The sequence below is a fragment of the Daucus carota genome, chromosome 4 (assembly GCF_001625215.2).
Source record: "Daucus carota subsp. sativus chromosome 4, DH1 v3.0, whole genome shotgun sequence".
Lineage (NCBI taxonomy): Eukaryota > Viridiplantae > Streptophyta > Magnoliopsida > Apiales > Apiaceae > Daucus > Daucus carota.
In genome coordinates this window covers 31218493-31271486 of record NC_030384.2, presented here as the reverse complement: position 1 = coordinate 31271486, position 52994 = coordinate 31218493, and the positions used below count along the sequence as shown (strand labels likewise).

Here is a 52994-nt window from a genome sequence, read left to right as displayed (position 1 = left end):
TGGTGAACACTCTTGTTTTCGGCATTTCAGAGCGCTGGCCTTCATTTTCATTTCAGTAAGAAAAAGAATCTGTTGAATCAAAACAGAGCTAAAACAGAGGGAATAGCAGAGTGAGCAAGCTTTGAGGAGTGAGTGTTGAGTAAAGTTAAGTCCCAAGAAAGAAAAGGGATGAGTATTTGTAAGGGCCTGAGTCTTTCTCAGCAAGTTAACAAACTTGGTCATCAAGTTTTACACAGTCATGTAGGGTCATCAAAGTTGCTTCAGCAAACTTTACATTTTGGTCCCTCAAGTTTAATTTCCTACAATTAAGCCCCTACAACATTCTCTTTCAGAGTCATTCCATTTAATTAATGTTCCTGTTAATCCATCTCAACAGGCTACCATTAGTAAACAATTTGTGACTTCTCCTGTTTCAGTATTAAAATACTGAATTTCAGCATAATTTTGTTCTCCATTTAGTGCATTTGAATGGTTGTCTATATTGGAAGGTAAAAACCTATTTAACATGTATAATTGTATATCAATATATGCATAACGAAATACAGCTACTTGCCACTGGAATTCTAAAATCAAATAGTTTAATAAAATTTATATAAAATGTACAAAAGCCAAAAACTACACCACAACGAACAATGTCAGATACAGATATATGCAGATCGTTTATCACCCGTGCATGTCAACTAACATTGTTTCTTACATCATTTGTAAAGTGATATCTGACCGTAAAAGTGTAAACTAATTCAAACACTTGTAACTTCTCTATCCTTCAGTGAGAAAATTTTGCGGCTAATTTGTCGACATGAATGATGATATCATCTATCCTTGGTCGAACTGTGCCTTGAGGCTGCAGCATCCACGTAACAAACTTATGAAGCGCCTCTGGATATGGAGGATTAGGCCCAGCTGGCCACTTTACCTGAGCATTTATAATTGCTAACTGAAGGCTTCCTCCAGATTCATCAAGTGCATACTCAAATGGGGAAACCCCATACCTGCAAAATGCTCATAATATATTAAAATTTATTAATACATGCACACCCATATATGTATCAAGGTTACTGAATATGTAAGCTAAATGGGTTCCCAAATCCATTATGCAAGTCCAATAGTGTGCTATAACTTGTTCTATATCTATATTATAGAACAAAAATTAAAATTCATCACTCTAATGGTGTTCTATATCTTGTGCTAAGTACTAAAAAAGAACAATGCTATAATTTGTTCCATATTTAGAACAAAAGATAGATTAAAATTTATTAATACATGCACACCCATATATGTATCAAGGTTACTGAATATGTAAGCTAAATGGGTTCCCAAATCCATTATGCAAGTCCAATAGTGTGCTATAACTTGTTCTATATCTATATTATAGAACAAAAATTAAAATTCTTCACTCTAATGGTGTTCTATATCTTGTGCTAAGTACTAAAAAAGAACAATGCTATAATTTGTTCCATATTTAGAACAAAAGATAGATGGAGTTATAATTGCTCCGGTAGAAAGAGAGAGACAGAGAGAGAAATGGATAAAAAAGTACTTGAAAATGTGGGGTCTTTGAAAGTTGGTTAAATTCATATTCAAAAGCAGGAAGCATGTGGAAGTTGGTTAAATTTGAAACAAGATTTGAAACCAACCATTGGATACATGATGCTATTTTTGCACCAAAAACACTTTTTGATGCTAAATTATACTCCCTCCGTCCCAGTCATTTGTATACAAATGGTTGGGACACGGAGATCAAGAAATTGTGTAAGAAATGAGTAAAGTTAGATGAAAAGTGGGTATAGTGGTGGGACCCATTAATATTTAATAATAGATTTGAGATAGTGGAGGAAAGTAGTGGGTGTAATAGTGTTTATATTATTATAGAATGGAGATAGTGGAAGTATGTAGTTGGTGTAATGATGTTTTATATTATAAAAGTTTACTACTTTTGGAATGTATACAATTGATGGGACGTCCCAAAAAGGAAACTATATACAATTCATTGGGACGGAGGGAGTAATAGCTTCATCTATTTTAGCACAGCCATTGAACATGCTCTTATACTTCAGACGCATACCTTTCTAGTAAGATATCCAACTGATGTATGAGACCAACCCACTATAAGTCTATAACATACCTAACCAAACTAAGACCCAGTACTAGTTATAAAAAAATCATTTCCTAATATGCTATATCCATTCCCATGCCAACTAGAAACCGCATCTGTTGATGTAATTGCAGTCTACATGTACATTTAGCAAATCAACAAATGGGAGGTTGTATAATATTCCATGCACGTTGCACAATAAAAAACAAGCAGGACAACTGCTGCTCATAGTAGGATGGGCAACACACAACATACAGATATGATATTAGCCAACAAACTATAAAGCAGGTGAATTGAATATGTATCTTCAGTGTATCTTATTTATATCTTAGTAAATCCTGTATATTTATTTATATCGTGAAGTTTGCACTTGATCGAGTTCTGGGGTTTAAATTGTCTGTAGACTTGCCATGAAATTTGCCCGAGAAGCTTTTAGGAAAGACAAGGGAGGGGTTTAAGTTGTTTGTAGACTTGCAATGAAATTGTCCAAGAAGCTTTTAGAAAAGACAAGGGAAGAGGTACAAATCCCGCGTACTCATATAAACACCGAAACTTGTATACAGAATTAGCTAGAGCAATAATTATATTTCAAGAACATATAAAATTCACGTCAAAGGAGTACACAGGAAAGCTTGTATATGACACAGGAAAGCTTGTATATGATACAGGAAAGCTTGTATATGATACTTATACATCATATGCGGTGCATGCATTATGAAGCATTTCAATGATTCAATTCATATATAATCATGGACTTACTATAAGATATTAATATTGCCGAATTCTGGGTTTAAACCTTGATGCTTGTGTAAAAACACTTAACAAGACACCAAAAAGTCCAACACTGAGTACATGTATAAACTCGAAAGATAGACCATATGGGAAATTAGTTGTGCAAATATAGATAGCAATTAACATTGTTGTGCAATGATCTGATGAGATGATAAACCCAGCAAATGTATGATACCCCACTAATTATTTACGGGGAAAGTAGAAGGGGACTTACATTATAGCATACAAAGTGCAACCCAATGACCAGATATCAGTTCTTTCATCAATATCAGCATAGCTAGGGCAATCCCATAACTCAGGAGCTCGGTAAGGTGCAGAGCAGTGCTCAGATGCCCATTCCTATGTATAAAAATAAAAGAGACCAATTAGGAGCACTTTTAACAAAACAGGGAGGCTACGATATTCTCATTTATCTAATTGGAAAAATTATGCATCCTAAGATAAACCATGCACAACGCTAACAAGTCTGAATCATCCCAAATAAAGTTAACCAAATCAGGACAGCTTTTAACTAAAAAGTGAGGTTTAATAAAAACTGACTGGACCAAATATGCTTTGAAAGACCATGCACAAGGCATCCAAATGAGAATTAGTTATCCCAATCCTTTCAATTGGTACAAGTACATGGGATGGAAACATGTATAGCTGATGCTACCAAAACATATACTAGGTTTGAGGAAAAAGGATTCACATACTAATCCTGCATTGCTGCACATAACTTTTTCTTTTCATTAAAATACAAGACATACATTCTTATTGTTAAGGAACACATTGTACCTACAGTAACACACTTAATAAATTGCAAGTCTTTTTATGTGCTTTGATCTGTGCTGGGACTGTCAAAAGCAGCACCATATTTCATGAATTTTAGATCAAGGCTAAAAGCCACTCAAGCTTGAACAAAACTAACTAGAGAGCATTGTGCATGTTATTTGCTTACAAAATTTAACCCAGCAGAGTGCATGATAAGTCCAGAAGCTATATAACAAACAAAATATATCATGACAGTGCATACCTGTAACTGTAATGCCTCTGAACGAGAGCGAATTTGCTTTCTTGCAGGACGAGCACTTCCAAAATCCATCAATATCGCAAGAGGTGGTTGACCTTTCCTGTGTGTTAAAAGAACATTACCAGGCTTCACATCATTGTGTGCATATGGAGGATCAAGATTGTGCATATGCTTGAGTCCTGCACAAAGCTGCGAACCAATTTTTTCACAATGAGATGATTGTAGCAGATCAATGCAAATGCAGCACACTCAAATGACATGAATGGAATTTAAAAAAATTATTGGCAGTTTGGCACTAAAAAGTAAAACTGGGGATATATGTAAGGAACTTCAGTAAATTATCAGCTGCAAGCCAAGATGTTCCTTATTTTACTTCTGAAGTTGGGATAACATATCTCGAAACTTTAAATCCCATCCAAGTGAATAAAAAAAACCTCATAAGAATTTTCAATCAAGTATCAGATAGGTAAGAGTTTCATAAAATACATGGCAAAGATGAAAAAATGATGAATTAAGGGCACTACTTATCTACCTGTCGAAAAATTTCGAGAACATCCGAAGTAGAAAAAAACTCTTTCTTAGATTTCATCACTTTAGCGTTGTCCAGTAGTGTTCCATCCAAGTGCACTGGAAACAACAAGTATGCTTCATGCGTCCAAGCTTGTTCTGGTGTGGCCTAAACATAAAACATAGGAAAAATGTTATCATTTCCAAAACATGATTTGTAATTTTAAGGTTGGACTCATTTCCACTTCTTAAATAAGTATACAGGTCATGTACTAGTTTCGATGACACAAGAGGCAACTTTCATCATGGCCAAAGTGGCATGATGCATACGGCGAGATAGGTTGTTCAGCAGTGTAATAATTTATGTAAATAATTTGTCAACTTACATTGCACAAAATTTTTAACTAACAATATCATGAGATGTCTGGGAAAAACCGACAATGTGCTAACAATATCATTATTTTCAAAAAAATTATTGCAAGTTACATCACTGTAGTTGAAACCCTAAATGATACTCCATATGACCCAACTATTTCTTTACACTTTCCTTTTGAGATGTCCCTTACAAATCTTTACATTCCGAAATTTACCAAAAATAGTAAAATTTTATAATAAAGAAATTAACTACATCCACTACTTTCCTCCACTATAGTCACTTTATACATTATAAATCGGTCCCACCAATTTACTTCTTTCTCTTTACCACTATTTTATAGTATATTTTTTAATCTCCGTGCCCAACCCATTTGTAAACAAATGTGAGAGACGGAGGGAGTACATATATACCTAGAGTGGATTTACCACATAGCTTTTCACATCACCTACAACGTAATACCATCTCGCAAAACAGATTTATAACCATTGAAAACAATAGCAAATAGTATTTCAATCATGTTTGTTTACAGACCAGAATCTTAGCACCATTTTCAATTTGCTCTCATTTGAGCGTGTCCGAATGGTATAAAGTAATCAGTAAATGAACACACAAACCACTAATTACCTTCACTGAGATGATAGCATGATCGAGGAGAGGAAGCAGATTTGAGTGGCTAAATAGAGATGAAACACGGATCTCCTCCCTCACCAATTCTAACTGTTCGCTGTTTTGGATTAGAACTTTTTTCATTGCATATGTTCCATCATCTGCACATAAAGCAATAACCAAATCAGAAATAAGGTTTCAATGTTTATCTTCCACTTTCTCAAGTAACAAGAAAACAGCCAATAACATAAATTATCTAGATACTTCTTGTCAGATCTCATCCATGATCGACATGCACAAAAGAGAATAGTCACACTTTTAGCGCATAGAGACTACACAAAAGAAAGCCACAAACAGCACAATATACTATATAATCCTCAAATACAAATCACAGAATCTAGACCACAGCAACACAGGACTCATATGAGTCTAAAACAATGGATGAAACCATCAACCACACACCGACACAAAAATCAATTATCGGGCATGTAATTAAAATAAAATTTCAGAGAACAAGTTACACTCCGAAACTTTGATTGCTAGAAATAATAATTATAGGGAAACACCAGGCCTCAGTCCCTACATAGATGTAAAGTGTTAATCACTCGAATATATATCCCCCAATAATATCACATATACATATACTAATACAGTCTTTTAATTCGAATATTCTTGTAGATATTTAAGTTCAGAAACTTAGACAAAAATTCAAAGCCATGCAATGAAAATGAACTTGTTCCTCACAAATATCATAACCCCACGGGTGCCACAAATGGATCACGTCACAAGTCACAACGTAGATGTTATATTTGTAATTTTTCGATTTGTCCACTGTAGTGTTGTACCTGTGCTTGTACTAATTCAAGAAATTTAAAGGGAAGGGGACAATCTAAACTAAAACAGATTGCAAGCAGTACTGTCCAATGTCCATTAATCTCAGTTATTGCATCTGAATTCAAATTTACCTGGTAAATTTGTTGGTACAAGAGACACAGGCAAAAACATTGTAAAAATGACACCTTGACCCATCTTTCACACTGCCACCCAATACCTTGATGCCAAATCAGTAATTGAAGCCCAACCCAATATGATACCAGAACAAAAAGTAAACATGTCATGTGAACAAGATAAACACAAGTTTAAGCATTCAAATTACCAAAACCGGCAAAAAAACCCTACTTTTCAAGCTAATACAAACACAAAAGATCTGCCTTTTACCACTAAAATGAGCTCCACCGACAAAACCACTGAACTAATCCCACAATTTAACTAAAACAAACACATCAATTCCAAAAATTAAGACTTGACAAAACAACATTATTTAATCTATAAAAAAAATCTCAACCAAAAGAAAACAACCCATTATCAAGAATCATAACCCAACATTAAAAAAAAATCAAAACTTTCAAAAGAAACGATCAGAGTCAAGAATTAACCAGAAACATGAGAAGGGTTCTTGAATTTCTTTGCAACACCATCAGCAGAAGAAGCATCAGTGCTAACAATCTCCTTAACAAGATATACAAAAGCAAATCCACCTTCTCCAAGCTGCCTTACGATTCTGAATCTATTTTCATTGATCCAAACATCACCACCTCCATTAACAGCATCATATAATGAGTTAAGTCCAGAAAAAGAGCACCCCATCACAAATTTTGATCAGATCTAACTTGTTTTTTCCTATTGAGAGTAGCTTGTAAAATGTGATGGGAAGCTTAAAAATTGAATCTCCAAGTTACCTTGACCCAATTCACGATGGGGTTTCTCTGGTAAGTGAGATTCTTGAATTGGTATCAAGTTCAACCCATGTAAAAAATATTGTTCAATCTTTAAACACGTTTTCCCAAACACTGTCTTAAATCTTCTGCTGTTATTTTGTAATCTTCCGGTTCCAAATTAGATATTCACTTTAAAAAAACCGCACATTTCTTTTTTTTTTTTTCTTTACAATTTAGACTCATATATGTTACAAATGTCCGGGTAATTGACTATCCACTCGTGCTAAAAACAAAAAAAATCACACAGCTTAAAGAAACGTGGATATTCATAAATTAATTACATAAATGACCATACTATATAGACTGAGATTGATCTAAAAAATATAAATAAGAGATATGTGAAATAAAATTGATTTCAAAAATATGATTTTGCATTTAAAGTTGAGGTGGACAGTTAATTTGAAACAATTTTTTTCTTGAAATGGACATATAAATTTAAACGGAGGGAGTATTAAACTTTGGCAAGAGCATCCTATATATTTTAGTTAAATAATATAAAATAGTGGTTATGTAAAATTTGTTAAATATGTAAAATGTTGTAAAATTTGTTATAATGGTTGGCTAAATTGGATCTATGGGATATTATGTAAAATTTGTTGAACCCGTAAGGCATTTTGCTCTGATGATATTAATTATATTGGTTGGCATATAAAACCTTAACGGATGGACAATCTGTAATCGTGAAAAGTGAGCTCGTACCATAATTATTATTAATAAAATCATTTTTAACTAGGAGTGGTAAATATTGAATACGATCCAAAACTCAATCTGATCTGGACTTAATCTGCAACCCAATTTATTGAGACAAAATTTTCCCGAAAAGCACCCGATTGACCCAAAATGATCCGAAATTATAATTTCATTTCTAAACAATTTAATTTTTAATTTATTTAATTTTAAGTGATTTTAGTTTGACTAGAAATCGACCGAAATACTTACACGAACACGACTTGTAACCCGAAAATACCGCCCCTAATCTTAACATATTCAACATCAAATTTATTCAAATATAACTAAACAAATATATAACGAAACACTTAAAAAGAAGAAATAATAAATCACTCTAAAAAAAGAGACACACAAGCACTCAAAATATTGAGTTTTATTGAAAGAAAATGAACAAAAATAAAAGAAACAAAAGTATAGGGATCGCGCAGGAGAATTACGGTGAAATTTCCTGGACTAGCTTGAAAAAGGAGAAAGAAAGATGAGGCTCGGCTCTTCCGACGCTAATTCTTTTTATCTTAATTAATTTCCTGGACTAGCTTGAAAAAGGAGAAAGAAAGATCAAGCATCAAACTAATTTGACTTTTGAGCTCCAGTCACAGAGAGTAGGAGACACGTCACACATCACACATGTTAGTCCTACTTATACTAGTTCTAGATAGGGGTGAACATAACCCGCTCAACCCGCTCAAACCAACCCAAACCAACCCTGTTTTTGGCCGAATAACCCGACCCAATCAAAACCGAAATTTAAATGGGTTAATTTTCAAAAAACCCGATTAAATTGGGTTGGGTCAGGTTTTAACATATTTTAACCCTGAACCAACCCGACCCAACCCGATTGCATAAATATTGGAGACCATATATATTATGATATTATCTAGTATAGTCCCTAAGATTTTATTTATACATACTAGCCTATAACCCGTGCGAAGCACGGGGCATATATAATTCATAATTTATTATTTAAATTTTAACATCATTTTATTAATATATTTGTATTAATGGGTTAAAATTTAATTAAATTATATTAACCAACCGATTATACGTTCTCATGAAAATTTAACCTTTACATTTTATTATCTATTTATAAATATATTCTGTTATTAATATGTGATGATTATTATTTAATTAATTTTAAATCAGATTTTTCATATTTTGAGGCCGTTTGGGTAGTTTAAAATAAATGCTTCTTACTTAAAGTAAAAAAAGTGAAGTAAAAGTTAGAAGTTAGTTAAGACTTATAAGTGATTAAAGTGTTTGGAAAAAAATTAGAATTCATGAAACAAAAGCTAGGAATCCTAACTTTTTATAAGTGTTTTTTTTGTCTTTTTACACAAACAGTATGAATAAGTGCTTGTAACTTAAAACTCTAGAAATGGGACTTAAAAACACCACCCAAACACCCACTTTATTATGTAACATATTAGAGTTAGAAAGGAATTTTATTTTTAACATCATTATAATTTTTTTTATAAGATATTATATAATTATGTATTGTAATCAAGGTTGTAAAAATCGGAAATCGGTCCAACTCGGTTTGGTTCTAGAAAAATGAGTACTCGGAACTCGGGAGAGCACTCGGAATGAGTTATCGGATAACTAATCGGCAATTTTTTTTAATTAATTTTTTCTCTCATATATAGTTATATACTGATTAATTATAAACTATATAATAATATTAATATTTTAATAACACACTTGAAAAAATGAAGTTCAAATAAAAGTTACTTGTTTGATAATTTTTAACATAATAATCATTCACAAGTTTTAATGATAAAACACATATACTTTCTAATTAATGTCAATACTTTGCAAAAAAAAGACCAAAATATATAAAAATTTACGTTTGATCTCTTTTGAAATAATTTTCAAATAAAACAATACAAAATTAATAAGTCAAACTCGGTTTTGACCTCGAGTACTCGGAGTCAAACTGAATTCTGACCGATTTTTTAATAAATCGGTTTTGAACCCGATTACTCGGAACTCGGATCGGACGAGGGGTTAAAAACGAGTACTCGGAATGAGTACTCGGCCGACTCGGTGATTTTTAGAACACTGATTGTAATGAGTGTTTTTAGTAATTAGTACTATTTAACAAAATAAGAGTAAAAGACCTCCATATATTCAAGATTTACTTGAAGGAGAGTACCAAACCAAAAAATATAACTAAAAAGTTGGACTACAAATTATATCGATCTTATGCTTATTATAGTTTGTATAACGCATTGCTCAGCATCCATATGTTAGGCTTATTATATTGATCAGCATCCATTGAACCAAAGTTGCCATGCCCCCGAATGAGTGGGGACCTTAATAAAATACAAGAAACAGAACTAATTGCCATCAACAAAGATTATAAAAACATGTAAGATCTCAAAAATAAAACGAAGAAAGACAGAAGAGTCTTATTCAGGAACAATAAACCTATGCTTCCTTCACATTGGTAAAAAACCTAAGAAGAAAAACTTCAAATTTCCTAACAGATATTCTACAATCTGAAGCTGAATCAACAATCTGTAATTACCCAGAACAACATTTATTTGGCATTGGCACACTAGTTACTTACACAGTTACACATTAACAAAATTAATTTCAAAATACAAGTCTAAGAATGATATTGGCTTAGTTGGAAGTGAAAAGACTTGATTCTCAGTTAGGAAACATTAACAATTTCCTTACATGAAATGATGAAACAGATGGCAATATAGGATTGGTTCTACCATATTTATCAAGAAAGATCTTGATGGAGGGAAGCTCATCAAGTATAGCATCAACTCCTCCGTTCTGGCATCCCTTGGAAAGAGCATCATGATATTGCTCCACACTTGCATAAGACTTAATTCTCGATATGTTGAAGTCCAATCTCTTGATTAGTATCTCCTTCACGAAAGAACCATCTTGGAAACCAATACAATAAAGCTTGTCTGTTGAATGTTGTAGCCAAGAAATAGCCATATTTGAAGATAAGTTGGCTGTGTAACTCTACATCACAATATATGCCGTAAACAACCAGATCACAAATACAAATTGAGACCATTTGCTAGTAACCAAATTCCCTGTCAAACACCAATTTAGACATTAGCAAGTAACAAACAAACTGAGAAAGCAGAAAAGTTCATAGAAACTAATGAGTATAAAAACCTTACTTTCAGCAAAAACAAGAGAGCCAAATGGAAACCAAATCACCTTTTCAAGTTTTCCCGGGTCATTTGCACGGTGCTCCAATATTAGAATCACCACACCTATAAAAAGACAAGAAAGTGCAACTGTTAGCCAGAGATCTAAAGTAAACGGCTTCAAAAATATCCAAATATCACCGTCTCCATCATATTTTACTCTTCTAAGGTACGGTGTACTAAAGTCCACTCTTTGGGCACGGTTAGGCAATATTGTAACATCAGCTACCACAATATCATATTACTACATTTGTTTATAGTAAAAAAATTGGTTAGAAATCATGAAGCCAAGTGAGCTAGAAACCTATGTAAAAAAAAAGCCTAAAAGAAACTTCTTAACATGTAATTACACCCACATCATGATATATCCGCAATCTTTAAAAGAATGTACTAATAGTTACCTTTTCTTCAAGCTGTGTAAGAAGATCATCGTAACTCCCAGCACTTCCTGTAGTCAGGTTCTAATAAGGGATATATTGAGGATTCTCAATTTTGAATGGCAAATTTAATAATAATTATCGGAATACATCTGCACAAAAACCGGTGATATTATACTCCGCAGTATTTTGAAACTGCTGAAGTTTCACAAATTCAGTAAAACCATCTTTCACTGGAACCCCCACTTTCAATCTCTTCCCTGATGTGGGTACTGCCCAATACATCGGCTTGAAAGTTGAATCTGCAGGCCAAATGATGCTTCTCAAAACATTTACAGAAGTTGAATATGTCGAAGATATGTTCAATGAATCTGGATCTCTCGACAATCCTCTGTCTGGGGTCCAATAGCCTATCGATCGCTCTCCATTCCCTATTACATTTCGTATTTCAAAATCTGATATCTGCAACTGGCGATTTACCAGACTGAATTCTCCGCTTAAGCCCTTGAACCTAGTGCGCAAGAGTTCTTTCAAAAATGTTGGGCCTAATTCAGAAATGCCTAAATTTTCTTTATGGTCTGCATTATGATCTGGTGTCACCCTCTCTACTTCCATAGCTAATGCCCAAACTACATCATATGCCCATAATCCAAAAATATTAAGCTCAGCTTTAGGCTTCGTGCATTGCAATTCCCTTCCCCGCCTCATTTTAAAAGCTGTAAGCTTTGTTGACTTGGGTACATAAGGCCTTATGCCCAGAACACCTTGCATTGCATCTCTAACTGTAGCATCCATAGAAGCAAACGTATTCGAACCATCAGTAGTTAACCATGCATATCCTTCACTCATCATTCCTGCAGCGTCTGCCTGAAGAAAAAATCGTGATCCAAGGGGGGGAGCCATATGAACCAAGAACACCCTACTTGAAGCTGATTTCAACTTGAGAAGTTCTTCTTCTATCTGTAAATCATTAGCAGAAATAGAAATAGCACTTGACATAGATATCTGAATGTCGGCCTCCCTCATTGCATCACTTAAATATTGAATCAATCCATCTTGGTAGCCAGTGTCTTCGTAGACAAAGATAACTTCCTTCCATCCAAATCCTTTAAATATGGAAGCAATAGCTTTCAATTGAGAAGAATCAGCCCCTGCCATCTGAATGAAGTAAGGGCTCCGCACAGGTGATAGATAAGAGCTTGTTGCCGAAAAGGAGACAATAGGAACTTGAGATTTTGCTCCAAGCTCAACAACAAAATTTGTTTCAGGAGTAGTTTGGGGTCCAAGGATGACTCGAACTTCATTCTTTAGTAATACTTGAGCTTGCACATTTCTTGTAAGGCTTCCGAGAGGAAAGACCCAATTCATGCATAGCAAATCTGCAGCACAGTCATAGAGATGAGGAGGTTTTTCAATTACTCTGCCAGAAATGGAAATGTGATTAATATACAAATTCTGTTTGAGAAAAAAAGGATAATCACTGCAAAATTGTTCTTCAAATGTCAGCCAATTCGAAGTTCATTTCCCCAGATATAATACCACCTTGGGGAAAAATTCGATTAACCTTCCCTGAAAAAGAACTATACAGTAATCATTAATCAATAATAGTCCTAAGATTATAATCATTGTAAACAAACATAACCCAAGAATCTGAACATTAATAATAAAAATAACCCAATTATCAGTTTGATACTATCAATAATTAAATTAAACATACAATATATTGGAGTTGGACAAACCCCAGAAAAGCACTAATTTGAACAATAGATAGGTAGCAGATATAATAGAGATATAGAGAGCATGTAAGTAGAGATGGGGTGGAGGAGTTGACCTGAGGATTTGATTGGGTCTCTTTTGTGAGAAGCTAGAAAGATGCATATCAGTATGATAATTGATACCTTCTCTTGTGACGCCAAAGATTCGAATAATAGCAGCAGGATCAGAAGAATTAGGCAACAACTCTTTGTGACTCTCTCCGATCACATAATCAATTTCCAGCTGCTGGAATACTTGCAACACAGTTCACAAAACATAGCAAAAAACCTAAATTCCCACAAAACAGTGACATTAACCAAATGCCTCGAAAATCGTGCATCAAGCAAAGTAAACACTCACATAAATTAAGAGTCTTACCAATATAATAAGTGAATTACTTGAACATCAGCACAACAAAGATGAAATTATCAATCCTTATAAGCAACTAAATTACTGAACTTAGAATAAATAAACAATGGATAACAAAGAAAGCTACTTACCCACTTAAATATTGTCTAACGACGCAAGTGACCTAATTGATAATTAACTCATAAATAAATTTAGGTATTGTATACCAAGAGATACGACAGATATTTTTTGTAGTGTCCTAGCAATGACAGTTTCGATAAATCTTCATGTATATCATTCAAGTGTCATTGGTACATTATCAAAATAAAGACTTTCAGCATTCAAGCAGTGGACTTCCCTAGAAGAGCTAGAATGACTTTCTAGAGCAAATAAACAGGCCCCATTCCATATTTCAGATTTTACCAATCAAACATTAACACAATTGTATGGGTCATCTTATCTTTAAGTGTATCCATAAGGTACTTCTGTTACCGGTTTAGCATATAAAACCATCAACAAATTTTTAATTGCATAAAAGATAAAAATTCAACAATTAACTGTTATTATAACAAACCTGACAAGATGAACATGTTTCTTTTATTGTAGCAAGAAAATCTTGAACTCCTCCATTATAAAAATAAAGAGGAGGAAAAGCTAAACCTGCCAAAGGAAAATAACAAATAAGAAAATGAAGCAAACAGAGAGTATTTGCATAAAAATTATTAATATACTAATATGATTGCATGTACAGAATCAATGTAAAAACAACACCTGATGACAGAACAACAATTACGTATTGCCACCCAAGGGTAGAAGTGTGCCTGCGAATCGACCTAATCTCTGTAAAAGGCACTGCCCTTATAGTATAAAGATTCTTGTCTGCAATAAACAAAGCTAACTATCAATACATGGACACAAAATTCACAAATTATCCTGCAAATACCTCAACTGAAATCTTACCATTTTCAGAAACCCTCGCATTTGAGCTCTGTCCTTTGTACGGAATCCATGTCTACAAAAAAATACACAACCTCCAGCTCAAAAATACAAGAAGATTAATTAGCTAACCACTTACACATACACACAAAACAACAGATATATACCATGAACAACGGAGTTCCTTGTTTAATAAGCTTCAATCGACCAATAATCCTTTCAGACGCGTATTGAGTCGGATGAATCGCCACAATATCCTTCAAACAGAGAACAGGCCGAGTTCGTCTAAATTGAATTCCTGCAAGAGCATGCCGAGAGGAGATTTTAAGGATGATATCGGGCTTGAACTGTCACTAAATAGTTATATGGATGTTGACAGGATTCATACCACTGTCCCACAACAGAAGACCGTGGTCAGTAATGATCTTTGGAGGACAGAAGGGAATTGTATCAGCCAATTATCTGCTCCGAACCTTTCCTTAGAAGCAGCTGAACAAATCATTCACTCGCAGATGTTCGCAAAGTGTGAGATATATCCAATATTAATTATAAAAATATATATATGAAATGCCTTGAGAATCAAAATGATATAACACCAAAGTAGTTTGACAAATTAATCACCAGCTTATAAAAATTACAATATCCAATACAACAAAAAAACTGCTTAACTTAAGATAAATAAACAATGGATAACAAAGAAAGCTACTTATTTAGAACATAGAGAACTCATATTCATATATATGTTGCAGAACATACCTTCATGGGAGATGAATTAAGTAGTGTTGTTGAGAGATAGAATGAAAAGTAGCACATGAATTGCTAAAGAATTACCAATCAAAAGTGTGCAAAGCAATAGGTGCTGATTTTTTACCACCGGGTATATTTTCGCTGTCACAAGAAAAACACTTCACAATTTCCATCAACTCTCATCCCTTAACTCGTACCATCATATGCAATACGAAATGTCAATTGAATAAATGCAAATACTGATCCTCAATTTCTCATTACAAATAAAACATAAATATACACTGGACTACAACTCTACAAGTCTACAATGCTACTGATAAACTCCAACATCCACAGTACAGATTCTTATCACAATTCTTTCTTCACACACAATATAACAGTACAAGTACTCAATAAAGCTGAAAAGAACACAACCAAGCTCTTTTTTTTTTGCCATAACAACCCAGCTCTTAAATTTAGGCATATTCCAAAAATTTCACCATGTTCTCATCTTTTGATCATAACAACACAAACCCAAATCAAGAAACAACACAAACCCAAACCAAAAACCCAACAAATTTCTCAAGAAATCAACAGCAGATGATACTCACCAGCATGCTTACGATCTTGAGGCCGCCCAGACTTGATAAGAACCTCAAGCCCAGCAAACAAAACCAAACCCAAACTTGCAATCACATCCAGCACAAACTCTGTTCCATAATAGGGTATATAAGCTCCCATCGCTTCAATTCTTCAAAAATTTTGAGGTTTTAAAGAGTTTTTGTATATGGGTTTTTGTTATATTTTCTGTATCTACAGCGGGCTAATTAGCGGACTGTTAGTATTGTCTGCAAAGTCAATCTCTGCTCGGAGAGAGAGTACTAATAGGAAACTGTTTTTAACATCAGCGTAGCATCGAGACGAGACGAAACCAAAAAACGAGACGAAACCAAAAAAAGAGAAGAAAAAGTAGGACTACAAATTATCCCTATGTTGGCTTATTATAGTATAGTATAGTATAGTATAGATATTTAGGAAATTGATAAATAAGCTCCAAACTTTACAATTTAAGCTTCATTTCAATTTTTTCTTCTACCCAAAGAGCATAATCACCTATAATATGGATGAAACATGTGTAGAAAATATGGGCAAATGTGGTATAAAATATGGAATTGGAGTTTAAATAGTAAAATGTGGAGCTTATTTATCAATTCTCTATATTTAATAAATAAATGGATCCATGGTTTGCTAGTCCTAATTCTACACCACGTCCGAACAGAGGGAAAAATATACACTTTTCTGTACTGATAGTTTGTCCTAATAGTAGGTTTTAGGGCGCTGGAAACTAAGATAGAGAAAATCATAATCTCTGCTTTAACGTTGCTAATCAATTCTGTTTAATGATACCTTGACAAATGTTTAATAATTTTAAACTTCTATTTTGAGTTTGAATTTTGACCGGAAGAATAAACCCAATTAACCCGACCCAAACCGACCCAACCCGACCTATAAATAATAGGGTTGGGTTAGACAAATATATTTGAGTGATTGGGTTAATTTTTTCATAAACCGATTATATTGGGTTGGGTCGTTTTTTGCCTTGAAACCGCCCAACCCAACCCGTGTTCACCTCTAGTTCTAGATATCTAATCAACACAGATACAATTATTGTTGGACGATCTGTCAAAAAATAAAATAAAATTTATTGTTGGATGATGTTGAACCGCGATTTACAATAGTATTAACAAATTATATAAACAATTAATCTATATATTTTAAATTGAAAAACGATGTTATTCGATTTTTCATAATGCATATAACTACAAATAGACAAGCATGAAAAATTTATAAATGCATATTAGGTTGGATGAGTGGCTCAGGAGTATCAGAACTGAAAACAAAGGTGTTGCATCTGAGAAGTGAGTCTCATGGGAAATATTTCCAGACGCACAACTTAACTTTTCATTAAGAAAACATAGACAACATGCAAGTATAGACTGCACAATGCACTGCACGAAACAGAAAAATTTAAAAATAGAATAAAATGATAAGTTAAGTTGCAGCGGAATGCTGAATTTTAAGAAATTAGAAACTTTTTTAAAACTACATAGAAAATATGTCAAGGATCCCGGCTGATGAGTCTGATAAACGTTTGCAAAATCAATTAAAACCATGACAATTGTGGTAATGATTGTTACGGATGAAAAGCTGTAATTAAAATGGCGTTCTATGTCTACTAACATTTCTGCAACTGAATACATTGAGAAGCTGCTCTTACGACACAGATGCATGGTCACACATGTCAATTGACTTGGTAATGATCATGGACAAGCAGGTTGCTGTTGTGTGATACAGTGAATATTTCCACCGGCCAGAACAATCTCCCTCGCACCTTCAATTCTTACAACCTTCCCAGAAAACAGAAAACAAATTTTTTAGTAATGGGAACAACTATAGATACGGATCCAACAAGCAGTCATGTTCATTGGAGCATGCAAGCAAACCAAGAATATATACAATGTGCACATATTAAGTTATCCAATACTCAGCAACTTGGAACCCCTTGTATCTTTCACTACTAGTTTTAACGAACTCAATAATGCAGTAGAAATTATGGACCTGCCATCTCCCAGTTAATAAAATACATACAATTTATTGAGAGCTAATTATTGCAGGGTACTATTAGTACAACTATAGATAATAATATTGTTAACTATAAATTGCACATTGTGAACAATGCACCTTCTTTCAACGAGGCATGTGAAAGCCTTGTGCCCAAGTTTAGCCAACCTTTGGCAGTGTCCAGCCATTATTTGTCTGAGTCGCTCTTTGGTCTTTCTTTATATATTTTAGCAAACTCAGCTAGTAACATACTTCAGCTAATGAAAAATCTATTTCGGTTCTTCTTTTGGTTCAAGTATCTAGAAGTAAACAAGCTTAAGGCTGCAAGGACATCCACCTATATCACTCCCCTAAGATTATTGTGGTTGGTGAGGATTGCATAGAGGATGATTCGACATGAGAATTCCACACTCATACAATAGTCATATGGAATAAGACACAATTACCACAAGAGACTTCCCCACTCTGACAATCTCATATTAGAAAGAAAGAAAGAAAGAATCTTAGGTGGAAGTGGAACCAATTATATCTCGAAAAGCAAATGCCTTCAAGATTAAAAAAAAAAGAAAAAAAAAGAAAGAAGAAGTTAGGGTTCGTGTTGTGAATTTACCTTTATTAAAAAAAAAGAGAAGAATGATATCAATTTTTCAAGGTAATTTGAAATGCAAATGCAATGAGAGATTATTTAGAACATTTATATTTAAGCATTGTGTCGGCCTCCATGAATTTAATCTACTATTGAAATAGTTATATAAACAAGAAACAAACTGCATAACTGCTTACTTCGTTATCTGGAAATGCCCGAGACAAGACACGGACGGCTTCATCATCCCACTTTTTATCCCCAAACTGTGGTGCAATGATAGCTCCATTGGCAATGTAGAAGTTTACATAGGAAGCAGCAAGCCTCGTACCTGCCAGTCTAGGTTTACCATTCCCATCCTGTTTCAAAGAAACGAGCAAACTTGACTACTTAAAAGATGAGCACAGATAAATCACAAATGAATCTTTATTGTACAATCTCAGAGGATCAACATGCGGAAGGACTAATAGATTTGAAGGATTAACAAAGAGATTAATACGCATGAATATTCAATTTTAAAATTACAATGTTGCACATTTACCTTTTCTACAATGAAGCGGGTAGTTGTGGGGGGATGGTAGATGATATTACAGGTACGATTTAAAAGAGACCACAAAAAAGATTAATTATTGTAGCATGTTTGTAGAAACACTTTATCCTGTCTCAATAAGATTCCTTTCTACAAAATAGAAAGAAATAACCAATAAGTGTCTATCTCTAGTTTACATTACACGTTATAAAGTATTAAGTTAGTATAGTGTATTATAAATGACACTAATAATGAAGTTCTCTAGAAGATATCAATAAATGCTATGGTTTGCTACTATAGCCTCACTTCCAGCTCATGCACAAATTGACTAAGCGACATAAGCCGGTAATGTAAAGCACTAAGTAGCTGTTTTGGTTATAAGCAGCAGGAAATATAGACTACTCCTATTAAATTCAACACACTTTTCTAGAAGGGAAAGTTGAAATGAGTAAAAGCCCCTGATAATCAACAGATGGAGCCTAACTTAGTCCAGATAATACTGCACCTGAATAACTCCGTCAGCTTCCTCCTGAGTCATGTAAAGTGGTCCAGGAATGTGGAGTTTAATGATATGAAATTGTCTACCATTAGCATCTGTAGAGTTGGAAAGAACAGACAAGGCTTCGGCACCTCTCTCATAATGCGGATCTGATTTGTCATCAGTCCATGATAACAAAACCACACCAGGTTTAACAAAGCAGCACATATTGTCCACATGACCATTAGTATCATCATCACCTGTAAAACCATGCACAGATTTTAAATAATTACTATAAGCATAAAAATAACAAATTTAAGATTTATAGTTTCTTCAAATTTAAACTGATGATACAGAGGTAGGGATAAAAAGATCAATCAGATAACCATGACAAGAATACTCGGATTAAAAGTAAAAAAACTTACATTTCCTTTATCAAGAAAACATATTACTCAAGGTGAATGACATGAAAAAACATTCTATGGAGGTAAGTAGGTACCAAATAATCCACGAGGCAACCATATAATCTTCTTGACACCCAAATATGCTTTGAGTTCATCCTCAATCTGTACTTTAGTAAGGTGTGGGTTCCTGTTTTTATTCAAGAGGCACTCTTCAGTAGTAAGACAAGTTCCTGAAGTAAGCAAAGCAAACAAGTTATATATTTCAAATATTGCAGTTATATTGACGAAAGACATCTCTTAGATAGTACCATTAGGCCTTATGCATGTATGTGCTAAAGCATTGTACTGATAACAATTATTAGTTATGTTTTTATAAATGGAATGCGGCTTCCAGAGTTGATGTTAACTGAATAAGGTATTCTACAAAGAAAGTGGATGAAGAAAGAGTAGTTCTTTTCAATATTAACTGCTAACAAATATCTACAGTCTTATTAAAATTGAATGTTCTGAAGCGGCTGTACATTCTACCATACAGACAAATGTGTGAGAAGCTATTGTAAGCATCGATTATGCTATAGTCTATACTAAAGTGGGACAGGTCTTTGATGTTTAATACTAGTAGCAGCCATAATATTAATAGGATGACAACTGGCGAGATGATTGTGGATAAAAATACTTTATTAACAGGAGAAAGATAAGTAGCGAGAACTGAGAAGTACAGATATCCTCTCTAGAAGCTAGATATTTACTTTAATGTTCAGAAACGCCATAAAGTTAGTTGTTGAGTACATAAAGTAGTGTTCCCTGATACTTCCTCAGTTCCAAATTTGATGATCCCATTGTCTACAAGATACAAAAATGATAACCGAACTCCCGAGTGTGCAAAATCACTAAACACTATTCTAAAATTCAATTAGTTAATACAAACAGTAATATGTCACCAATGTTTATGATCGACGTACTTTAGGGTTCCAGTTTGCTCATTTCATAAACTGGCATGGAATCAGAAGCAATCCATAGCATACAAGACAGTTTTTTAGTTTAATCTATTATTCAGCATATTGCAGAAAACAATTGAGAATAATACAGTATTGTCTTTATAATATATTGCAAGTCGATTAAGCGATCCTTGAAAAAATTTAAAAACAATATAAAAAGAAATTCCCACTACAGAAAATAAAATTGATATATGCAAATTTAGTGATACACACATTCATATGCAATGGAAGACTAAAGTTTCCTATAACGTATATCATCAAATAAGTAACAGCACTAACCTTCTCCATCAACATGGATGCTACCGCCTTCAAGAATAATAGATTGAGGAAACCTAGGAAGCCTTTCAACAGAAATTATCTAGTAAAAATTGAAACGTAAGGTAGGTGAGGCCTTATATTAGTACATAGTTACTAGACAAAAACATTGAGGATGAGGACCCAGCAATTTGTCAGTTTCACACCTTTTTAGCAACAAGAAGGTCGAGACTCCAATCAGTGTAGCAACCATCCTCAGCACCTGTAAGATCAGGTGACCTGGTAAAATGGTAACATGAAAGCATGCGACATCACATTAGTGAATATAAACGCACAAGAAACAATCTTACCACCCCAGCTGTTAAAGTTCCAATCGATGCCAGCAACTTTATCTTTTGTACTACCTGGTCCTAATTTGCTCTTGTTCACAACAAACTAAACAAACAAGAGAAGTAGCCATCTCAGCATTTATCAAAAAGTTCTTCAGATTAGAACACCTGGAAAGAAAAAAATAAAAAATAATGGAAAAGAGATGAAAGAACTCACAGTTGGCCCAGAGTCCCGAAACCAAGAATCATTCATGCTCATTTCGATGACCCTGACATTATGTGGTAACTGTCTGCGTGCATTGTCCCACTGACCAGAAGTAAAAAATGTCCAAATTATGTGCTTAGCAAAATCGTGCCACAGATAGCTATACAACAGATTATCATGATCAGGATAACCAGACAATACGAACCTGAGCAGCACTAGCACAGACTGTGACTGGCTCAAATTTTGAAATTGCAGCTGCCACCTTCGCAAATACAATCTGAGCATGCACGGCATTATCTCGCCAGTTATCACCACGCTCCTACATGTTATAGTATTTCTTTAGTATGACTGCATATAGCAAGTATATTCTGAGATACCATAATCACACTATGTAATCTTACTTCCACAAAAATAATGAACTTGCTACAGTTTGAGCAAGAGACCAGAAAGCAGAAAGAACGTAATCAAGCCAGATCAATTCGGAAAAAGTAAATCGAATAATTTCAATGTTATTCACTTGCTAAAGCATTTGAGATGCTCAATGACAATCATTACTCATTAGATATTCAAATAAAACTTTGTAACACTGGTGCCTTAAACTCCATACCAAGAACATGTTTATACTATATATAGTATCCATGTTCTAGTACAAATCTATGTATGTAAAGTCCAATTTAGCAAAACTGACATGGAAGAAAATCAAACGCTTTAGAAATTGACCATTGCCCAAATAATCATAAACAGGCTTTTAGCAACTTGCAATAAAACATAAAAAAAATACCCATCATATCAAATACAAGCGTAATCACCATACCCTTCAATACATAAAAAAAATCTGAAACAATTATCAAAGACCCTTATCTTAAAAAGCAGCAATTATGTAAGAAGAAAATATATATACAGGTATATTATCTTACAGGCCAACCCAGCCAAGTCTGGGAATGGGGCTCCCATTCAGCAGGCATGTGGAATCCATTGCTTACTGGGCTTCCTTCTAAATCCATTACACTCAATCAACGCCCTCGTGTTGTTTCTCTGGCAGATCAACTTTCAAGTCAAAAATGAAAACCCCACTTTATTATACTACTGGCAAAACATCAGTTTTGTACTTGAGTTGAGTCGTGAGTTATCTACTTTTCCCCCCAAAATTTTCCTTTCCGCCGCTCTCATGAAACGACTTTATTTTGGGGCGAGTCCTGTAACAATTTCATATCCCGACTACATGTCTCCAAATCTTTGGCCTAAAAAATATAGTTCCTAATTTTACTTTTTATTTTTTTACTAAAAAGTTGTTGTTTGAATTTTTATAAGCAAAAAAAAAATCTCAAAAATAAGTTAAGAAATTATGCTGTGCAAAAGTCTTATAATACTTGTCGAGCAGCAAATTTTTTTTAAAGAAATGAGAGGGACGGAGAGAATAAGTATTTTAACATCATTTTATTAGTATTTTAATATTAATGAATTGAATTTTAATTAAATTATATTAACCAATTGATTATGTTTTCTCATGAAAATTTAGCATTTATAATTTATTATCTATTTATAAATATTTTTCTAATATAAATATGTGATAATTTATTATTCAATGAATTTCAAATCAAAATTTTCATATTTGGTATATATTTGTGTAACATGCTAGAGTTAGAAATGATTACCTAATGATTCGTGTTGTATTAAAATAGACCACGTTAAAGTTAAAAAGAGTAAAGTTCGTGTTTGTTTTTGAGTAGAGTAAGTTATAATTAAAAAGTAACATATGTTTCTAATTGTTTGTATTGATTTTAAAAAAAATATTCAAAGTCGCATATTTATAATTTTATTTTTAATGTCATTATAATTTTTTATATAAAATATTATATGATATTGTATTGAAATTTCTGATCAACAAATACAAATATATGTTACACTAAATTCTTTTATACAGTTCACCGATCTAGTCGAACTGACCAACTCTACTTCAATAAAATTCATAATGGATTCAAATTTTTATAAAACTGACCTAATTGGGTTGTTTACTAATTTACTTGAAACTCGCCGAAACCCGCCGGCAACCAGGCACCTCAATAAAATGCCGCAATGACCATATGAAAGAGACCATACGGGGTGTATTCATTGGGATGTTAATGCATTGTATTTAGTGATTGGATTTTAATGAATTGTAAGTGATTTTGATTTTGTGTGGATTCTTGACAAAACTTCACAGAGTTGATAGGATTCAAGTACAATACTTCAAATTCTCATGGATCTTGATGAGATTTCAAAAAACTTAAAATACACTGAAAAATTCCACAAAATCCATCATTTTATGAAATTCAAAAAAATTCATCAGCATTTGAATACCATCAGATTTTAATGGATTTTAAACAATCCCAACTGAATACCATCGAATTTTAAAACATAATTTAATACCACAAGATTTTGTAGTATAATTTAAAATCACAATTAAATACCTCATGATTTAATGAATTTTAAACAACTCCAATCAAATATCCTCGGATTTCAGAAATGAAAAAAAATTCTTTAAAATCCAATCCAATACACGCATCTCGATACAAGAGTAAAACTAGTATTTTATCGAGTTCTCTGCAATTTTTTTCTATGCTACCACAACCAAATGAAAAGTTGCGAATTCTAGTATCTTAGATTATATTTATAGATATAAATAAATTTATATACTATTTGTTTTAAATTTTATGATTATTTTTCTTTGATATAATTTAAAAAAATATCAAATATAGCAAAACTCTAGTTCTTTTTTTTTTTTTTGCACGATGCACCCGAGAAACAAAACTTTATCTATGATTTGGTTCTCCGTTATTTTTTTTCAAATTTAATAATTTTAAGTTTATTTATGTATATTATATATTTATTTTGCGAAGGGTGGTAATAGAATTTCAATTCTGCGATTTAGACGATGCTCTGGATTGTTCTTCGACAGAAATATTATATTGTTGTTATATATAGTCTTTCGAGACGCGTGCATCAACGACTTTCAGAAGCCAGCGATTAGTGCTGCAATTCAAGTCGGAAATAGTTTGATAAGGCGAAAGTAATACTGTAAGATAGTCCAAAGAATATATTCATTGTAGAGATTAGCAGAGTTGAGGTCAGTACAGGAATCTCGAGTAGAGGGACCGTGCTGTCACTTGTGTTTCTATCAGATGCAAGTATCCCTATCAATGACTTGTGTTTTAGCAAGTATTTCAACTCCCTCTCTTAATAATGCAAGGTTTTTTTTTTACCCATACATGACTTGTAATTCCCGCAAGCATTCGTATTTTTATCCCGTGATTTAAAATATCTTCTTTCATTTTTTTTTCGAAACATACTTGTACTACTGCACATAATATATGCCTAATCTATTAATATTTTATTAAAATCCTTTCTCCTTCCTTATTTAAAAAGATGAGCCTAGAAAGCTCTTAAAATATTTGTTCTGAGATTTTCAACTACCCCATTTTCTTTGACTTATATTTTATGAATTGCCTTGAAAAGTATCGAGCTTGCAAATTCTTGTTAATTACAACATCATTTTAAAATGTGTCCACTCACATCCTGTCTACAATATTTTTTTATCAACTGTGGTTCATATAACTGTTTCCTCTGAAAAGAACTTTTACTTAAATGTATAGGAAATGCTGAACCGTTAATATTATGGTTATTATTATGTTTTTGATATAAAACAAGGTTGTCGCGCGATCATTTCGATACCTTACTTATTTTGTGATTGGAACGTATGCGTAAGAGGCCGAGACGCCGGTCCAGCGAAATATGCCAATGTGTGCCTGGAATTCCTTAGATTTGGTGACATGCTTCGTGCATGATCCAGTACTATGTCGCGACTGATCATCGGCTATAGTATATCGTTAATATTCCAATTACACCCTGAAAATGTTGTGAAATGGTTTATAGATTAATGCTATTCATTATTAGCATTAAGTTTCAGAAAAGTTTTAAAGATTAATTCGAACTCATATTCTCGGTGAAGCATTTGTTGCTCAATGTTAGTTAGAACCAAGAATGAATTGAGATCTTCTTATTTATTCAACCCACCATTGTCATGCTGGTTCATCAGGCTAAATACTGTAAATTTAGCCGATGATGGAGGATACTGAATATTTTGAGAATTTCCGGAACAATGTTTTACGAAGAGCGGATTATCAAAAGTTATTTATTTTGAACTTATAAATAATTAAATTATGAAGTTCTTACAAAATTGATATTGTTTATGAGATTCTAAATGTTTTCTCATGATGGAAACTCTCTCCAATTTGGAATGGCATTATCAATGTTTTAAATAGAAATCCATAACCAATTGGATTTGAAATTCTCTACATATTATGGATTTATCTGATTATGCTTTTAAGATTTATCTTGTTGAGAATTTTCGCCCACCCTTGCTATTATTTCTAACCCTTTCAGTTAGGGATTAAGATGAGTTCTTTGAGTTGCGCGTAGGATTGATGCTAGGCAAGGTTGCCAGGGAGATGTGTACGAGAATAGTTCTGGTTAGAAATGTTTTATTTCAATCCAGTTGTATAATAGATTTATTTATTTGGTTATCAGTTACTCTTCTTATCGAGGTTTAATTGATAATGTAGTTTAAGTTGTAATAAGATTTTAAGTTTTGATTTCCTGATTTCAGTGCTATAACCTACTGGCGATCCTATTTTTGGGGTCAGAGTGATTTTGATTTAAATCTTTTTTAAAATGTCCAGATATTTTAAATATCTGTTTTATATTTTCCACAAATAAAGGTTTTAAAAGATTTTTATGATTGTGGCACCAAATCCAGACCCCCAGATTTGAGGGATGTCACATATTGCTTAATTATTTTCAGAAAAAAAAGATATTGCTTAATTAAAGTGCATATGATTTAAAGAAATATAATTTTATAAGAAAAGAAGCCGAAGTTGTAAGAACGAAAAAAACTTTCTCAACTTGACTTCAGGCATCTTAATTGATATTTATTGATTAGTTTCATTTACATTAGTGATAATGGTATCATTTGTAAATACATAAATCATTCCTTTAAAATTAATTAATTTTCCGTACAAAGAAAAAACAAATTATTTATTTGTCACACTTTTGGAAAAGAATTTGGAAAAAAGTATAAGTTATGTAATATTAATAACATTACTCATATATTTTATGTGATAAACATTCACATGTTCGATATGACCCGAAAAATAATTGACAATGTAATTAATAATTAATGTGTACCTTCAAGAGGGGGTTAAATTTTGATATTAGAATACATTAATAACATTACTCATATATTTTATGTGGTAAACATTCACATATTCGATATGACCCGAAAAGTAATTGACAATATAATTAATGTGTACCTTTAAGAGGGTGAAGAACAAAAATATTCATATTTTAGAGAAGAATGTCCAAAATGTCTATAAGCGGAAGAGGCTACCCAGAATAACTAATCAAATACGCATGCCAGACATGCGTGGTCAAGTTTATATATTTTTAACGAATAACACGCATATTAAATATGCGTATATATTGTGACTACGCACTCTAGTAATGCGTGTTGGGTATGCAAATTAACTGGATACGCATTTAAGATATGCGTATGTCCTAAAAAAATTCACAATTCGTGAAGATGTGTACCTCATGGATAAAAAAGACGGACCAACTCGGCTTGAGGTATTTGCACGTGTTGAAAATACTTAAAATTCTTGTACATGCATACGCATCTGGATGACTGGATGGTGTTAAAAATTATAATTCATAAATATCAAGTATATGTGTGGGGTCAATATTCAGTCATAGTCATTTGTAAGATACACATTAAAAAAATGTGTGATTATATATGCGCAAGACTTGAGCGCGTACTGAAAAGATGAAGAAGATGATAAATGGATTAGCATCTTATCGACACGCATTCAAGAAAAAGGGCGCACTATCCGGTATATATTATTTGGGACACATTACTTGAATATTAGTTATTTTAGGTTTTTTCCCCCTTCAAGAGGGGGTTAAATTTTAATATTAAAATACATTGAGTTGGTAGTCTTTAAAATATATATATATTATTTTATTTTTTGAAACAAGTATTTTATTTTTCTAGAAAAGAAAAGTATTTTTATTAATCATAAATATAACTTGGACAAACTCCCAACTGCCCATACAACCAAGTTAGAAAATAAATAACATACTAAAAATAATTAGTTATTTTGTTTCCTATTCGCTTAACACATTGAATATAAAAATTCTTAAAGTTAAAAATAAAATCAAGGATATTTCAAACGATCCAAATTGCATCAATATCCCAAAAAGCAGCGTTCACAATTGACTTTACGGCATAAAAATCATTTAGTGTTCAAAAATTCTAATCGCATTAATTGGATTGGAGGAATGACATCCTAGCTATTTACACGCACCAGTTATAGATATGCGGAAAATGTAAACCCTTAACAGATGAACAATATTATTCGTGAAAAAATGACCTCTTACCATAATTATATTATCGGGTCAAATTTGACACGGGATTCCTTAGATTAAAAAATATCAACAAAAATCATTCTTAATAGATTCAACATTAAATAAATACAAATATAATTGAACAATAATATAGTGAAACACTTCAAAAGGAGAGACAAAAAACCACTCCAAAAATAGAGACATATGAACGCTCAAAATAGAGTTTTGTTGAAAAAGAATCAATGAAAATGAAAGAAGCAAGGGGTTGAGACTTTTCACACAAGAAAAACAGTAAAATTTCCTCGACGAGATTGAAAAAGGACAAAGACAGATTTTTCACACGAAAAAAGCCAGCGAAATTTACTCAACTAACTTGAAAAAGGATAAAGACAAATGAGGAGGTTCGGCTCTTCTAAACCTGATTTTTTTTATCTTAATTAATCTGCAAAGATCAAGGAACAAACTAATTTGACTTTTGAGCTCCAGTCACAGAGAGTTGGAGAAGTGTCACACATCACACATGTTATACTAGTTCTAGATATCTAATCAACACATATATAATTATTGTTGGATGATGTTGAACCGCGATTTACAATAGTACTAACAAATTATATAAACAATTAATCTATATATTTTAAATTAGAAAATGATGTTACTCGATTTTCTTATAATAAATATAACTACAAATTAACACGCGTGAAAAATTTATAAATATTAGGTTGGGTGAGTGGCTCAGGAGTATCAGAACTAAAAACAAATGTGTTGCATCTGAGATGTGAGTCTCATGGGAAATATTTCCAGACGCACAACTTGACATTTCTTTAAGAGAACATAGACAACATGCAGGTATAGACTGCACAATGCACTGCACGAAACAAAAAATTTAGAAAAAAAATAAAATGATAATGGTCAATCCCTTCCAAATCATTGAACATCATGCTTACCTCGCTGAGTTGCAGCGGAATGCAGAATATTTAGAAACTAGAAACTTCTTTAATACTACATAGAAAATATGTCAAGGATCCCGGCTGATGAGTCCGGTAAACGTTTGCAAAATCAATTAAAACCATGACAATTGTGGTAATGATTGTTACAGAAGAAAAGCCGTAAATAAAATGGCGTTCTATGTCTACTAACATTTCTGCAACTGAATACATTGAGAAGCTGCTCTGTCGACACAGATGCATGGTCAGCCACATGTCAATCGACTTGGTAATGATCATGGACAAGCAGGTTGCTGTTGTGTGATACAGTGAATATTTCCGCCACCCAGAACAATCTCCCTCGCACCTTCAATTCTTACAACCTTCTCAGAAAACAGAAAACAAATTTTTTAGTAATGGGAACAACTAAAGATGACGATCAAATAAACAATCATGTTCATTTGAGCATGCAAGCATGCACATATTAAGTTATCCAAATACGCAGCAACTTGTCAGCCCTTGTATCTTTCACTACCAGTTTTAAAGAACTCATTAATGCAGTAGAAATTATGAACCTGCCATCTCCTAGTTAATAAAATACATACAAATTATTGAGAGCTAATCATTGCAGGGTACTATTAGGACAACTATAGATAATTATATTGTTAACTATGAATTGCACATTGTGAACAGTGCACCTTCTTTCATGTGAAAGCCTTGTGCCCAAGTTTAGCCAACCTTTGGCAGTGTCCAGCCATTATTTGTCCGAGTCCTCTTTGGTCTTTCTTTATATATTTTAGCAAACTCAGCTAGTAACATACTTCAGCTAATGAAAAATCTATTTCGGTTCTTCGTTTGGTTCAAGTATCTAGAAGTAAACAGGCTTAAGGCTGCAAGGACATCCACCTATATCACTCCCATAAGGTTATTGTGGTTGGTGAGGATTGCATAGAGGATGATTCGACATGAGAATTCCACACTCATACAATAGTCATATGGGATGATAAGACACAATTACCACAAGAGACTGCCCCACTCTGACAATCTCATATTAGAAAGCAAAAAAAAAAGAATCTTCGGTGGAAGTGGAATCAATTATATCTCGAAAAGCAAATGCCTTCAAGATTTAAAAAAAAAAAAAAAAACTAAGGTTCTTGTTGTGAATTTTCCTTTATTAAAAAAAAGAGAAGAATGATATCAATTTTCAAGGTAATTTGAAATGCAAATGCAATGAGAGATTATTTAGAACATTTAAATTTCAGCATTGTGCCGGCCTCCATGAATTTAATTTATTATTGAAACATTATTATATAAACAAGAAACAAACTGAATAACTGCTTACTTCGTTATCTGGAAATGCCCGAGACAAGACACGGACGGCTTCATCATCCCACTTTTTATCCCCAAACTGTGGTGCAATGATAGCTCCATTGGCAATGTAGAAGTTTACATAGGTAGCAGCAAGCCTTGTACCTGCCAGTCTAGGTTTAGCATCCCCATCCTGTTTCAAAGAAATGAGCAAACTTGAATACTCAAAAGATGAGCACAGATAAATCACAAATGAATCTTTATTGTACAATCTCAGAGGATCAACATGCGGAAGGACTAATAGATTTGAAGGATTAACAAAGAGAGTTATATGCATGAATATTTAATTTTAAAATTACAATCTTGCAAATTTACCTTTTCTACAATGAAGCGGGTAGTTGCGGGGGGATGGTAAGATGATATTACAGGTACGATTTAAAAGAGACCACAAAAAAGATTAGTTATTGTAGCATGTTTGTATAAACACTTTATCCTGTCTCAATAAGATTCCTTTCCACAAAATAGAAAGAAATAACAAATAAGTGTCTATCTCTAGTTTACATTACACGTTATAAAGTATCGAGTTAGTATAGTGTATTATAAATGACACTAATTATGAAGTTCTCTAGAAGATATCAATAAATGCTATGGTTTGCTACTATAGTCTCACTTCCAGCTCATGCACAAATTGAGAAGCGACATAAGCTGGTAATGTAAAGCACTAAGCAGCTGTTTTGGTTAAAAGCAGCAGGAAATATAGACGACTCCTATTAAATTCAACACACTTTTCTAAAAGGGAAAATTGAAATGAGTAAAAGCCATTGATAATCAACAGATGGAGCCTAACTTAGTCCAGATAATACTGCACCTGAATAACTCCGTCAGCTTCCTCCTGAGTCATGTAAAGTGGTCCAGGAATGTGGAGTTTAATGATATGAAATTGTCTACCATTAGCATCTGTAGAGTTGGAAAGAACAGACAAGGCTTCGGCACCTCTCTCATAATGCGGATCTAATTTGTCATCAGTCCATGATAACAAAACCACACCAGGTTTAACAAAGCAGCACATATTGTCCACATGACCATTAGTATCATCATCACCTGTAAAACCATGCACAGATTTTAGTAATTACTATAAGCATAAAATAATAAATTTAAGATTTATAGTTTCTTCAAATTTAAACTGATGATACAGAGGTAGGGATAAATAGATCAATCAGATACCCATGACAAGAATACTCGGATAAAAAGTAAAAAAACTTACATTTCCTTTATCAAGAAAACATATTACTTAAGGTGAATGACATGAGAAAACATTCTATGGAGGTAAGTAGGTACCAAATAATCCACGAGGCAACCATATAATCTTCTTGACACCCAAATATGCTTTAAGTTCATCCTCAATCTGTACTTTAGTAAGGTGTGGATTCCTGTTTTTATTCAAGAGGCACTCTTCAGTAGTAAGACAAGTTCCTGAAGTAAGCAAAGCAAACAAGTTATATATTTCAAATATTGCAGTTATATTGATGGTAGACATCTCTTAGATAGTACCGTTAGGCCTTATGCATGTATGTACTAAAGCAATGTACTGATAACAATTAGTAGTTATGTTTTTATAAATAGAGTGCAGCTTCCAGAGTTGATGTTAACTGAATAAGGTATTCTACAAAGAAAGTGGATGTAGAAAGAGTAGTTTTTTCAAAATTAACTGGTAACAAATATCTACAGTCTTATTAAAATTGAATGTTCTGAAGCGGTCGTACAGACAAATGTGTGAGAAGCTATTGTAAGCATCGATTATACTAAAGTGGGACAGGTCTTTGATGTTTAATACTAGTAGCAGCCATAATATTAATAGGATGACAACTGGCGAGATGATTGTGGATAAAAATACTTTATTAACTGGAGAAAGATAAGTAGCAAGAACTGAGAAGTACAGATATCGTCTCTAGAAGCTAGATATTTACTTTAATGTTAGAAGCGACATAAAGTTAGTTGTTAAAGTAGTGTTCCCTGATACTTCCTCAGTTCCAAATTTGATGATCCCATTGTCTACAAGATACAAAAATGATAACCGAACTCCCAAGTGTGCAAAATCACTAAACACTATCCTAAAATTCAATTAGTTAATACAAACAGTGATATGTCACCAATGTTTCTGATCAACGTACTTTAGGGTTCCAGTTTGCTCATTTCATAAACTGGCATGGAATCAGAAGCAATCCATAGCATACAAGACATTTTTCAGTTTAATCTATTATTCAGCATATTGCAGAAAACAATTGAGAATAATAGAGTATTGTCTTTATAATATATTGCAAGTCGATTAAGCGATCCTTGAAAAAATCAAAACAATTATAAAAAGAAATTTCCCACTACAGAAAATGAAAATGATATATGCAAATTTAGTGATACACACATTCATATGCAATGGAAGACTTATATCATCCATAAGTAACAGCACTAACCTTCTCCATCAACATGGATGCTACCGCCTTCAAGAATAATAGATTGAGGAAACCTAGGAAGCCTTTCAACAGAGAGTATCTAGTAAAAAATTGAAACGTAAGGTAGGTGAGGCCTTATATTAGTACATAGTTACTAGACAAAAACATTGAGAATGAGGACCCAGCAATTTGTCAGTTTCACACCTTTTTAGCAACAAGAAGGTCGAGACTCCAATCAGTGTAGCAACCATCCTCAGCACCTGTAAGATCAGGTGACCTGGTAAAATGGTAACATGAAAGCATGCGACATCACATTAGTGAATATAAATGCACAAGAAACAATCTTACCACCCCAGCTGTTAAAGTTCCAATCGATGCCAGCAACTTTATCTTTTGTACTACCTGGTCCTGATTTGCTCTTGTTCACAACAAACTAAACAAACAAGAAAAGTAGCCATCTCAGCATTTATCTAAAAGTTCTTCAGATTAGAACACCTGGAGAGAAAAATAATAATAATAATAATAATGGAAAAGAGATGAAAGAACTCACAGTTGGCCCAGTGTCCCGAAACCAAGAATCATTCATGCTCATTTCGATGACCCTGACATTATGTGGTAACTGTCTGCGTGCATTGTCCCACTGACCAGAAGTAAAAAATGTCCAAATTATGTACCTAGCAAAATCGTGCCACAGATAGCTAATACAACAGATTATCATGATTTGAATAACCAGACAATACGAACCTGAGCAGCACTAGCACAGACGGTGACTGGCTCAAATTTTGAAATTGCAGCTGCCACCTTCGCAAATACAATCTGAGCATGCACGGCATTATCTCGCCAGTTATCACCACGCTCCTACATGTTATAGTATTTCTTTAGTATGACTGCATATAGCAAGTATATTCTGAGATACCATAATCACACTATGTAATCTTACTTCCACAAAAATAATGAACTTGCTACAGTTTTGAGCAAGAGACCAGAAAGCAGAAAGAATGTAATCAAGACAGATCAATTCAGAAAAAGTAAATTGAATAATTTCAATGTTATTCACTTGCTAAAGCATTTGAGATGCTCAATGACAATGATTAGATATTTAAATAAAACTTTGTAACACTGATGCCTTAAACTCCATACCAAGAACATGTTTATACTATATATATATATATGGGACCAGGTCCCTGGCATACGGCTGCCAGGGACTGGTTAACCAACACTCCATTTCCTGGCCGTTGGATGCATATCCAGCGGAAAAGCGCTGGACGTGGGAATCCCTGTCCAGCGCTAAAAAAGCGCTGGACACATTAAAGTTTTAATAAGATCCTGGCCGCTGGATATGCATCCAACGGCCAGGAAATCGGCTGTTGGTTAAGCGGTCCACAGCAACCGGTTGCTGTGGACCGCTACCCTATATATATATAGTATCCATGTTCTAATACAAATCTATGTATGTAAAGTCCAATTTAGCAAACTGACATGGAAGAAAATCAAACGCTTTAAAAATTGACTATTACCCAAATAATCATAAACAGGCTTTTAGCAACTTGCAATAAAACACAAAAAAATACCCATCATATCAAATACAAGCGGTTGACGGGAGAAACTGGTTAACAACAGATGTGGGCCTCATCAATGAAGCGGTCTAGAAAAATGATAAGCCCTTAAGTCTTCGGTATTCATTTATCTTTCAAGTAGTAGGGGCTCATTAATGAGATGACCCAAAAGAATGATGAGCTCTTAGGCTCATTAATGAGATGACCCAAAAGAATGATGAGCTCTTAAGTCTTCCGTCCTCATTTATCTTTCAAGTAGTGGGGGCTTATGAGGGGGCCTAACAGGATGATGAGCCCTTACTACTTCGTGAATAATCACAAGCCTAATGTACTTGCTCATAGAGGTGGATGAGGCCACCTTGCTGATTCATATCTGAATATGAGCTTGCCAAGGCCCATGTCAAATTTGGGCATAACACAAGCGTAATCATTCTAACCTTCAATATATAAAAAAATCTGAAACAATTATTAAAGACCCTTATCTTAAAAAGCAGCAATTATGTAAGAAGAAAATATAGATACAGGCATATTATCTTACAGGCCAACCCAGCCAAGTCTGGGAATGGGGCTCCCATTCAGCAGGCATGTGGAATCCATTGCTTACTGGGGTTCCTTCTAAATTCATTACACTCAACCAACGCCCTCGTTTTGTTTGTCTGCCGATGAAAGGAGATAACAAAGTTCTACTTAAGATATTATCTTATAGTAATATATGCGGCACAGGAGTGACTTACAATTTTTTAATAATTTAATATATTTTAGTTTAATCTTGCTTCACAAATATATGTTGATATAAAGAAAAAGGTTAGTAAATAAATAATAGGTGAGTTTGGATTAATGTATATGTTAATTAAGTTTGATGATTTTTTTTTTTGAATAAATAGAACGATGAATATGTTTGGTTGGTTTAATATACCAAGAAAAGAAATCCTTATATTTCAAAGATGTTTTTTTTCAAAAATATCTAAATTATAAATTAACTTAAAAGTTAAGATTATTCAGATTTAATATGTTACATACTGAAATTGTGAATTTTATTTATGTGTAATATAATATAGTTTTTTAGATTGTAGTGTATTATGATGTGCATATGTGGTGATGAATTGTATAATTATACATAGGAAAAATAAATTTTTCCGTCACCCAACTTATTGTGTATTTAGAAATTTGCCATTGAACTATAAATTTTTCCCTTTTTGTCACTAATGTTAGTTTCGGATTTTTTTTGTCACTAAAGTCAGGTTCGGATTTGATCCTTGGCATTATATTACTCTTTTTAGCATTATTGAAACATAATGGCAGTCCGCAATATTATGGTGATCTGATGTGTGTCTATATCTTTATATGTAGTACTCCACATGAGCCCTAGGTATTTATCTTGGAGGACGAGAGTTTGATACGCATTTTAAGGCTCCTCGAAGATTTAGTTTTATAAATTATTTTAATTTTTTTTCTGAATAAAAATTTAACGTTTGAATTTCTACACTCAAAAAGAAAATCTCAAAATTAAGTTATGGAATTATGTTTTATAAGAAGTAGGAACCTTAAAATACATGTCGAGCAGTGGAAAAGAACTATAAAAAATGAGAAAGACTGAGGGAGTAATAATAACATAAATGAGCGGTGAAATCGAGAAGAATTATAAATTAGAATTCTAAAAATTCATTAAATCATCAATCTGGAATCAATGAATTCAAACAATTTATCATCTACAACCAATTCTCAGGTAAAACCGAGTCAATTGATACTATATTTTTGTGGAGTTCAACCACCAATTTAGATATCATATAAACCTCAAATCAAGGTTAAGAAATTCTATAATTATCCATTGTCTATTTTTCTTTTTATAGTATTCGTCGTTATTATTGTACAATAGTATAAATAATTATAAATGACATCTAACCTTGATTTTTATGAAATAATATATAATATAGACAATAGACAATCGTAATTTTTATTCAGAAAAAAAATTAAAATAATTTATGAAACTAAATCTTTTAGGTCTCTTAAAATCCGTGTCAAACTCTCGTCCTCCAAGGTAAACTACACAGGGGACATATGAAGTACTATATATAAAGATATAGACATATATTTAATCACCATATATAATATATTGCAGACTATAACTTTGTTTTAATAATGCTAAAAAATTAACATAATGCTTATAATCAAATCTGAAACTAACATCAGTGACAAAAAAATCTGAACTTAACATTAGTGACTAAAAGAAAAAAAAAATAGTTTAATGGTAAATTTCTAAATAAACAATAAGTTGAGTGACAAAATAATCTATTTTTTCTAATTACACACTACATTAAGTTGCACGTAATAGTTATTTTATCACTGAAGAACAAATACACTATATGTTACAATAAATTTTACTCTATTTTATAGTCAACTAATCCAACCTAGAGATGGGCATTCGCCCCGCCCCGCTCGACCCCGATCCGATCCCCGTCCCGTTCGGGTCGGGGATTCGGGGAATTTTTCGGGGGCGGGGCCGGGATCGGGGAAAGTTTTAAAAAAAATTCGGGGATCGGGTCGGGGGTCGGGGATTGATGTCTCCCGGCCCCGATCCCCGACCCCGATTGTGTATATATATAAATAATAATATATTTATATATATTATACTAAATATATTATTAAAAATAGATAATATAATAAAAATTAGAAAATGATCTTTATTTTTATTGATTGATTATAAATATATTGTAATATAATATATTTTATAATGTCGTTTATTTATATCATAAATCAATTTTAATATGATTTGATATTAAAAATAAAAAAAATAATATTTTATTAATATATTAGGAGTTACTAGTTTGTTTGTTTATTAAAAAGTATATTATATCTCATAAATCTATAATTATTTCTTAAAAACTAAAATTACCCGAATCCCCGCGGGATCCCCATTCCACATTCGGGGCAGCGATCGGGGAGGGAAATAATCCCCGTTCGGAGTTCGGAGCGGAGTCGGGGATGTGTATTCAACTCGGGGTTCGAGGTCGGGGATAACACTCCCCGTCCCCGAAGTGCCCCGTGCCTGTCCCTAATCCAACCCCGACTTTAGCAAGATCGGTTCAAATTTTATAAAACCGGCTTGCATCCGACCCGATCCGTGGCCTCGCACCGCAATAAAATGCCACAATGGGCATATGGAAGAGACTAGAAGTGTAAACAAAGTAGGTCGCAGCCCACATCACAGTCGCCCCCCACCGTTTGTTTCACCACGTACCCTTTTTCTACTCTCTTCGATTCTCTCCGGGTGTCTCTCGCTCCACCCCATTTCCACCATTTTAATCAGACTCTGCGCCTTTTTCTCAATACCCCATTTTGATTCTATTTCATCTTTGAAGCTCACAAATCACAGACTATCCAAGATACTCTACTATAAAAGGTTTAATCTCCAGTACTTTCTTAACTTCTTAACCTCTGATTATTATTATTTTTCATGTGATTTTGTATTTCAATGATGGGTTATTGATCATTTTGTTCAGCTATATCTTTTTATGAGTTTGTATTATTTTGTAAGGAATTTTGGTTATTGGTTTTATATATGAGCAGCTTGTTCCTTTGGTTAAGTGGTTTTTATTGGAGGTATTTGTGTTTAGATTTATTTGTTGTTATCTTTTAATTAATTTAATTGATTAGTTTTTTATATTGCAAGTGGGTAAACTTTTTAACCAGAACGTAGAGATACTGAGTAGGATTAGGAGATAATTTGAATTTGGATTTTGAACAAAATTGAAGTTGAATTCATATGCGTTTCCATATTAGTGTATTATACTATTTATTTTCACTCTCGGTTGCATGGTTGGAAAGAATTTAAGTGATTCGATAGCTATCTGTTACATTGATGAGTGCCTGTGCATGGAAGTTGCGCATGAAACAGAAGGAAACAACATACTTTAACTACCATGAGCCTTAAACACTGACTTTGACATATTATGGTAACATTGTTGTTGAAAGAATAGGAAATAGAGAACTTTGTCATAGCTAATTCGTTGACGAATTGTTAAAAGAACTGTGTCATTCTATCATGGCATACTTCTCCGTGATTGACCAAATTTATCTGTTAACCTCGGTCTTAACTCTTGAAAAGCCAACATCAAGTGTGCTTCTTTTATTTGATATATTGGTTGGTGTGATCTCCAAGATATTCACACCGCAAGCTACGATCATTTTTGTATCTAGTTGGTGGTAATTGAAAGTGGAAGCACGATTCACGACTACTCTTACTAATGTTTTTGAGATATTACATGAAAAGTTATGTAACGAGGAAAATATCTGTAAGTTAAGTTTTGTTCACACATACAAGTCTTGTGGATGGAAGACAGAAAGTTTCCAGTGAAGTAACATATAGCATGCTCAATGTAAGTTCTTCCGCTGCATTTTTAGCTAGTTGTAAAAGGGGATAAGTAGATGTGATCATATGATTAATTATTTTGGTATTTGGGTAAGTCTTATTCTTGCATCACTTGTTCAAAAAAAAAAAAAAAGAGAAGGGAGGTTATAGATATGTTTGAGTCCTATATTAATTCTAATTTCCCATTAAATAAAACTATATCTACTTGCATAAGTGTTTTTATTTGTTCACCTTGTTTGCTACAGAATTGTTGAAACATTGTGATGCAGCTTTTTCATTCTTGTAACACCTTCTCAACTTTACTTTCTGCAGCATAAGAAAGTTTTTCCATACTAAGGATGTCTGAAGCTGATTCTCATAGTGACTCACCCAGGCGACGCTCTGGCCTACTAAGGGACCAGGTTCAAGTAGTTAAAAGGAAGAATTCTGATCGTTATGAGATTGTTCGAATTCAGGATCCTTTGTCCTTTGAAAAGGGGTTCTTTATAGTGATTCGTGCATGCCAGTTGTTGGCTCAGAAGAATGATGGTATAATATTTGTTGGGGTAGCAGGACCTTCAGGGGCTGGAAAGACTGTGTTCACTGAAAAGGTTCTCAACTTCATGCCCAGCATTTCGGTCATAACCATGGACAACTACAACGATGCCAGTCGTATTGTTGATGGAAACTTTGACGGTAAGTTTGTATTGTCATATCTTCAGCTTTGTGCTTATCCGTGTATAGTTGTTTTTGGTCATTAATATAAGGGATATTCACAATGGTACCTTCTATTTTCACTTTTCCAGATGGTGTCTTTCTTATTTCTAACTTACGATTGGTACCCTTGTATTTTAAATTATGCGTATATCATGCCATTCAGTTAACTAAATACTAAAATTTAAGTAAATGACCGAATTAGCCCATTAAACTTTATTTTTGCTGCACAGTCAGTCAACACCTGTAAAAAATATCATCATCAAAATATTTGAACAAAACATAGTTTAAAACTTTGAAAAGTGTTTGAAAAAATATTCTTTATGATACACTTGTCCAATCAACTTCTTAAACAAATACCTTTATTTTTTTGACATCTACTACGTGGTACCTTTATACGATCGTTTGGGTGATAGAATGGTATGTTATATATGAAACTGAAAATATAAGGGTATAGCTAATAACTCAGAAATGCGAAATGACACTACTTGAAAACGCCCAAAACAAAAGGGTACCATTGAAAATTTCCCCCAATTTTATCACATAAGCATATATTTGAGAGACAGAATAGTCTCAGAATGAATTGAATGCATTGAGAAAGATTTCTAGATTAGTGGATACCCCTCAGCCTTGGTAAAATAGTGGAGACAAATGTGTGTGTTGAGTACTTAAGTTTTTTGTAGCTGGACCCCGTTCAAAACATACATGTATGTGTGTGTGTGTGTATATATATATATATATAAAACATATACATGTGTATATATATATATACATATACAGACACACACACATATATGGTTCTACTCCAATAAAAACCAGTTAAATAGAAACCAAATAGAAATAAATGCAGTGGGAAGGGTTGTGGGACCCGGTGATAAACCTTGAGGTGGGCCTTGGTGAGGCCAGTAATGCTGGGGTGAGAGTAGTGGGTGGGGCCTAGTGGGGGCTCTTGGGCCTGTCCGGAGATTGTCAGAGGCGTGTTGGAAGTCTTGGTGAGGCTCTAGTGAGCTCAAGGTGGATTTAGTGGGACTGGGGATGGGCCTAAGATGGATGATGTCATATTAGGGGCGAGTGATGTCAAATAAGGTGGTGGGTTATGTCATAGGGGTTTTTTCTTGGTTTCTATTTGATCATTTGCCTGTGTGAGTGTGTGTGTGTGTGTAGAACTCTAATGTTCATATGAGTGAGAGTAAATGGGCAAGATGGCGATTTTAATTGTTTAAGGGGACAAGTAAATCTGTTCCTAGCGGTAGAATGTGACAATGTGCGTCTTCTTGACAGCACTGCTTGTTAAATAAATATTGTCTCAAAAATATATTCAAATGAGTCATGATTCCATCTGTATCTACTTTTCAGTTGACGCGATCTCTAATTAATATCATCCATCATACCTGTGATTTTTTGAAAAAGGTATCTGTCCTCAATTGTTGCCAAGAGTAATGATAAAACGTGACGTGATCTTACCTATGCTGATACTGTTTTTTTGTCTGCACTGTCAAACACCTTTATGGCTGCTTACATTCTATTACTTCAAAACCTAATTATTTGATTAAATATAGTCAAAATGTAGATGATCTTTGTCAAATATTGATGGATGTCTTTGTTTTGGGCCTTTGGCAGATCCACGCCTGACTGATTATGATACTTTACTACAAAATATCCGTGGTCTGCAAGAAGGGAATCCTGTTCAAGCTCCTATATATGATTTTAAATCTAGCTCTCGTGTAGGATACAGGTTGATAGTCTCTCCTTTCAATTTAGCAACTTACTACTCTATCTTCCATGGGTAGAATTAGTGGTTATTGGGGCCTCAAGGTAGTTTACACTCTTCTGAGGCTCTGCCACTCAATTAGTAGAAAAAAAATTAGAAATAATGAATAAAAAAAGAAAGTAGGGGTTGATTTCCCTTCTAAACTTATATCGGCTTTTATTATGGGGAAAAAGCTAAATGTACTTTGTGTTGTATACTGTTGGTCGCATATATACTGAAGTGCCATAAATTGCACATGCAGTACAGTCTAGTTATGTTCAATAAACAAAATAAAAGTATATAAAGTTATTAAAATAAAATGAGCACCATCTCTCTCTCTCTCTACACACACACACAAAAAAAAAATTATTATACAATCCTGTTTTTAAATCTAAAAGTCCATATGTATAAAAGTTTCAATATATAAATATATAATGGTGTTGAATTATTTTTTTTTATCATCACCAACCTCATCATATAACATATAACAGGACAATTGAAGTCCCTAGCTCCCGCATTGTTGTCGTTGAAGGTATATATGCCTTGAGTGACAAACTTCGGCCTTTTCTGGATCTCCGTGTTTCTGTTACTGGTGGAGTACACTTTGACCTTGTGAAACGGGTTTTCAGAGACATTCAACGCGCTGGACAAGAGCCTGAAGAGATAATTCATCAGATTTCAGAAACGGTTTTTTTTTTATTATATCTGTTTAGATTATTAATTTTGTATATTTAGTTTTATGTATCGTCAAGTTATATACCTTTTTTGTTATTTACTTATAGATTACATATTTTTAGTTTTATTCCTTAACATTCTTTTTCACAGGTATATCCCATGTACAAAGCTTTTATAGAGCCGGATCTACAGACAGCACATATAAAAATCATCAACAAGTTCAACCCTTTTTCTGGTTTTCAGAATCCTACATATATATTGAAGGTTATATTATTTTCACATATTGTCAAAATATCTTAGTTATATCAGGTAGATTCTTTCTACTACTTCCTGCACTACATCTTGCCACTGAGTCATTGCTGTTTGTTATTCTAGTCAACAAAGGCAGTGACTGAAGATAAAATTAAAGAAGTTATATCTGACGAGTACAAAGAACGTACCGAGGAAACGTATGATATATATCTTTTACCACCTGGTGAGGATCCTGAAGCATGCCAGTCATATCTTAGAATGAGGAACAGGGATGGAAAATACAAACTTATGTTTGAGGTACGTGCTTGGCATATTTTAGATATATGTTTGAGGTGTTAGTTGTGTTCTCTTGTCTTATATTTAAAAACCATATATTCATGTACTTGTATTTTAGATATCATGTTTATTGCTGATTACTGATCTAAATTAAGCATTGATGGGACAAAATCAAGAGGTTAAATATCAAATTGGTCACTAAAGTGAAGACCAGATATAAATTTGTTCGTCGATCTCAATTGGGTATCATTTGAATTTTTAAAGTCATAATAAATATCAACATGTGCATCCAAATATGTGTTCAGGAAGTAAAACTAGTATTTTATCGAGTTCTCTGCATTTTTTTGTATGCTACCACAACCAAATGAAAAGTTGCGAATTCTAGCATCTCAGATTATATTTTTAGATTTAAATAAATGTATTTACTATTTGTTTTAAATATTATGATTGATATAATTTTAAAAAATATCAAATATAGAAAAACTCTAGATTTTTTTTTTTGCACGATACATCCGAGAAACAAAACTTTATCTATGATTTGGTTCTCCGTTATTTTTTTCAAATTTTAATAATTTTAAGTTTATTTTTACTCAGTTTTTAATTCAGAACTTGCAAAATTGATATCTATATCAACTTAAGTGAATGAAATATAGTCTGTTGAAATTGGTGAACAAAGTGATATTTGGTCTCCACTTCGATGAACAATCTGATATTTGACCAAAATCAGGGCTTCTTTGTGTTTCATAAAAGTAGGGGCGCTAAAACTATGCTGGCTCTGACATTCAAGTAGAAAAGTGCACATTCGTTAAAAGAAAATTCATTTGTGATCGCTAAGCTGAATTTCAATTGCCAAACTCTGTTTAGATGTTCAAGGTTTCCATTATTGTGCACAGTTTTATAGTATTTGTTAGAAATGATATTGTCTATAACTTATAACTTTTAAGTGATATTGTCTAGTTTATCTTCTAATATCATCTGGAAGTAGATAATCCCTGACTAGAATGGGAGTTCGAAAGATATTGACTCCGGCTTTACTAATTAATTAATTAATTTGCTATAGGCCGAATTAACTATTGGGCTCTTCTACATAAAAACATATTTTAGCTTGTTGATCTGTTACTAAAATTACCATTGACTGATCTATTCAACTTGTATCTTTCAGGAATGGGTTACCGATAGTCCATTCATCATATCACCTAGAATTACTTTTGAAGTAAGTGTACGCCTTTTGGGTGGGCTAATGGCATTAGGGTACACCATTGCAACCATCCTGAAAAGAAGCAGCCATATATTTTCCGATGACAGGGTGTGTGTAAAAACAGATTGGTTGGAGCAGATAAACCGAAAGTATGTTCAGGTAAGATGATTAAATATTCACACTAAATACAATTAAACTATGTTTCATAATCTTTGATTGAATTTTACTCTTCTTACTCTGCATTTTCTTTCCACCTGATGGAGGTTTAATGGCTGTACTTCGGTGAAAGTAATTTGTTATATAATATATAACACTTGCAATAGGACATTTTCAAAATTTGAGTTGGTTCTATGAATGTATTTTTCATGACACCGGTATATTATATTCTTAAAAGATGTGAATCAGTTCCGTATTCGTGTAATAGAATTATTGCAGGTTATGTCGCTATCACATTTGGTTGCATGAAAAATCATTTTTTTTCTCCCATTTGATACTTCCGTGAAAATTAGAATGTCCAGTAGTAGAATCTTCTAGCTTTTCTTTTCATCCCGTTGTTACTGATATGGTAAAAGTTTCTGACCCAATTAAAATATAAGCTACTTACTACAAATAATTTGTAAGCTAATGAGCAACCTCATGTTGTTCTGTTGATATTGGATAAGTACCTGTTTTGCAATGAAAGCTTGAACAATGCATATTATTCTTTCTTCCCCCTTTTCACTTTAATTTAATTGTTGCCATGCCTTTCTATGTATACTAATGCAAGGTTCTTGTGGTCATAATATCATTTAGCTCTGTCAGTTTTCATGAATTGTTTTGGTCCGGATGTGCAGCGGCGGCGGGCTAAATATTTTATACCATGTGAACTCCTATCATTTTACAGTAATCGAATTTATGACTTGTATATCTGGCTCTTGGTGAGAAGGTACAAGGAAGAGATCGTGCACATGTCAAATTTGTAGCAGACCAGCTAGGCTTGGATGGTTCATATGTTTCTCGCACCTACATAGAACAAATTCAGCTGGAAAAGCTTGTTGATGATGTTATGGTATGATACTTTATACTGCCTAGGCACTTCTTTCAATATTCTTATTCATGACTAGACAACCTCTTTCTAGGCGTTGCCTGATGATTTGAAGACAAAGCTTAGCATAGACGATGACATTACAAGCCCGAAAGAAGCCTTATCCCGGGCCTCTGCAGATCAAAGAAGCAGATATCTCAATCGGTATTTTTTACTTCTTTGGTGCCTTAAGTATGTGGATGCATACACTAGATGGGGATGTTCTATGGTATTATAATTTGGCGCTATGATAAATTTGTGCAGATCACACTCTCTGTCAGCACGTGACAAGAAACTACCCAGGCTGACAAAACTTGATGTAAATAGCAGAAGATTTGATGACAGAACCCCGGAATCACCAGCTGCACTTCCGAAGCAGGTATTCTCATCTCCTTCATTAAAATGTGCAATTACCAGAGGCAATGAAGGCCTCACTTCCAATATAAAACATGTCAATAAAGGTACCCCACCTAGTGTTATCAGACAGTAATTCAAAGATGCTAATTACAGCATGACTTGAGAACTAGACTACAGAATTTCTTCCTATATCTGTATTGGATTCTTTTCGATTTCATATCAGTACATATTGCTGCTTGCATAATCAGATACTCAAACCTGCAACCTATTTTCTAAAGCTATTTGCTCCCAATACTCTACTAGTGCATCTCCCTTTCTTTGGGTTGCACATCATTAACTCTGCTTATAAGCTTGAACTTCTGATTGTTACAGGGTGTGATCACTCAACTCTCGGAACAAATTACTACACTAACTGAAAGAATGGATGAGTTTACTTCCCGTATCGAGGAGATAAATTTCAAAATCTCAGCCACAAATGCATCCTCTAGCCAACAAAATTTGGCTGTGCATGCTGAAAGCTGCAATGGTACCGCACAACCTGCCCTGTTCATGGCTGGCAATGGTGCAATGAATGGTACACTACTTCCTAGTTCTGCGTCCTCTTCTCAATTAGCAAGGGAATCACCAATTATGGAAGAGGTACGAAATGCAAATCCATTCTCTTTCATTTGTTTCAGAAAACAAGTGGCAGTACATAAAGTTTTTAGTAGTATATTAACTGAATAAGCACTCCAATGAAGTTGTGGTTATCTCATGTGCAAGATTCTTATTCTTCTTTGCGACCAGTTACATGGCATTTTATTTGTTTTTAAATCAAGCTAAATTTTCAGAAGATTAATCAAATGATTATGTTATGCTAAAGTTCAGATTTCAATTATTTAATTCAGCTCTGATAATATTGTGTTCACAGATTTCGTAATATTCTTTCATTTACTTTTTCCCATGCATAAGCGCAGATTCAGGAAAAACTTTGTTTAGGTTGTACACGTCGGATGATGTGGGAAAATATACCTTTGATACCATGGGTGGTTTGAAGTTTACATTAAGACCGCAGTTCATAGTTTTGTATATACATACCCGGGCATATGTGTGTGCTCAAGGGACATAATCTTTTCATGAACTCGCATTAGCTATTTTTATATATCTTATCATGAACCCTGAGCTTAATTTCACTCAACTTTTGTGTTCACATCTGATTCAAAGAACTGTTGTTATGTGAACAGATTTTGCTCATTGGAAGGAGCCAACGCCAGATCATTCATCAAATTGATAATATGAATAACATCCTGAGGGAATACTCTGATGAGAGGTCTCGCCAAGGAAGAACAGACAGCACAGGCAACATCACATATGTCGAATCAATTGGCATTCCTGCAGTTCTTGGTTTGGTGATCGGGGTTTTTGGTGTCTTATTGTACAGGAGTATGGCATCACACAAGTAAAGCTTGCTACACCAGAAAGTAGTTCCTTGACGCAACATACCAGCAGAAGTACCAGCATCACTTTGTCATGGTCTTCATCCAAATATATAGGAAAAAGTTGAGTAACACATACTGGCTGTCGTACCAAAAAGTTGAATGCATATTCTCTGTCGTACCAAAAATTGCTGCTCTTTGGAAAAACAGATAAATAAGCACACTGCAGCCTGTTCCTTTGCTGATAAGTGTTTATTGACAAATTGAACTTCTTTCTGAATTGATTTCAGTTTCTCCGGAATTTGGTATACAAAAGTCACCCAAAAGGAATAGGTTATATTAGGAAGTGATTGATGTAGGATACTTTCTTACACAAACCCTAATATAGATCTAGTGTAAATATTTCACTGCTACAGAACCAAGCTTTTCAATCCTAATATAAAGTTTTTTGCTGGTCATGAGTCTAAGAATAGAAAATCTCCTCACTGTAATTTGGACAAGCTTACAATAGCATCCAATGGACAAATATGAAGTGGATTATTGTTTGAATAGGGTGACGAGGTTGCCAACATCTTTAGCAATCTTGGTTGTCTTTTCATCGGAGATGCAAGAGTGTCCATATGTTTTGATACTTTCTCAAATAGTTTGTCAACTTTTTGCAGATTTTGCTCAAATGATTGAGGTATATTCTTTTAGGTTCAAAAGGTTACACATTTTTGTTTGAGGGCAATGTACTATACTACATTATTTTTATTTTTAATTAAAAAAATTAGTTCACTTTCTAAAGTTTTAAAATATATTCTTTTAGTATGTGGGGATTATTTAGACAACTTTTAGAGTTGTTCCTAGAGCAGTTCTCTAGTCAAGGTTGCTCAAAGTGATATATACATGGAAACGAAAGTAAACAGTTGATACTTTTAAAAGGTAATTGCAATTTTGACCGCCCTGACTTTAGTTCAAAAACGATATTGTGCCCAGTATTCATATTTTTGGAAACTCAAATAGCACCTCTTTTACATTTCAAGAAAGATACGCATTCCACTTCGTTAAATTTTGTTAAAATACTTCCTACGTCTCAATTTACATGTTTCTTTTGCTTTTCGAGTAGTCAAATTGACTAATTTTTGACCAACTATTAAAAAATATTTATTTATTACTTTAGGAAATAAAAAGTTACATATTAAAATAGACTAGATTTACTAATAGTTAGTCAAAAATTAGTCAATTTCACTCTTCAAAAAGCAAAAAAAACATTTAAATTGAGACATTTGTAGAATGGAAGGGAGAATGACTATCATTACTTGCTCAGATTTTGGAAATGTTGTTTCTCTTCGCATATCGAGACATGGATTCAAATTCGACAAACTGGTTTGCTCATACCTAGTTTTTCTTTACCACGATTACTTTCCCTAATTTTTATTGCATGTGAACTGATGATATAGATAAGCACGTTCTTGCAGGAAGCTATTAGATAATTACCGAACACTAATATGATTTATGTGATAACATCTTTTTGCAAAAAAAATTTCCGGACATCACAACAGTTTTGAACAGTTTTTCCAGACATATTATTATTTAATAGATTGTAAAAAAGTGAAAAAAAAAGTAATAGGTAATATTAGTCTTTTATATCTTAAAATTGAATTGTTTATAAAAGATTTTGAAACAAAAAATTGAAAAAAAATTCAAAAAATGATAAAGAAATGAATGAGATGGACTAACCGTAAGTGGCAGTAAAAAAGAAATTGCTTAACATTACGAATTTGGAGTATAAATACCCCTTTATCAATGAGTCAAAGTTAAGGGTTACAAACCGCAATAATATCTTTTTATAATGATATAATTTGTGAAAGTTGGCGAGCACATTGACACACGCGGAGACCTAGGACATGAAAAGTAAAGTAAAAACAAACACACTCTCGCGCTTTCTTCACCCGGCGGATTTTCCCATAGACCCTCCTCCCTTGTTATTTATGTCTAAACCCCTCACCCCTCTATAATTTCTACACACAACCTCATCATCATTTATTTTTGATCTAACAATGTCAATGGCTTCTCCATCTTTGATCAAACCCATCTTCTCCACTTCCCACAACCTCCGATCTCCCTCCCTCCCCACCCTCAAATCCCGCCCCTTGATCGTCCGGAGCTCCGTCTCCGGCGTTGCGGCTCCGGCCAATGCCGCGTTGACTAAAGGGTCGAAGGTGAAATCAGTCAAGGCGAGGCAGATTATAGACAGTAGGGGTAATCCAACGGTGGAAGTTGATTTGGTGACTGATGAGCTCTACAGATCAGCTGTTCCCAGTGGGGCCTCCACGGGGATTTATGAGGCTTTGGAGCTGAGAGATGGTGATCATAGTGTTTATGGTGGCAAAGGGGTGCTTAATGCTGTTAGAAATATTAATGAAATCTTGGGTCCCAAGCTTCTTGGCGTTGATGTCAGGTCTCTATTTCTTTCTTTTCTTCTTTTACTTGCTGATTTACATTTTACAGAGCTGTGCTTTTATTGTTAAATCATTGCTTTATTTATTGTTTTAATGCCTATAGTGTTTAATTTCACTTGTTAGTTTGTTCTCATCGGACAAATAATTGGCAGAGAACTGTAGAGAAATATCCTTAAGGTTGGCAATAATGATGTGAGCTTAGGTTTGTTGTGGATCAAATTGAAGTATGATACATCTGAGATATATATTAGCTTTAAATAAACATGCATTATTCTTGTTTGTGGCAAGAGTTTACTAGATGTTGTTTCTTCGGTGGCTAATTGATTAGGATCTCAACTTAGAAGCTTACAAGTTATCACATTCTCGTTTTTTTTTAACATCTAAATTATAGTCTTCTCCTTTGCTCATTTGCCTCTACGAATAAGCAGTGGCAATAATATTTAGAAACAAGTTTGTGTGATATACTTGCAGCCATATATGAATAAGAAAAATTAGATATATCCTGGCGAATTCTGCAGAAAAAGTTTTTAATATAAAAGATATTTTGATATAATGATAGAAGTTTTTCTTACAATTACGCCCACGACAGACCCTTGGGAATATTGTTAATTGGCCCAGCCATTTCGGGTTAAGAAGATGTACCCTTAATATCTGGAACTCTCCTCTGTCCATGTATAGGAATCAAGCTGATTTCGATGCCATTATGTTGGAGATTGATGGAACTCCTAATAAGTCAAAGCTAGGGGCTAATGCCATACTTGGAGTATCCTTAAGTGTATGTAGAGCTGGTGCAGGAGCCAAGGGAATACCTTTGTACAAGCACATTCAAGAGATTTCTGGAACCAAAGAACTTGTGATGCCAGTTCCAGCATTCAATGTGATTAATGGAGGTAGCCATGCTGGAAACAACTTGGCCATGCAAGAATTCATGATACTACCAGTAGGAGCAAGCTCATTTGCTGAGGCACTCCGCATGGGTAGTGAAGGTTAGCAGGCCACTTATTCCTTGTATATTATCCTAATTCCTAGATGCTGTTGTTGGATATATTCTCCGACCATTCCTACTACCAACTATCAAGTCAGCTTGTCAGAGTTCTGTAAACATGTAGATACATGTTTGACTCTTTAAACCCCTAATCGTATAATTGAATTGAAATCCTTCGTGTTTTTGAGTCTTGTTTAACGTGTTGAGCAATTTATTATAACGTTTGGCTATCGGAAACTTGTACAGTATATCACATACTGAAAGGCATCATCAAGGCAAAATATGGACAGGATGCCTGCAATGTTGGAGATGAAGGAGGTTTTGCACCCAATGTTCAGGATAATAGGGAAGGACTTCTATTGCTTGTTGATGCAATTGAGAAGGCTGGTTATACTGGCAAGGTATGCCACAGATTGATGTCCTGTGCAATCACATTTGTGATTTGGTTTCTCATTTAGATTTTGCAATACTATGCAGATCAAGATTGGAATGGATGTGGCAGCCTCAGAGTTTTTGACAAAAGATGCGAAATATGATCTAAATTTCAAGAAACAACCAAATGATGGTGCTCATGTGCTTGCAGCTCAAAGTCTATGTGATCTTTACAAAGATTTCGTTAAAGAATTTCCAATAGTGTCCATTGAAGATCCTTTTGACCAAGATGATTGGAGCTCATGGTCTTCTTTGCAGTCATCAGTTGATATCCAGATAGTAGGTGATGACTTGTTGGTAACAAATCCAAAGAAAATTGCCGAAGCTATACAGAAAAAAGCATGCAACGGTTTGCTACTAAAGGTGACTATGAAGTTGAGCTTTACAGATGAATTATATGTACATTTGGAGTTTTTCATGGGCGTCGTCTTGTTGATGTGCATTTACTTAGTTTCTCTGTATCATCTGATGCCTCATTCCACATACCTATCTGTACCATTTGATGCCTCTTTCCACAAACCAGCTTGAAGTATAGCCTTCTATTCAAGTACATATGCCTATACTCTAGATAATATTCCTAGCGATAGGGAAATTACCATATTCACTTGTTGATTTAGACCTCATTGATACCTTTCTGCATCTTCTGAGATTCTTGTGTAGGCGTCTTTTTTACCTTTTTGTCCATACTTAAATTTGTTAATTTGTCCTTCTGGTAGATGTATCACATTGCCTGTATGTTTCATATTTGAGCAAGTTTGCAATTTTAGATGCTGAAGTTGCACCATAGGATCATTTTGACCCTCACACAAAATGCAGGTTAACCAGATAGGCACAGTAACTGAATCAATTCAAGCTGCTCTCGATTCCAAAGCTGCTGGGTGGGGTGTGATGGTAAGCCATCGGAGCGGTGAAACAGAGGATAATTTCATTGCTGATCTGTCTGTTGGATTAGCTAGTGGACAGGTATGATAAATATGTATCCTTGTGATACACGTGAGTTGCTAGGATTTTAGAAAATCCTTCTACTGACATTTTTCTTTTTCTTGTTAGATCAAAACTGGTGCTCCCTGCCGGAGTGAGCGGTTGGCCAAGTATAATCAGGTAAAGATTGAAATTGAATATTAAAACTATTTGTTTTCAATTTGTTTTAAAATCAATATATGCCTCTTAAGCTAAAATTTGAGTTTTGGCCCGTAATGACTTAAAAAATTTATGCAGTTTGTGGCAAGACTATCTTGCTTCTTGCTGTAATTCTACTTATTTCATTTTGCATGTCTGTATATATTGCAAGTAGTAGCTAACCTGCTGTTCAAAACCCACGTGTTGCAGCTACTACGCATTGAAGAGGAACTTGGAAATGTTCGTTATGCAGGTGAAGCATTCAGATCACCTTAAGACAAAAGAAAGCTTTACATGGTTTTCAATTCAAATAAGTACTGAATCAGGCTTACAATCTTCCACAAGTCCCTGAAGGCGTACCAAATTGTTTAGGAAAAATAGAGATCTCTATGGGTAATCCAATCGGCTTAATACGATGTGCTCGTCTTAAAGGTCAAATAGGAAGTTGGTACACTATTGTTACATGCTTGTATCTTTTGTTGTCGTCGAACGATGTAAACTGTCTCGTTTAGGGGGATCTTACCCTGTTTCCGAACTGTATTTTATGTCATTTATACCATCAATCTATTCCTGCTAAAGTTGCAAAATCCACAGGCAGTCAAACTCTCATGTTTCCTTTCTATTTTGAGCCCATAAAATTTAACTTACAAAATATTGTACATTTTATACTCCCTCCATCCCTCTGAATTCCGTACGTTCACTATTTGGCATGTATTTTAATGCTTTTATAAAATATGGTTCTTTAACTTATTTTTATGATTTTTTTTTCTGAATAAAATTTTCAGGAGAAAATTTTCTAAAATTAAGTTATAGAAGTTCTATAATAGAACTATATTCTATAAAAACATTAAAGTGCGTGCCGTTCGTATACAACTCAGGGGACGGAGGGAGTAACAAATCTCACTTGAAATAGGGCGTTAAATATCGTTCGCACTTAGGAGACGAGTCAGAAATAGCTCAAATGAATCCATGCAAGCTCATTTTCAGTCCGTTTGCATTACTTTCAGATTAAAGACTTGATAGTTTAGAAGCATGTTTGTATGGGGGGCCTTGATAGTTAGAAGCTTGTATCGGTCCAGATCGGGTGCAAATATATGTTACTTAAGTCTTATTCAACAAATGAACAAATGACTTCCAGAATCGTTGGATTAGAAAATAAATGGCGTGTGCATATATTTGCTACTTAAATCTTATCTAACAAATTATTTCCGGAATCGTTGGATTAGAAAATAAATGGCATGGATTTTAAAAGAGCGGCCAAAAAAAAAACACAGTCCGTCTCTGTTTTTTTTTTTTGCCTGCGGCTCGGGATGGAGAGTTATAGAGCTAAAAATAGGAAGGTTAATGGTGATGCGAGAGTTGGTTCGGTTGATAATACGAGAAGTAACAATTCGAGGGTGCCTGATGAACACTGAAGAAAAAGTCTCAACTTGTTGATCCCAGAAGTATTGTTAATGCTACGAAGAAGAATTGATTGCAGCTGGTTTGCCTTCTTGGCTTGCTGGAGTCGCTGGTGAATCTATAAAGGGATGGGTTCCACGTCGAGTAGATACTTTTGAGAAACTTTGACAAGGTAATCTCTCCCTGTCATATTATGTGGTTTCTTTTGACTGTTGGATGATCAATTTGACCAAACTTTGACCATCAATTAAAGAAAATTTATTACTCTGATTAT

At 33.8% G+C, this 52994-nt stretch overlaps 5 protein-coding genes across 22 annotated transcripts; 2 read left to right on the top strand and 3 right to left on the bottom strand.

Annotated features, from left to right (window-relative positions):
• Positions 1 to 561: 561 nt before the first annotated feature.
• Positions 562 to 7273, bottom strand: LOC108217572 (uncharacterized). Its single transcript, XM_017390405.2, has 6 exons — positions 6825 to 7273; positions 5407 to 5549; positions 4432 to 4575; positions 3903 to 4088; positions 3102 to 3226; positions 562 to 992 (listed from the first exon to the last, which is right to left on the bottom strand). Exons 1-6 carry the CDS (start codon positions 7033 to 7035, stop codon positions 767 to 769), a joined length of 1035 nt encoding a protein of 344 aa, XP_017245894.1. The 5' UTR covers positions 7036 to 7273; the 3' UTR covers positions 562 to 766.
• Positions 7274 to 10418: 3145 nt separating this feature from the next.
• LOC108217570 (agmatine deiminase) lies at positions 10419 to 22847 on the bottom strand. 17 transcript variants are annotated; one of them, XM_064091663.1, is made up of 19 exons: positions 22537 to 22847; positions 21825 to 21938; positions 21632 to 21721; positions 21436 to 21520; positions 21292 to 21347; positions 21110 to 21188; positions 19928 to 20062; positions 19456 to 19688; positions 18622 to 18780; positions 15828 to 17624; positions 14879 to 15378; positions 14658 to 14788; positions 14515 to 14566; positions 14326 to 14433; positions 14129 to 14214; positions 12933 to 13494; positions 11476 to 12830; positions 11045 to 11140; positions 10419 to 10954 (listed from the first exon to the last, which is right to left on the bottom strand). In XM_064091663.1, exons 1-10 carry the CDS (start codon positions 22621 to 22623, stop codon positions 17538 to 17540), a joined length of 1125 nt encoding a protein of 374 aa, XP_063947733.1. In that variant the 5' UTR covers positions 22624 to 22847; the 3' UTR covers positions 10419 to 10954; positions 11045 to 11140; positions 11476 to 12830; positions 12933 to 13494; positions 14129 to 14214; positions 14326 to 14433; positions 14515 to 14566; positions 14658 to 14788; positions 14879 to 15378; positions 15828 to 17537. The 17 variants fall into 17 exon arrangements, with proteins under 17 accessions (XP_063947733.1, XP_063947720.1, XP_063947722.1 ...); XM_064091650.1 differs by lacking the exons at positions 18622 to 18780; positions 19456 to 19688; positions 19928 to 20062; ... (4 more) ...; positions 21825 to 21938; positions 22537 to 22847 and having other exon boundaries at positions 12933 to 13020; positions 13283 to 13494; positions 15828 to 16226; XM_064091652.1 differs by lacking the exons at positions 18622 to 18780; positions 19456 to 19688; positions 19928 to 20062; ... (4 more) ...; positions 21825 to 21938; positions 22537 to 22847 and having other exon boundaries at positions 12933 to 13031; positions 13350 to 13494; positions 15828 to 16226.
• A 6183-nt stretch (positions 22848 to 29030) lies between these two features.
• On the bottom strand, positions 29031 to 34987 carry LOC108217568 (agmatine deiminase). The gene is made up of 10 exons (XM_017390400.2): positions 34830 to 34987; positions 33480 to 33593; positions 33286 to 33375; positions 33084 to 33168; positions 32940 to 32995; positions 32757 to 32835; positions 31627 to 31761; positions 31157 to 31389; positions 30323 to 30481; positions 29031 to 29363 (listed from the first exon to the last, which is right to left on the bottom strand). Exons 1-10 carry the CDS (start codon positions 34914 to 34916, stop codon positions 29277 to 29279), a joined length of 1125 nt encoding a protein of 374 aa, XP_017245889.2. The 5' UTR covers positions 34917 to 34987; the 3' UTR covers positions 29031 to 29276.
• A 2427-nt stretch (positions 34988 to 37414) lies between these two features.
• Positions 37415 to 46795, top strand: LOC108217561 (inorganic pyrophosphatase TTM1). 2 transcript variants are annotated; one of them, XM_017390392.2, is made up of 12 exons: positions 37415 to 37691; positions 38973 to 39335; positions 40974 to 41088; positions 41595 to 41790; positions 41929 to 42042; positions 42154 to 42327; positions 43469 to 43663; positions 44430 to 44552; positions 44623 to 44732; positions 44832 to 44946; positions 45297 to 45563; positions 46148 to 46795. In XM_017390392.2, exons 2-12 carry the CDS (start codon positions 38999 to 39001, stop codon positions 46364 to 46366), a joined length of 1965 nt encoding a protein of 654 aa, XP_017245881.1. In that variant the 5' UTR covers positions 37415 to 37691; positions 38973 to 38998; the 3' UTR covers positions 46367 to 46795. The 2 variants fall into 2 exon arrangements, with proteins under 2 accessions (XP_017245881.1, XP_063947714.1); XM_064091644.1 differs by lacking the exon at positions 37415 to 37691 and adding an exon at positions 38558 to 38667 and having other exon boundaries at positions 46148 to 46504.
• Positions 46796 to 48201: 1406 nt separating this feature from the next.
• LOC108217564 (enolase 1, chloroplastic-like) lies at positions 48202 to 51922 on the top strand. Its single transcript, XM_017390396.2, has 7 exons — positions 48202 to 48782; positions 49462 to 49769; positions 50015 to 50169; positions 50246 to 50563; positions 51017 to 51163; positions 51251 to 51301; positions 51530 to 51922. Exons 1-7 carry the CDS (start codon positions 48382 to 48384, stop codon positions 51593 to 51595), a joined length of 1446 nt encoding a protein of 481 aa, XP_017245885.1. The 5' UTR covers positions 48202 to 48381; the 3' UTR covers positions 51596 to 51922.
• Positions 51923 to 52994: the final 1072 nt, after the last annotated feature.

What these genes read in the sequence shown, in the direction of transcription:
- LOC108217572 (XM_017390405.2), bottom strand. Translation starts at nt 7,035, where the DNA reads ATGGGGTGCTCTTTTTCTGGACTTAACTCATTATATGATGCTGTTAAT. An exon ending in GAACCCTTCTCATGTTTCTG is followed by an intron (nt 5,550 to 6,824) that starts GTTAATTCTTGA and finishes CTTTATGTGCAG; the next exon opens with ATGATGGAACATATGCAATG. An exon ending in CAGAGGCATTACAGTTACAG is followed by an intron (nt 3,227 to 3,902) that starts GTATGCACTGTC and finishes TTTTATACATAG; the next exon opens with GAATGGGCATCTGAGCACTG.
- LOC108217570 (XM_064091647.1), bottom strand. Translation starts at nt 12,819, where the DNA reads ATGAATTGGGTCTTTCCTCTCGGAAGCCTTACAAGAAATGTGCAAGCT.
- LOC108217568 (XM_017390400.2), bottom strand. Translation starts at nt 34,916, where the DNA reads ATGAATTTAGAAGGAACCCCAGTAAGCAATGGATTCCACATGCCTGCT. An exon ending in TTCGGGACACTGGGCCAACT is followed by an intron (nt 33,169 to 33,285) that starts GTGAGTTCTTTC and finishes TTGTTTGTTTAG; the next exon opens with TTTGTTGTGAACAAGAGCAA. An exon ending in GGGCATTTCCAGATAACGAA is followed by an intron (nt 29,364 to 30,322) that starts GTAAGCAGTTAT and finishes TTTTCTGAGAAG; the next exon opens with GTTGTAAGAATTGAAGGTGC.
- LOC108217561 (XM_017390392.2), top strand. Translation starts at nt 38,999, where the DNA reads ATGTCTGAAGCTGATTCTCATAGTGACTCACCCAGGCGACGCTCTGGC. An exon ending in TGTTGATGGAAACTTTGACG is followed by an intron (nt 39,336 to 40,973) that starts GTAAGTTTGTAT and finishes GGCCTTTGGCAG; the next exon opens with ATCCACGCCTGACTGATTAT. An exon ending in TAAACCGAAAGTATGTTCAG is followed by an intron (nt 43,664 to 44,429) that starts GTAAGATGATTA and finishes CTTGGTGAGAAG; the next exon opens with GTACAAGGAAGAGATCGTGC.
- LOC108217564 (XM_017390396.2), top strand. Translation starts at nt 48,382, where the DNA reads ATGTCAATGGCTTCTCCATCTTTGATCAAACCCATCTTCTCCACTTCC. An exon ending in AGGCTGGTTATACTGGCAAG is followed by an intron (nt 50,170 to 50,245) that starts GTATGCCACAGA and finishes AATACTATGCAG; the next exon opens with ATCAAGATTGGAATGGATGT. An exon ending in TTGGATTAGCTAGTGGACAG is followed by an intron (nt 51,164 to 51,250) that starts GTATGATAAATA and finishes TTTTCTTGTTAG; the next exon opens with ATCAAAACTGGTGCTCCCTG.